This window comes from Diceros bicornis, unplaced genomic scaffold, assembly GCF_020826845.1.
Source record: "Diceros bicornis minor isolate mBicDic1 unplaced genomic scaffold, mDicBic1.mat.cur scaffold_55_ctg1, whole genome shotgun sequence".
Lineage (NCBI taxonomy): Eukaryota > Metazoa > Chordata > Mammalia > Perissodactyla > Rhinocerotidae > Diceros > Diceros bicornis.
This window is the reverse complement of record NW_026691429.1, coordinates 4,151,055-4,223,143: the sequence shown is the minus strand read 5'-3', so window position 1 is coordinate 4,223,143 and position 72,089 is coordinate 4,151,055. Positions and strand designations below refer to the sequence as shown.

Here is a 72,089-nt window from a genome sequence, read left to right as displayed (position 1 = left end):
CGGCATCGCCCCCTCCCCCAGGCGCCTGCAGCGTCGGTGATGCTCCTGGGTTTGGGTGAGCTTGGGTCACGGAGACACTCTAGAAGGAGCAGGTGCCCGCCGTTCCTGAATGGCGTGTGCCAATCCTTGAGCGTGGCGTGGGCGGTAGGGGACGATCCCGTCAGAAGAGACGTCTGCGCGCCTTGGCTGGTGGCCTCCGAAGGGCCACGGCAGGTTCTGGGCCCTCGCCCAGGACTCGGGGAGGGAGGCAGTGGTCTGAGCGCAAAGCTGACCCTGGACTCCAGACCTCGGAGGTCCAGGCTGAATTCTGCCCGCAGAGGGCGCATCCGCGGACTGGCTGGGGCCGGGGCCAGCAGCCCTGGGGAGCAGGGCCCCTGGAGAGGGGGCGGAGGAGGAGGGTACGCAGGGAGGAGGGGCTGGACCCCGGGACGTGGGTGGCTGAGGCTCCCTTTGGGGACGGGCGGCCTCTTCGGGGAGCCTCCGGCTCCTCTTCTGCAGGTCGGACGCCGTGGTGCTCTGCTCTCCGGGCGGAGAGAGATCCGTCCTCAATGTCGACTTCCCACGAGGTTTCGGTTCCCAGGGGCCGGAGCCACCGGGCGTGGGCGGGGAACCAGAGCGGCTCGCGGGCCCTCAGGACGTGCGCCGGAACGACGACGAGGACCAGGTTGCGCAGGGTGAGCTGCAGAGCTGCCTGCGGGGCCAGGACCAGGACTTCGCGTCCCAGGCGCAGCTGGAAGTCTGTCCCTGGGTCCAGGACCACCACGATCATGTCCGTGCCGGGCAAATGCCGCCCCTGCTGCGAGAGAAAAGCTCTGAGTTCCCGACCTCCAAGGGAGGCTCCAAGAGGGCCGGGGGGGAGGGAGCTGTCAGCCACTTCCCCCTCCCCAACCGAAAGTCTGCCCGGCCACCAGGAAGGTCCTGCTCGCGAGGACACCCATCGGGAAGGACACCCCTTGGACGTCCCTGGGCGCCTCGGACAGCATCGTCCCTCCTATCGGCCTCCAAAGTCAGGGCAACTTACCTGGGGTGGTTGCGGGGCCAGCGGCGGGTGTGGGCACGGAGCTCCTTGCACTGCGGCTGCTTCCGCATCTGCGGAGAGAGCAGAGGGTGGGAGGTGAATGCTCTCCTCCTGCAGGACTCTCCTGAGTGTGAAGGCTGTGACCTGCACAACCCCCGAAGCCGGCACAGACCAGCTGTGGGACCTGTGCCCAGAGGAATCCAGGAAGCCGTCCCACACATTCCGGAGGATGCCGCTGCTCCTTTCACGATCGCCTGGGACCTGGCTTCCCAGAAGCTGACTCCTTAGGAAAAGCGGGAAAGCGCCTTCCCTGTGCCGGGATCCTGCTCCACCTGCCAACGTTTTGTCGGATTCCAGGCGGCGGTGGCTGAGCTGCAGGACAGGGAGTGAGCCAGTCAGTGCAGCCACCCAAGACCCCAGTGTCCACTTCCCAAGTGCCTGAAATGCCAGGTTCTCCTCCCACCCCCCCACCCCCCCACCCCGCATCCTGAGCCCCACTGTCAAAGGCACATGTCCTTCCCTTCCAGTGAGAGCTTCTCCCCAAGTGTGCCAACAGCCACGTCTCCGTGCCCTCCCTCACCCCGCCTGAGGGAGGGGAATTCCTTGGGCTGGGAAGAAGGAGGGAAGCAGGGATGGTGCCCACAGGAAAGAGTTTGCTCTCCCAGGGGCTCATCCACCTGAGAAGGAGGGACTTCTCCTTGTCCCTGTGCTCTCTGGAGAAGGGTGTTGGGATGCTGGAAGTGGGACACTTGTGTCTATGCGAGGAACATATGGATGGAATTGAGGGGGAGGGGAAAACGGGAGAGGTGGAGGGAACTCCTCCCTTTCTCTATGAGTGGGTGACAGACACCTATGTCCCTATGCTACCATCTCCCTTTGTGCAGCTGAGGGCGACCACTCCAGGGAGAGTGTGTGTGGGGAGGAGGATTGTGATGGGAGTGGGAGTGAACCCGAGATAGGTCTGCTGAAGTCTCCTCAAAGCCACCCCACCCCTAGGGGATTCCCATGGACCCATTGTCTCTCCCTTTCCTCAATTTCAAAATGCCCAACCTCCTGGGAGACCCGGGTTCCCCTCCCCGCTAGTGCCATCTGCTAACACACACAAATAAACACAAACGCACACACTAATAAACACAAACGCACACACATGGAATGTACACCCACCTCATCCTACATCAAGCACACTCCCCCGTTTACCTGCTCTCCCTTGCACTATCGCCCTTCAGTTCTGTCCAGGATTCCCGGGGGCTCCCTGGGGGCCAGACACTGTCCATAGCGAAGGTCCTCCTGCCTCCCGGGTCCAGGCCAACACTCGTGGTGCTGCTGTGACCTGTAAATCTGAACAGTCAGCTCATGGATCCTTTCCTTCTCCCGCGGGAGACGTATCGGTCCCAAAGCTGGGCGCTCACACAGCTGGAGGTTTGGAGAAAACGCTCCCGTGGCCTGAGGCAGGTGGAAGAGGGCAGGGACAGAGGGAGATCTTGGGGGAAATCCCGCTGGTGTGGTCAGAGGGGCCAGAGCCAGGGCATTTGTCCCTGACGTCTGATGTGATTGGCCGGCCCTGGTCTAAACTATAGGAGGGGCCAGCAAGGGAGGAGGGGTGAGCATGACTCCACAGGAGGGGGAGGTATGAGAGTCAGCCAGATCCCTGCAAAATTCATCCCATGGAACCTGTCCGGGACTCAACCCCCGGTGTCTCCATGATGCATAGCAGCGACACTCATTGTGTGCTCTACACTCTTCATTCATTCGTTCATTCCAAGAAGGAGTTCATCTGACTTGTTTCTTGTGTACTTTCTGTGTCAATAGAAGTGGTGTTTTTCCATAGTAAAAATCAGTTGATTCATAAAAAGCATATCCCACGGAGAGTTCTCCCTAAGCGTGGACCTGCTAAGAGAAGAGAAGCAGAGCGAGGTGCACAAGACACCTTGACAGACTGTCTGGTTTTCCCTCCCCACCCCATTGTCCAGGTAGACTGAGTTCAGAGTTCCTTAACTCGGAGCAAGCAGGAAGGAGTGTTTTGATGTGTTCTGGTCACTTGAAAAATTCTGAGGGAAATTTGGGGTTGACCTCAGGCTGATTTTGATGGGACTTGTGAATGTGCCTCTGAAATTGTCTGTGTTAGTTAGGGGTGTGTGTGTGTGTGTGTGTGTGTGTGTGCTGCCAGAGTGTGGTGTACTGCTCCATTTTGGGGGCTGGCAGAGCTCCCTAACCTTTGGGAAATCCACCCCGTCCACTCTCACAGGCTTTGCAATCCTTTGGTGTGCCCAGCCAAATCTCAGAGAAACAGAACAACACGCCACATGTCATGTCAAATTTTCAAGCAAATACACTTCAGAAATGATCACACACAAAAAAATCAAGCACATTTTTATAACGATTTACTCAACTCGAGCCTCAATAGGATCATTTGAATTGTACTTCACAGTAGAATGATGAGTAAGATACATCTTTTTTCATTCTGGGCTTCAAGATCCAGTGTGTGTTTCAGAATTCCAGCACATTCCATTTGAAAGTTAAGTTGGATGGGTTCCACATAGTCTGTATCTAGATGTCATCAGCGTGAGTACTGTAAGCTTCACACAGACAAGTTGCAACAACCTGCCTTAAAATCATCCAACAACTGGATTAAAGATTAGTACTTAGAGTCCAGTTACCATAGATGAACTTGAAACCATATTTCAAGCTCCCATTCTCTTGATTGCTGAGGATCAAGCATCCCCTGTCAGGGATGTGTCACCTTTTGCCTATCCCTTCAACGTGGAAGGACAGTGGAATCACATCTGGCTTTTGGCCATTGTGAAGACAGCTGCCAGAACCCTTTGCATTCGGAGTTCTCCTAACACTTGTGTTCGTGTCTCTCAAGCACATATCTCAGAGGTGGGATGGATGGGTTGAATAGCGAGTATAGAATGATTGAGACACCGTTTAACCAAGTTGTACCATTTCTTCATTTCCTCCAGGACTGGGTGAGAGGTGCAGCTGCTCCACATCCTCCCCAGCCCTCAGCATGGTCATCGTGTTCCTTGTAGCCATTCTCATGGCTGTGGGTGGAGTCTCACCGTTGACTCCATTTTCATTTCTCTCTGGGGTAGCGAGGGTGAACATCACTTCAAGGGGCTTTCTTAGACCTTCTGTGGGGAAGTGTCTGTTCAAGTCCTTGGCATGATTTCTTCTAGGGTCTTTCGTTTTCTTCTTTCCGGAGGAGGATTAGCAGATCTTTCCTCTTCTTTATTTCTAAGTGCTTTGTGATTGGAGAGATTTGCAAAACTTTTCTCTCCACCCGATAGGTAGGTTGTCTCTTCCAACTCTCCACAGCATCTGTTCCCCAGCAAAGGTCTGGGGATGAGTTCCCTGGCGGCATCGCCTCCTCCTCCAGGCGCCTGCAGCGTCGGTGGTGCTCCTGGGTGTGGGTGAGCTCGGGTCACGGTGACACTCTAGAAGGAGCAGGTGTCCGCTGTTCCTGAATGGCGTGTGCCAATTCTTGAGTGCGGGGTGGGCGGTCAGAGACGATCCTGTCAGAAGAGACGTCTGCGGGTCTTGGCGGATGGCCTGCAGCAGACCACGCGGCAGGTTCTAGGTCCCGGAGCCAGATGCCGGCAGGGAGGCAGTGGTCTGAGCCCAGAGCTGACCCGGGACCCCAGACCACGGAGATCCAGCTTGAATTCGGCCGGCAGAGGACGCATTCGCGGACTGGGCTGGGGCCTGGGCCAGCAGCCCTGGGGGGCAGGGCCCCTGGAAAGAGCTTGTAGGAGGAGGAGGGTACGCAGGGAGAAGGGGCTGAACCCCGGCACGTGGGTGGCTGAGGCTCTTTGGGGGGCTGGCGGCCTCCTCAGGAATCCTCCCCCTCCTCTTCCGTAGGTGGGACTCCGTTGTGCTCTGCTCTCTGGGCGCAGGGGGTCCGTCTTCAAGATTGATTTCCCACGGGGTATAGGTTTCCATGGGTTGGAGCCAGCGGGCGTGCGCGGGGCACTAGAGCAGCTCGCGGGCCCTCAGGACGTGCGCAGGAACGACGAGGACCAGGTTGCGCAGTGTGAGCTGCAGGGCTGCCTGCGGGGCCAGGACGAGGACCTCGCGTCCCAGGCGCAGCTGGAGGTCTGTCCCTGGGTCCAGGACCACCACGACCATTGAGTGCTGGGCAAATGCCGCCCCTGCTGCGGGAGAAAAGCTCTGAGTTCCAGACCTCCAAGGGAGGCTCCAAGAGGGGCGGGGGGGGGGGGGGTGGGGGGGGAGGGAGCTGCCAGCCACTTCCCCATCCCCAACCGAAAGTCTGCCCAGCCACCGGGAACATGGTGCTCATGCTGACAGTCTTTGGGAAGGACATCTCATGGAGGTCCCTGGGGGACTGGGGCTCTTACAGCATCGTCCTTCCTACTAGCCTCCAAGGTCACAGAAACTTTTACACACAGTAATGAGGAATATTTCTTCTGATTCAGTGAAATTTGCAAGAAAATTGATAGAACTGCGCAGGTGTCTTAAGTCAATATCTTCTAGGAAAAAAACCTAGGAAAAAACCCCAGGAAGTGCAAAATCTTCAAGGCAGAAGAACACTTGTGTGTCCAAGTAACTGGGCAGAGTGAGGGAAGTGGGTAGTTGTAGGAACTGAGTCTGGATAGGTGACCTGAAGGCAGATCATGTAGGTCCTTTGCTAGGTTGAACCATCTGGAATTGCCGATGTTGTAGGTCAAAATAGTGGCAATTTTGAGTGGTGAAAATTTCATATGATTCAACTTAATAGGTCATGGCAATAGCTTTGATTATAAGTAGGGTTAAAATTTACATGTTGCTTTATCATGTTCCAGGCACATTCAAAGCATCCTACATGTATTCATTTTTTAATCCTCACAATAGCACTATGGAGCAAACACTGTTAACTCCCATTTTACTGATGAGGAAACTCAGGGGTTATATAGTTGTCCAAGGTCACACAGCTGCTACCCAGGAAGTCTACCTCCAGAATCTGTGTTTTAGGAATACACTGGAAAGTGTGGATCTGTCATACATTGCACTCTGGGTTCTGGGTGGTAAATGAACCAGAAGGAAATAAAAGAGGAAGCCCCGGGCTACAGAATTGACCCAGGTGAACAATTCTGAATTCAGAATACGTGTTTAGGAAAAGCTGTCATGGTTTGCTGATTGGTTAGATGTGAAGAAAATGAGAAAGAAAGGAGTCAAAGATATTAGTCCCAATATTTTTTGCCTGAGGAATTGGGTGAATAAAAACATTTACTACAGTTTGTATGCAAATATCTGATAGATGTATTTTATATTTAATAATACAAAGAGAAGGTACATGGTTGCAATGTATCTTTACACATAAATGTCTAGGTAAAACTTAACATGGCTGCCACGAGGAAGGAGCCAGCAACCTAGTACATATAGAACTAACACCTCTACACATACTGAGGAAAAAACACTCAGTATCTATTCAATCAGGATACCCAGAACTAGGCCAGACTAGTTCAAGGACATCAATTATGGATGGGCTCCCCTGATACCAAACTCTCACCTCTCCTCACCTCAAAAAGAGATACAGCTTTGGGTCATTCCAGCGACCCAGCAAGTCCCAGGACCTGCTGTTGCCCAACCTGGAGAGGCTCCACAAAGCCCCTTGACTTAACATCCTGAGTCTGGGGAAATGTTGGTGGGAAGGGGGGCACCATAGTTCAGAGGAATGGGGTGAGGAAATGGGAGGATGGAGCTCAGAATGTTTTCTCAGGCAGAGGCTGTCCCAGAAGCTTTAATAAGGATGAGATGCTGGACTTCCTGTGGCTTCAAAGTCAGCACCTCCATGGCGCACATGGGGCTGCAGCAGAAGTGAACGAGGTGCCTCAGAAGTGGACTGAGATGAGCGCCAGAAGCTGGACACAGGACTGTGCCTCTGGACGTGGAACGTGGCTCCCAGCAGAGAGAGTTGTGGGGTGAGCAGCATGGTCTGAATGGGAGAAGTTGCTGGTGCCAGTGGTTGGCAGGAAACTAGAGTGGTGGGCTGGATGTAAGGAGGAGGTCACCACCAGTGGCCATTAAAGAGTGGAAAAAATCTTGCTCTTGGCTATTCTTCCTCAGGACAATTGGAGTTGCACTTCCTGCTTCCAAGTCAGAACAATTTCAACCTCATAACAGCAACAGAAGAGGTAGTACTTGTGAAGGATAAAAGTAGAAATAGCTTAATACTGCATAACTTTATCAAAAGTATCTACACAGGAGAATGTGGATTTATAGAAAAGAACACTATGGCAAATGTTTAAAACAGAAAGTACTGATTCTGGCTTTACCACTGTATTTACTGTGTGACATCAGAAAAATCACATCATTTCTATCGCCTCCCATTTCTTACATGTTAATAAAATAGACTTTTGTGCCATAGGCTTGTGATGAGACTTCAGTGAGGAAATACACATAAAAGCTTTTCAAAAAACTCAACACTGCACTGGACACAGAAGGAATCACTATATAAATACTGAATTCCCAGTGTACGTGTACATCATGCACAGACAGCCTGAGATTACCATTATTGCATTTTAGTGACCCCAATTTTCTCCCTCTTTTTTAGCCATTATGTCATGGGAGACCCCACGAGACACAGGAATAAAGTCAGAATGGAGCAACATTGTCACAGCGAGGGGTAGGTGTGCCTGTGTGTGTGTGTGTGTTTAAGATTTAACCTGTTTCTCACTGAGTTTCATTTATGTCATGCAAAAGATTGCTGAATATTCATTGACCTACCCAGTATCCACAAGTATCCACGCTATTAGAAATGCATTGCTTATCTATATTTTTGAAATGTTGAAATAATTCAGTGTTGATCCTCTGCAAGATAGGTTTGCTACCTTTAAACTGAAGTGACAATAACACCCCAGCCGTCTTCGGTTTCTCTCAAGTTGTGCTGATATCCTGGATGTCGCTAACAAACCAAAGACTGCCTGTGAGAATCCCGTATGTCGCCATTAAATTGAAAAAGGCCCGAAATATCGAAATCTCACTTCTGGTAGGGAAGAGAAGAGAGAAAAGAGCAAACTGAGGGTTATTCAGGAATCACTCCGGCCTGCCACGATAAATGCCACTGGCCTTGTTCTCCTCTTCTCCAGGCTTGTAATTTTCTCCCTGAAGGTGTTTCACCTGCACAGAAAGAACTGGGCTGGAGGGATGTCTAGTAAAAATGATTTTTAAAGCCTCTTAAAACACAAAAGGCTGTGTATGGGTTACGAGCCCTTCTTTTTGCATACGCAACACAACGTCCAATTAATCTCAGCAGACTGAAGAGAAGGGACTAAACCATTTATCGTGTTTGGTCTGGGGTTTTTTGACAACCCAGTAATGTTAAGAGAAAATGAAATAAATGCATGACGAAAGAACTCTTTTAAAAGATTACAAGTGAATGGGTTCAGATTTGGGCTTCTATAGCAACATTAAACAGATTCACCATCCAAATATAGATTCTGCATGTAATGTAGGGAATATTCATGCCATTTCCACAGAAAAGGCCAGGATGGCATATTATTTGGAATGAAATACAGCAGTGCAAAAAGAACCAGGGAAAGCGTGGCTCCGGGGTGTTTTATTGTGGACTTCCGAATGTCCTTTCATTGTTTCAACAGGGAGTTGTCGTTGTCGCTGGCGCTGACGGGCAACGCTATGTGATGTGTTGGCAAACAATTTTACTGTTTCCCTCTCTCTCCTTATGAATGATATTTATAGACTAAGAATTGCATTTGGTTCTGCTTGCCGAAACAGTTATCTTCCTGGGCGTGGATTAAATGTAGATCTGGGTGTTGAAAGACATTTACATAAGTGCTGTTTGTGAACAGGGAGGCCAGTTCTTCTATTATCGCCAGATCATTTAAATCTTAATGACTGGCATTGTTGTCTAAAAGACGATGTTTTTCCTGCTGAGAAACTGCATTAGATTCAAGAAACGGAGCTCATTTCCATCCTCTCAGCAGTCTCTCTAGAAATGACATGCAGTGCTTGAAACTGTTTATTTCCAAATTCAGGCCTCCCTCGCATCAGTCATCAGCTTCAGTTACCAGTTTTCCGGAGCCGAGCCATCAGGCGGTCTGACACCGGGGTCCGGCCTAATTCCCACCTTCTCCAGAGTCAAGAGCATAATGTGCGGATGAAAAGGTGCAAAGTAGCCTGGACTTCATTAGCATGCAGGGCCTGGCTGTTCTTTTGCTGGCTGCGAATGGAAGTTCTGACACTCGGAGCTGGCTGCAAAATGAGAAAAGTCCTCTTCAGGGGAGATGGGGTCCTCCGTGGTAAGGAAAGGTCATCAAAAAGACAGCCACTGCCCTTGCTCCCTGCTCTCCAGGACTGCTTATTGATTCCAGGGACACCTCATTACACGCCGGATCAACATATTATTGCCATGTTCTGGGACTGAATTGTTTACAAGTGTCTTTATCATCGGCAAAGGCCTGCCTGGCAATGCATGACTACACTCATTTGGCTGTGACCCGCCAATTATGTGTTATCCGATATGTTGCTGGGTATCTTGATCTTTGCCCGGGTCTTCTCCCAGCATCAACACAGTCCCATTTACTACTTCTTTCTAACCACTCTTTGGGAAAGTAGCCATTAGCCTGTCAGTGTGTAAGTGTGTGTGTGTGTGTGTGTGTGTGTGTGTGTGTGTGTGTATATCCTCTGCTACAGGAAATCTGAGCATTGTTTCTCCATTGCTTGCTATGTATAAGGTTCATAACCAGTTGGGAGAAAGAAATTCTCTATTTCTCTCTCTCTCTCTCTCTCTCTCTCTCTCTCTCACACACACACACACACACAAACACACAAACACCTTGTTTTTATTATGGCATCGAGGAGAACCCACACAATTTGCAATCAGTATGCACAGCTGAAAGCATAATGCGGCTTGTTACTGAGCTCCCTCTGCTGACATACAGGCCCTAGGAGAGAGCTGTCATATTTTATTTGGGCATAGCCATTGCAAACCACTGCACAGAACAGTTCTAATCTTTCATTACAGACACTTCTATGGCTCCATAAAAGAAAGAGTGGAATAGCAACTTGGTTAAAAACTCAGTAAAGGGATTGTGCAACCTCTCCTCGCTCCCCAAAAAGTGGAGGTGATGCCATAGTTGTGAACAGAGAGCCTTCTGCAATGCAGACCTGATTCCCATTCCCCTCCAACGGTGACTACTGACATAAATTTAATGATGTTGCATATTGACAACTTCGGTTTATTTTTATGAATATTGCTTGGAGAAGGTTTAATGACAGCCAAACATTTGGGCCATCTCAACCAAATACTAAAAGGGGGTGCATTTCATCTACATCTCCAGTTGCCGTCAGGAATGGCTCTTTAATAAGTTTTCCAATGGGAGATATAGCAAAGCAAATGCCAAGAAATTTGCCTTTACTTTTCCTGGAAGAATACATCCTTGACAATGGGCACCGACTATAATGAGTGAAATAAAACTCAAGAATCTGACTGCCTTCAGAAAGGTGACATCAGTAAGTACATTCATTTCCAGCAATTTCTCAGATATATCTGGTATTTATCTTTAAATTAATTTGCTCCAGGCAATTTTTTTCTTCTTTCCAATTTTTGGAGAGGAGTTTTGTAAAGTTATCAAGTTCTTTTTGTTCTTTCTGAAATCCCTGGGTCCTGGCTTCCTGACAAATAGCTAAATAAAGACCCCTTGTCAGGGTGCTTCAGCTCAATTAAAGAGTTAATGCAAAGATGTTTGCTCCACCAAGCGTTTGAGGACACTGCAAATTCTTGGCGTCATCAACCAACAAATAGCCTTTGGAAGAGAAGATGATGATGGGAAGGATTGTTCTTAATTTTTTTGTTTTTTTTTTTTGAGACATGATTGCATGTGGAGAAGTTTGGTCAAGGGATAAAGATAGAACAAGTGGGACTGTTTACCAAGGCTCCCGTCTGAGGAGCAAGTCTCAATGTGTTTGGGATTCAGAGAATGCAGAAAAGGATGACTCTCAAGATCTAGGGTCATCCAAGAGGACAGGGGTTTCTTTACACATTTGTAAGAGATTTTAATAACGAAGCAGTGGGAAAGCCCAGTCAACAGGCAATTAGGGGTTGAATGTTCTAGGCAGAAGGAAGAGTTCCATCCAGGGGCTTCTGCCAATTTTTATAACCAGGTCATCTGTTATTTCAACCATAAAAAAGAATTTGTTTCTGTTATGGCTCTAAAATTTCATCTTCTTTGTGAATCCCCCAAATTTGTGCCAAAAGGTTCTCTTCAATTAACAGGATGGCCAGTGATCCTAGATCCTCTGGATTTCTTCCCTGTCTTTAGGAATCACATATGCCTATGTATCTTTTCTGATGGTAAATGGAAAATGCATACACACTCTGCAAGCACAGTAGTATGGTGAAATGATCAGATGGTAAGTAACGAAAAAGAACCTTGTTTTAAAAGTCATTTATTATATATAACTTTGTGCCATGGAACTTTCTAGAAACTTAGCATATATTTACTTATTTATGACTCACAACAACCCTGTGACTTAGGTATTACTATTCCCACTTTCCAGATGAGGAAATCTTTTCACACATCTAATAGAATTTTCAAATGTTCTCAAGGTCACAAGGCTAGTGACAGAGGCAGAATTTAAACACAGATGTGACCCATGGCAGAGTCTATGCTCTGTTCTGCCTCTCCTAGAGCCAGCGTCCATTACAAATTTCCAAGAATCCAGTAAAGCACATTTTCTGCATGCCAGTCAACATCAGTGCACAAAAAGTTGCCAGTCCTGATAATGTGTTGAAACCGTCATCTTTTACACATCGATATCCTTAGCCATGAGGTGGGCTGAAACAAGCCTTCTTTGATTGATATAATAAAGACAGTTTTGATCCAAAAGGGCAATTCAGGACATTTAATAAAAAAGCGGGATGGGAGTTGCATGCTCAGGGAGCTTTAGAAGTGCCCCCACCAGTCACTAGGAGTAACAGAGGAAGTCTTGTCAGTCTTTAGCACTTAGACTCATCCCAGTTGTCTGCTGATCTTCCTTTGCTGGTTCTACTAAAACACAACAACGATACTTATTCCACTTCCTGTGGACACCATGGGCCAGTTTTCCCACAGGCTTACTCTCCCTGTGGAAACCTAGTGACTAAAGACACAGTCACAACATAGATTAGATCCCAGAGTTTGGAGGGATGTCCATCCTCTGACTGCAAACCCACACAAACCTGCTCATAAGTTCTGGAATCCTCCTTTGGCTCATGTTTCCACTTTTCTCTGCTGTCCATGAGAATGCTATCCACTTTCTAATGCCCGGGACAATGCATTGTTCAGAATGTCCCCTCCTGGACAACTGGCCCTTCTGACATGAAGGGAGATGACTTGTCCACAGGCATCCTTCCTCTTCAGTTCTCCTTCCTTTAGCATCAGTAATCTCTAATCTTCCAGCACATTCATGCTGCCCCAGTTTCTTCTATGAGAGAAAAATAAATACTGCTCTTATCAGTTAATTTTGCACTAAGATATCAAAGATTCAAATTTCCACATCCCTCCTCCACTTCCCATTCCCTCTCCAATGGGTAGTACTTGCATTTTCAAAGAGGGCAATGCTTGACACAAGGGAACAGTACATCATGGAGAAGTGGTGTCTAAGAAGGGGAATTCTTCCAGGCATCTTCCGGGTGATCCATTCCAGTCACAAACACCGCTATTCCTGCATGTAGAGGTGTGTGTCACCTAAGCCTCCTGTAGGCTGGGAGGATTTCAGACTTACTTGATTTTCAGAATAAGCAGTTGATGACTCTAGCTAAATCTACTAGAAATGAGGTTGACTGATCTAGATCTCAGCCCAAAGGCATATGCATGCTGGTCACTCCCTCCACCCAGCCCTTACTTCTGTGTCCTCCCTTTGTCTTTGCACAGACACACATCGAGAGTCCGCTGTGTGCTCCCACTGTACAAATGTTCTGAACTCTAACCTGCATTTTCTGCCCTCAAACAGTCAGCAATAAGCAGCAGCAAAAAGTGTCACAAGACAGTAAATGACTAAGGACAAAACAACAAGTGTGTATAATAAGAGGTGCCCTAAGATTGCAGACAGGGCTAGACCCCAAAGGACTAGCATGATAGGAAAGGCCTCTTATATGAGGTAGGATAGGAGTATGTCTTAGAGATTTGAATAAGTGGAAAAGAACGGGTAGGCAAGATATAGTATCCAAATATGGCCATCTCAGTTCTTCCATTCCTTTACCACATGCAGCTCCTCTCTTCAGAGGAGGAGCCCATTTTCCATCCCCACCTTGTGACTGGCTTTAACCAACAGAATGAGATGGGAATGACATTTTGAGACTTCCAGTGGCACAGGCCTTAAAAGGACTAGTAGCTTCCACTTCTTCCCTCTTGGACCCCAGCTGCCATGTTGTGGGGAAGTCCAGGCTGGGCTACTGAATGATGAGAGTCCATGTGAAGAGAGGCCCTGGAAGATGAGAAGCCATCTTGGTCATTCCACATGAATAAGCCCAGCTGACACTCCATGGAGAAGAAGTACCCAGCAAGTCTTGCCCAAATTCCTGACTCATGGAATTGTGAAAAATAATGAACCGTTGTTGTTTTAAGCCACTAAGTTTTAGGGTGGTTAGTTAAACAGCAATAGATAACTGATTCAATGGGGATAAAGCGGAGTACACGAGCATTGAGATGCTTTCCACGTGAAAGGATGGCATAAATAAAATGAGAACGCATGCACATGGTATTTGGGGAGCCCTAAATTAAGTAAACCTATCTGGCTAGAGTGGACATTTCAGATTAGCAACTAGAAGAATACAGATTCATAAACTGGGCCCAGAGAACTTTAATGTGGGAAGGAGATCTTCAAGACTACTCATCAATGCCCTCTGTAGCAGATGCAGTCAGTGTCCTGTCCGGAGACCCTTGCCCTTATACTTCAGTGCGTACCAGCTCAATATCCAACCACCAGTACCTGCTTCTCATTGTCTGGGTGCTTTTTTTGGCCCCTGCAGCCCACTCTACCTATGCAACAGGCCAGAAGCGCTGGGGAAATAATGCCCATGAAGAGGAACCCTCAGGCAGTGACTAATGGGAACTGGGGTAGAAATACTCCAGCTCAGGTGGACTTACTCTAAGGCAGGTATTCTACACAGTTCCCCAGAGTTTTCTCAGTAGAATCAAATCCCAGTTGCCCACAATGGTAACTTGCTTTATAATGCACTTTAATGGCCACCTCCCTTTCCCTGTCTCTCAACCCCACTCTTTTGCTGGTGTTTCCTGAGATCACCTCCCAATAAACTGCTTGCTTTTGGGGAAACCCAAACTAAGATACTCTCATTTTACAATTAAGAAAAATAAAACCAAGATGCAGATTTGGGGTGAGTGCTGTAACAAAGTGAACAAAAATATGCAGTTTTTCAAACACAATAGAAATTTATTTCTCTCCATTAAGAGAGGGTGAGAGGGTAGACGCTGCTCTAGGAAGTCATCTTGCGAACCCAGGTCATAGGAGGAGCTTTGTCATCCTCAATTTGTGGCCCCCATTAGCATCATTCCCAGACAGCAAGAAAGAACAGGAAGGTGCAAGGATGAGATGACAATTACACCCACCACTTCTGCTTGCAATCCATTGGTGAGAACTTAGTCACATGGGCTATATGTAGCTGCAAGGGAGGCTGGGAAATGTAGTCCAACTGGGCAGCCATGTGCCCAGCAAAAAGAGAATAAATTGGTGAGAAGTAGCAGACAGGAGTCTCTGACACAGGAATATTAGGTGATTGCCCAAGTGCTTGCAGCTAGTTAGTGGGCAACTAGAACTATAAGCCTTCTGCCTACCATTTTTTTTCTTTCTACCCCCACTGTGGCAAGTCTCAAATGTCACGCTTAAGAGTCTGATATTCTGGGGCCAGCCCGGTGGCAGAGTTGTTAAGTTCATGTGCTCCGCTTCAGCAGCCACGGATTCACAGGCCCGGATCCCGGGTACAGACCTAATCACCACTTATTGAGCCATGCTTTGGCAGGCGTCCCACATATAAAATGGAGGAAGATGGGCACAGATGTTAGCTCAAGGCCAATCTTCCTCAGCAAAAAAAGGGGAGGATTGGCAACAGATGTTAGCACAAGGCTAATCTTCCTCACCAAAAAAAAAAAAAAAAAGCATCTGATAGTCTGCAGGATTCATCTCCCCTTATAAGAGAGCCAGCAAAGCAGAATAAGCCCTTGGAAACCCTCTCAAGTTCAGTCTACACGAGGGTGCTAGATTGGACTTTCTGGCCAAAGCAAATGGCATAGTCACTACTGCCCATGATCTTCCCCTTTAAGCAGAGCCAACCAGCCTCACTTGTAGCCCATGTTGCCCCTTGGTGAGTATTTTTTAAAACATAATAATGGCCCTCTTCCTCAAGGAACTTTACTGCCATACACCAGAACAGTGTCTTAAAAACCATACAAATCTACAATAACAGCAATGTGAAGGGTGCCCCTGGAGTCAGGTGAAGCTCGATCTGTCAGTAGTAATCACAACTCCTGGCCACGGGAGGGAGAGACAAGAACCATCAGACTGGCTGACATCCATGATGATCAGAGACATTTTACAGTCATCGTTGAAGAATCTGGACTTACTCTGTGGCTTGCAATTATCCACAGGCTAATAAGTGCTGAAGCTCTTTTTTTGTTTTTTTTTGAACCCCATATCAGGAATGGAGATGCTCACCCGGCATCATCACCCAGCAAAGCTTATTTAAATATTGAAGTAGAGGAAAATGAGAGCAGACAGGTTTATCTAAGTGAATCCTGCTTATCTCTTATATGCTGACCCATATTTTTCAAATTCAGTTTTTGACTAGATTTGGGTTTAAGCTGGTCATATATGTAGAACTTGTCTTTTTTTTTTAAAGAGCAATGGAAGCAAATGAATTGAAAGAATTTCTTCATTGGAAAAATTTGTTTAATAGCTCTGCCTTGTTTTCCTCTCTCAAATTAAAAAAATAAAATCCTTTAACCTCAATAGAGATAGCACTGAGTTTTTAAATCATTATTCTGCCCCTTGGCCATTCTTCAACTTTTCCCAAGATAGAAGGTATATTTCTTTCATAATTAGGTTGGAAATAAACAGGGTATGTGTTGCTTAAGTTATTGAACATCACCTTTGTAGAGATTTGAACTCTACAAAGTAAGGTGGTACTCTAGATTTTTTCCCCAACAATTTTCTGTTATGCACAGCAAACCTCCCTCCAAACGCAGACCTCAGGCTCATTTAAGAGACCATGTTGAAAATATGTGTCTAATCACCAAGAGGCCCACCATTTATCAGGATAATCTTTCCAAACTCATCAACTTTAATGGTATCCAGACGGCTTTTCTGGAGAGGGCTCATCAGTAAAAAAAAAATCTCAAAATTTCAGTGTTCTGTGGCTTTACTTACATAGTCAAAAACATAATCAGAGTTCCCTGCCTTCTTGCTTAATAGTCATTTTCTGCCCATATACTACCTTGAAAAATAGTCAAACAAATGTAAAGAAGATAAATATCAAGCATAAAAGAACCACAGCCTAAGGAGATGGGTTGTGTGCATAAAAATGAGTAACATCAGAGCTGCAGATTAAGAAATGGAATATGTTGGTGTTTAAAATTAGAATGGTTCCCAAAAGAATTGATAATGTTCCATTTAAGAAAAGAAATGTTTTCCAATCAGCCCACTGAATAGAGAAGTCTGAATCAAAGTCAGAAATTAATAAAAACGATGCAGACAGAGACCCCCCATCATAAAGAACAGAGACGATTTGTGTGCTTATAAAAGCCTGCAAGGCCCGGCGGTGTCCACAGTTCTAAGGGAAAAAAATATAATGAAATGCAAGAAGAAAATGTTAAAAACAGAAATGAATGTACCTGGTAGAAAAGCTATTGTCCTATTCTTGTGACACAATGACTTGTTTTCTGGAAAAATACTTCTTCAATTGAGCCCAGGCAAGCACTGCATTCAGTGTAAAGTCCTATATTTAGACCTGAAGTCTGAAGGGTGTGCCTGTATTTAAAGCTCACTGCTACCCCAGGCTCATTAGAGTACAAGGACAAGGCTCTATCATATTACTGCTTCGACACTATTCAGAACTTTGGGGTAGTTTACAGTGGCTTCAAGTACTTAGATTGTCAGCAGCGTAGGAAATAGAAAGTAGAATATTGAATAGGTGAGGTGTATACATCAGACATGAAGGAATGTATAGACAAAGATAAGAATCCTAGTGGAACAACCTATTATAGTGAAGTCCTGGCAGAACAATTCCAGGGTAAACACAGACTTCTAGTAAATAGAGCTGCATTGCACAGGTTGCAAAAATTAGAGCAATCTGAGTCTCATTCAAGATCAAATGGTTCCTTTCTAGACTTTATATGAGGAACAGGGCTCTGCTATGGGTGGCGGAAAGATAAAGGAAGATAATCAGAGCCATGAAATCTTTAGTGCAGAGACAGGGACAGCAAAGGAAAAGTGTCTAAATTCAAGTCCGTTTTGACAACAGGATAGCATCCTTCTGCAAGTGCTTCCTTGCAAATTCGGGCCAACCCAAGGTTTAGGCTGACATACCTGTGCTTTGTGGGAAGCTGCCAGGAGGCTGGGGGCCACTGGCTGGTGGGGGAAGGTAGGAAGGAGGAAGTGTGGTCAGGAGAAGGAATGGGGAGAAGTCGCTTAAGGACTATATCCAGCCAAAATAATCCACCCCTGTTTTCTGGTGAGAATTTGTTTTTTATGTATTCATTTTTGGAATAAATAATATCTGCGTGTAGGGAGAACAGCGAAAGGGACAGAAGCAATACAGCAAAGAGCTGGTCTCCCTCTCACCTACCTACCCGGTTCCCCTTCCAGTAGCAATCACCAAGACCCTTCCTTACCTTGTAAATATTTCCATTACACAAGTCCAGTCACTCAATTTCAATCCGTGATATCAAAGAAAAAAAGCTCCCCACCCCATCCAGTCGCTCCCCAACACCCACGTCTTTCCCTCCCCTTCAGGTTGTTCTTCGCTCAGTCCCCCTCTCCAGCAAGTCTGTTCATCTCAGGGTTTTTAATAGACGACCTGCCGACACTGTGATGACCCAGGCGTTTTTATTTTTTTTTTAAAGGGCAGGGTTATTACTTAATGATAACGACTTATTTTCACATTGTCGACTGCTGATGTTTAAAAGATAAGAAGACATTTGTCTGGGCGGACGCCTGAGGCCCTCGGACACCGGGAGACCCTGCCAAAACGTTTCCAAACTGAATAGTCACTGGGCTGCCAGATAATTCAGAAACTATTTGTATGAGCTGTTTATCAAATTATTAACCGCACAGATGATGTTTGGCTGAAGAGCAGCTGAATCCCCTCTCTGGCAGCCACGGAGACAAAGGTCTCCGGGAATAATCGGAGATGTGCATGGAATATTAAATTAATTTACTGCTCTTAATTCTTATGCAAATTCTGACCTCCGGTGGCGCCTACCAATTACTCCGCTCGCAGTGAAAGCGAAGGCGACAGTTTCTTTTCTTCTCTTTGCTTTTTTTTTTAACGACTCAAAAAAGGAAATATTTGCAATAAGCAGGCGGTAGGAGCATCGCGTAACTGGAATTATTTAATTGAATCGCCAAGTTTTCGGGGACGTCCGTAGAGGATAAAACCCCAGGACGCAGGGGAGAGGGCGGGAGGGGTGCGGAGGGCGGAGGAATTTGTTGGTTTGACTGCACACCTGTGGGCAGCGGGAAAACACAGCCAAGACCAGGGCCCCGTGCTGGCAAATGAAACGCTGGCCTGCAGGCGGCCGTGGGCCTTAGCGATGCTGCGAGGTCGGCGTTAGCGCCCGGCGGCCACCGACTCCCTGTAAGCGCTCCACGCTTCCGCAGCCCCGGGTCAGGCTTGGACGCACCACTGCGCTGCTTGCCTCCCCCGCTGCCTGCAAGGTCTCCATCTGAGCTCTGGCTGCCTTTCATTTATCTTTTAAGGGTGTTAACCCGTCTTTACAACGCCCGACCGGAAAAAACATAAAGATTTTATTCTTTGTTTGAAAAACCAAAGCACAACGCTGCGCACCCGTGTTCAAGTCCCAGCGACAGCCCGGGTGGGCCGAAACGCGATGTGTCTCCCGCGTGGAGAAGTGACACCCACTCTTTTCTCTGAATTGAGCAAACGCCCGGCTTTGTCTGCGCTTGTGGCTTAAACTCCGTGCGGTTTCTGCGCCCCGGTGGTGGGTTGTAAACTAGGGTCTCTGAGTCTTTCGTCATCTTTTTAATAAGGAAAACCAAATCGGGCGCTTAATGTCATCAGCCCCGGCTCGACCTCGCCGGGACCTCGGCAGCCCGATGCTGTCGCCAGCGGCCCCCGGCGCAGTCACAACGCGCCGCCTTTCAGCTCCTCGCGGCCCCCACAAAAGCCAGACAACAATATCAATTAATCATGCAGCCGGCAAACAAGATTTATCCCGCGACAAACAGCCCCACCGAGAGCCGCTCAATGGGCGTGATTAGCATGTGAAAAGGCGAGCAAAACTCCGCGCTTCAACAGCTAAAGAGCGATTTGATGGGGCTGGGATGGGGAAATTACTTGATTAGCGTCCGTGGGAGGAGAGCACGGTTACAGCCCCTCGGCCCGGAATCCGACGGGGGAAGAAAACTCGCTGGTAAACGTGGCGACATGGAGGGAGAGCGGGCGAGGGAGGGAAGCCCGGGGCCGCACTGCGGAGACGTGACCCCGGGTGGAGGCGGGAATAGAGAGCCAAGGGGATGACCTGCTGGCCACGGCCAAAGCCCGAGGCCGCAGCCCACAGGAGCCGCGACAGCTGGTTCTCACTGCTCTCACCTGGGGCTCCCAGGCCGGGACAGGGCGGACACAAGACTCCCCCACCCAGTGCTGGAGGTCGGACTTGAAGCGCTGCCCGGCTCTGGTCCGAAAGAGAGAGGGAGGCGTGTGTGGTGGAAGAGGCCCACCCGCGCCGGCCCTGGAGTCCCCTGCGGGCGCAGCCTCTGCCAGCTCTGGGGCTCCGACCCCGTGTCAGTCGCGATGCCCGCGGTGCAGCCGTTCCACGTCTGCGCGTCTGCAGTTCCACTGGCGCGGACAGAGAAGATTGAAGCCGGGCAAGACGTGTGTTCCGGCTCCTTTGAATTTAATCACCCTGTTCTGACTCCTCGAAAACTTGTCGTGTTTGGGCTTGGCGTTTGACAAAAAAATGGTTCCGTGGCTGCACCCATGGGGAGGGGTTGGGGAATTGGGAGGGAGCGCCCTGAGCTGGGGGGGGCGGGGGCGGGCTGGAGGCTCGCAGAGGCACTCGGGGCAGGAGCAGTGTGCCGCTCGGGGTGCGGGCGCGAGAGCCTTAGGGTAGGGACCTGGATGGAGCAGGCCCTGGGGCTCTCCCTGGGCTTGGGTGGGCAACCCCAGGCCTGCCTCGGATCAGGATACACAGGGCCAGAGCTGGCGGCTTGCGAGGCTGCTCTTCCCGGCCTCCTCCCAGACTCGAGGGCCGCTCTGAAGGCCCGCCGCCCAACCCGGCCCAGGGTTTGGTTGGGTATACTCGGGCCTCGTAGATGGCGCTACTACTTGGGGGAGAGAAGAATGGGCAAAACGCTAAGGGACAGCGTGGCTCAGGCTCCGCAGGGCAAGGCCAACTGGAGGGTGCAGGCACGCTCAGGCCTCCATCACCCCATCTTGGGCAGAGGCCCACGCCTTCCCCGCAAACCGCCGACACTGCTCCTGAGCTAAAGTCTGCGCCGACCCCAGAGAGAGAAATTTAGTTGCCCGCTCTCGGGCCGCCTGTAACCTCCCCTCTGGGCGCCTCCCCACACCCCCTGCTCCCTGGCTCCTCCCAGTGCGGGGGAAGGGGAAAGGCTCCCACCCTGTCCCCAAAGGCTCAGATGAACTCCCTCCGGGTCTCAGGACCCACTAAAAGGGTCCTTCCAGTTCACGCTTCGAGTCGAGTGCACAGGTGAGTCTCCGGTAGGCGGACCTCAATTTACCTGGGGGAGAGAATCTAATTCGGCCTTCGTGAAGTACGTTAACACAAATGTAATAAAGACTTCAACAGACAGGTTCGCCAAGGCCCCGCTCGTCTTCAGTTACCCTGCTCCTTGGCACAAATCAACCAAGCACCAAGGAGTCAAATCTTCTTTTATATCAAAGGGGGGGGGAGTGGATCGTCCCCATCGAGCTGAACAGTTGCCACCCAGTTGAACAGGGTGTCAATTAACAAACCGCTGCTCGTGGCCGACTTCAAAAAGGTTAATACTTTCTGAAACCTCTCTGTGGCGAGTGTGCGGCGAACAGGAGTTCGCCCCTCTCCTCCCTTTCTCCTTCGCCCTCTCCCTCTGGACTCCGCGCTGAAGCCACAATGAGGCTCCCTCCTCTTTCTGTCCCCAGTCAGACTCCGCGAGCCACGGCCCGGGCTAGGCGCCCGTGCAGAGGTCAGAGGGGCGCCGCGGCCGCAGGCCTGCAGGGCGCACCAGTAAGCAGGGCGCGGCAGCAGCGCAGCGCTCTAGCTAGGAACCCAAGACCCGCCAATGTGGAGAGCGCACACGCCGGCCGCAGAGCCCCAGACCCGCGGCCGTCTCCAAACGCGTGAGCCCTGCAGGCAGCGCGGCGGGACACACGGAAATCTGCGCCTTGCACACCCGCCCATCTTTCTCCGTGGGACACTAACGCGCCGTGTGGCCGGAAGCGCTTTCTCCCGGTGGCTGGGGCTGTGCATTTTCATTCCCAAGCCCAGTGGTTGAGTCATCTGTAAATTGGCGAGCGAAGGGGGCAGTGGCAGGAAACCGGGTAGCTGAATGCCTTTGCCTGCGGGGTGGCAGAGCCCTTCCCACCAATAGCGACGGCTCAGGGCTGGCTTTGTAGTTATTTTTACAGGTTCTGCCCGGTGCCCAACATATTGCCCTGAAAAGCAAGAGGCTGCTGCAATTTATTCCAATGGGCGGTTTTTAAGAAGCTGGCAATTTGAACCGGCTGGGTGTTATTTAGTGCAATATGAAATCAAATGATCCTATTTCTCAAATAACAGTGTCTGTGAGGAGACGTGAATCCTCTGAAAGGGTAATTGTCTGCTGATGGTGTTTTCTATTATACCCGATCTTGGCCTAAATGATGCGCGGCAGCAGGGCTGAGAGCGAGGGGTGAGATCAGTGCGCGAACTCGCGCTCTGGAGGCAGGAAAAGGCAGCCCCGCTCGCGTCTTGGCAAGTCGAATGAACAATGCCACCCAAAGCGCCACCAATTTGACATCATTTTGCAAGTGTCTGACATCATTAGACATGAGTGATCTTGTGCATAAGAGAATAAAACTAACTCTCCTTTCGAAACTATGCGTTTCGTTAGAGATTGGAGACTGCCATCACCCTCACTGTATCCTGGCGTCGTTCAGTCAGACAACAGATCGACGATAATCTGGAAAATAAAACCTACCTGGGCTCCCCTCTTGCCCCCATGTTAATATAGAGAATGCCAAGTCCTTCCGTCCAAGGACACACTTCTGTCTAGGATCTTTCCAGTCCTGTTTCTGGAACCCAAATTCAATTTCTGGGAAAGATATTGTATCCACGAGGCGCCCATTAGTTACGCGGCATGTGGCACCTTTTGGAGGAAAAAGTTGGCCCTGAGCTTTTAAATTGTCCTCTGTGGGCCCAGCCACTGTTTTGGGTGGAAACCAGATATAGGAGTTCAGCTTGTGTCTGAGAGAAGCACCGACGAGGAGCAAATTTAAGAAATGAGCTTAAGAACAGGGACAAAGGTGGCAGTCCGCGACCTGCGCGTCTGGCCTCGGGGCGTGTCGCTACCCGCGGTTCCAGCGCCAGCGCGCACACTACTGATATCTGGGGCTACCTGTCTGCAGAATTATTCCCGGTTGCAGAGATGGTCGCAGGCAACAGCCTTGCCCATAAACCCTTTTTACTTATTACTCAGGCACCTTGAGGGGAGTGACCTCCTCTTCACACTAGCCTTCCGGCCTGGACAGAAGCGGGTTCGGCATTCCGGAGAAAGGCACCTCCAGGACCACACCCGGACCAAGGACAAGACAAGGCTCTGAGCATTTCCTCCACCCCCACCACCCCTGCCCTTCAAACTTTTTTCCTAAGGGAGATTTTGTGTGTTCCGAATATCCTGGAATTGTAGGCACAGCCTACACCTTCCGCTAACTTGCAGCATTTCAGGCTGATCCTCCAAGAACGAATTAGTTGCTTGTTTCTGCTCTGGCTTGGCAAGTTTATTTTTATATTCTCTTTGGATATTTTGAGATTATATATGTATTTTTTCCCATACTGTGATCTCTGTTTACAAGTCCATTTGGTTGTTCATGATCTTTCCCCCTTCCTTGGCGTTACTTCCAAATATCTAGAGAAGCCGAGGAAGAAATGGTAATTCCTGCATATCCGAGGAACCCGGCCTAGGATCTTCTATCCCTTTCTCAGAGGGAGGTTCAGCCACCGCACCTGGAGCCCAGGCACCAGACACCAGGCACGCCATTCCTGGAGCTCTCTCGGACCTCTCTAGCTTAAGGAAAGCGGGTAGCCTGGGTTCAGTTCACGGCGTCCCCCCCAGGATGTCATTGCTCGGCTGAGCAGCTGTCCTCCTGCCAGGCCCGGGGCACCGCTGGACACCGGGCCTCCGGAGCCCGGGTGTGGCGCTCTCATTGTCACCCTCCCGCTCTGCATCTGAACAGCCCGGGCTGCAGTTTCCTAGGGTCTTCCGGGGACATCCTCGCCTCTCCTTGCTGAAAGTTAAGCCCTTTGATGCGATCATGAAGTAAGAGGTGACCCTCCCTCTGGCCCGCGAGTGGCCTCTCAGGGACCCCTCCGAGGCTGCCGCCCCCCGCGCAGACCGGGAGCTCTGCGTTGCAGCAAAAGCATCCACCTGCCTCTTTGGGACAGAACTGCGCCAAGGCGGCGGGGTACAGTGTGAGGGCAGCCGGCCCCTTTACCCACGAGGACCAGTGCGGGGCGCCACCTCCACACCTCTCCCAGAGGAAGGGGTGGACACGCCGGAGCCTGTCCTCGGCCCCTTAAGGAAAAGAGAGTGACAGCAAGGAGTCCCCCTAGTAACCCCAAAGGGGCTTAGATCGGCTCCCCGCGCCTCCTCCCCAATCAATCAAGCTGGGCACCCCGGAGACTCTGCGCCTCGAGTGTCGTTAGCGTCTCTCCGCCGTCCCGAGGCTCCAGGCTCTTGCGAGGCCTTATACTCCCGCTCCCCCCGCCGGGCGTGCCTGCCCCTGGGTTGGCATGGACCCCCCCGGACACGGGACAGGGCTGGGGTCCGTGGGCTGGGGAAGAGAAGGGGCTTGGGGTGGCTCGACCCGGCCGCCACATCCCCGCCTGCAGGGAAACCCTCTCCAAGTGCAGGCGCGAGGGGTTGGGGGCTGGGAGGAGACCCAGCGGGGCCAGGGCTCCCCTCTTCCCAGGGGTCTCGGGTCCCTGGAACTCTCTAAGCCCCTGTGGCGGAGAGACAGAGGATTCAAGGGAGAGCTCTTCCTTCGCCCGGGGCTGTTTCCCGGGCCCTACACCCCTTTGCAGGGGGAGGAGCCGGCCTCGCCCAGCTCTTCGGCTCAGACCCAAGCTGCCCGGTGCCCATACCTCCCCGCTCTGCTCTCCAAGCCACGCTTTCCTGCAACCCCCACGCCCGCCGCCCTGCCCTTCCGGGACCCACTGACCCTGGGGGCGCGGAGCGGCCGCCCGCGGAGCCTGGCCGGGCGCCGCGCGGAGGAGGAGCCCGCAGCCCAGACCCGCAGCGCGGCGCGGTCGGCCCTCGGCGAGGGAGCGCAGAGCTCCCTCCCCCACGCCCTATAAGTTAATCACACGAGACGTTAAATCATCAGGCCGCTCATTAATCATCACGCGAGTTATTGGGACTGAACGAGCCGCGCGTGTTTTGACAGCCCAGACCCGTTGGCGGGGTCGGGGTGTGTCTGGTTTGGGGGTTGAAGAGGGTGTCGAACCACTCTTGAGAAACACTGCGAGCCCCGAGCGGGCTGAGGGGGTCTCTTGCCTGGAAAAAAGATTCGCCAAAGTGCAGGCTGGGCGTCTGAGTTTGGTCCAGGGTTTGTCAAAATCCCAAACGCATCCCTCCCGGGACCCTTTCCTTACTATTTGGATTTTGATCACGACGCTTAAGACAGCCTGCGGCGTATCCGTCAACAGCATCTTAATTTGCAGTTTTTCCGGAGGGCGAATTTGACCCGAACTTGTGCATCTTCATTACCTACTGTGGACGGTGTGAAATTAATGCGTTTGAAATACAGATGAAATCATATCACTGAAGTCATTTCAAAGGACAACTTTTCCCCCGACTCAAATGGGCTGTGTGGTCTTTTCCATACTATAGATATGAAGAAAGGAAAATAAAGGATTTTTTTTTCAATTAAATCCTTAATTTGAGGTTTTCTTTTTTAAAATAATACATGTGTTTCACTTTAAAGTCGTTAGAAACTGGTTTTATTTTCTAGTTTTTTTCTTTTTCCTATTTCTATTAGATGGATTTTTCAAATGAATAAACAAATTAAATGAAAATTCATATGATTTGATTCCATACAATGGAAGAAGCAAGTGAAGTGCTGTAAAAAGTTGTCTTAGTGGCACAAGGAGAGTAATTAGTTCTCAGCATTTAGGATCTAACTCACCAGCAGAACAATGAACAAAAGAAAGAATATCTCCCCTCTGGTGGGGGTGGTGTAGATAGGAATCTGTTAACCAACTGTATTTTTTGTAAATATCCAGTATGAAATTAGTATCTGGAAGAAATGTAACTCCCAGATTAAGTCCTTTCCCTCTTTAGCATAAGCCAAGGCTAGTGTGTAGCAAGAGAAGGCCAGTTCCTGTTCTGGTAGGAAATGGCTGTGAATTTAGTGAAGCTGGCAAGCAAGTAGATTAAATCAAATTATTTCCCTTTTAAAAATATAACATAAAAACAAATGTCAACTCAAGACATGTTCAAATGCAGCTAAATTACATTTTACCTTTTTGACTAGAAAGTGTGATCAATCTAGTAAGCAAATAAGTACATAAATCTTGACCCTGTGGTTATATTTTATCACAGAATATGATCGATATTATTAAATGTGTCCAAGACCATTCTTGAGATATTTTCTCCCCTATTTATCTGTTGTCTGCATTTTTCTACCTTACTCACTAACACACAAAGAGATAGGTATCAAAAACTCAACATACACAAACACTGCTAGGTGAAATTCATAAATCCTAAAGAAGCTAGTGAAGGAGGAAAAAAGCCATAATATGAGGTGAATTTTTTTTTTTTTAAATAAACCAATGGAAAAAAATATCTTGGCTAGCTTTATCTGTGCCTAAGTATGTTCTGCAGTGGCAGGGACATTTGTTGACCTGACTGAGAGATGACTTTCTATCCCAGGAGCTCTTTCTAGTTAAAGTGGCCATTGGCAACTGCCTGCTAAAAATCCTATGTGAAGACTCTGTTTTAAAACTGGATACTTTCAGGCAGGCCCCGTGGCTTAGTGGTTAAGTGCACACGCTCCGCTACTGGCGGCCCGGGGTTCGGATCCTGGGCGCGCACCAAGGCACCGCTTGTCCAGCCATGCTGAGGCGGCGCCCCACATACAGCAACTAGAAGGATGTGCAACTATGGCATACAACTATCTGCTGGGGCTTTGGGGGGAAAAAGGAGGAGGAGGATTGGCAATAGATGTTAGCTCAGAGCCAGTCTTCCTCAGCAAAATGAGGAGGATTAGCACGGATGTTAGCTCAGGGCTGATCTTCCTCACACACACACACACACACACAAAACACTGGATGCTTTCGACATAACCTGCTCTATCCAGACAGCATGGATTGGTGAACTGGGCAGTTGTCTACTTCTGAAATGTAGAATGAGGATCAAGACCACATGAGATGCTTGTGAAAAAAATTAAAAACACAATGTTTTGTTGAATGGAGCCACCAAAAATGAGAAAAATTAATTCCTTCCATTCATTTGCCTATTTTTCATCATGATACTGCTTTTGCAGACATCATGCATTTGACTCTCATGGGAACACCAGAGGTCTGATTCCAGGAGATTTTAACCTCTCTCGCTCTGCTTGGGGAAGTTACACAACTTGTTCACGACAGAGCAAAAGTGAGAACCCCTGTTTTCTGACTCCCAGTCCAGTGCTCTTTCCAAACATCTGTTTAAGATAGCTAACACACACACTTCGAATTTTTCTCTTTTGAAAGCCCTCCCTCCATCACTCAGTAAAGCTAAGCGCTAGAATATTCTGCTAGAATATTCTGAACCTCTTTCAGAGTGTAACAAATATGGAAAGTACTCTTGACTGGGGCTCAGCTCAGACCCTAGTTTTAGCTCTGACCATGGACCAGTTACTCTGTAACTTGAGTTGGGTTCCCCCAGAAGCTGACATTGAGACAAAGATTCAAGGGCAAGTAAATTTTTCAGCGGTTGCTCTCAAGAAGCAACATAGAGGGAGCAGGGAAGAGAAACAAGGAAGGGAAGAGCAATAAACTGGGTTATCAGGCAAGTTACCATTGTTTGCAGCTGCAGCTTAATCCTGCTAGAGGAGCTCTGAGAGGCAAGGGAATTGTAGTACCCAACTCTTGTCAGTCATTGCTTGGCTATTAATTTCCCGTGGCTGGAGACCTGTCCCACAAGAGGCAGCAGAGGGCCGGCCCGTGGCTTAGCGGTTGAGTGCGCACACGCTGCTGCTGGCGGCCCGGGTTCGGATCCCGGGCGCGCACCCACTCACTGCTTGTCTGGCCACGCTGAGGCCACGTCCCACATACAGCAACTAGAAGGATGTGCAGCTATGACATACAACTATCTACTGGGGCTTTGGGGGGAAAACATAAAATAAATAAATAAATAAAAATTAAAAAAAAAAAAAAAAAGGAGGCAGCAGACTCTGGCCATCAGTGAAAGCCCTGAGGCAGAGTTGCAGGTGCTGGCAGTTGGATGGTGAGCCAGTGAGCATGGAAGTAGCGAGAGCCATTATATTTTCAAAAAATGTCCACAACTAAATTTCCCAGCCCATACGTTCTACAGTGTGGCTTGCCACTCTCCAATCAAGAGGTGGACTCTATTTCTCCACTCTCTTGAATCGGAGTGAGCCAATGACTGCTTTGACTAATAGAACACAGTGGAAGTGACACTGTACTGGCTCCAGGCATAGGCTCTAACTGGCCTAGCAGCCTCCATTTCCTGTTTCTTGGAATGCCGGCTCCCTCTCAGAACCCAACCACCTGCTGAGAGAACTGCCAACCAGCAGAGAGGGATCAGGTGGGCATGCTGGCCAACAGCCCCAGCTGAACTCCAAAGCCGATGGCCAGCATCAACCACCAGCCACGGAAGTAAGCCATCTTGGACATCCAGCCTAATTGAGCCTTCCGAAGACATCTGACTGTAACAATATAAGAGACCCTGTCGTGGTTAGTTTTATGTGTCAGCTTGGCTAGGCTATAGTACTCAGTTATTTAATCGAACACTAATCTAGATGTTGCTGGGAAAGTATTTTGTAGATGTAGGTAACATCTAAAGTCAGTTGACTTGAAGTAAGGAGATTATCCTCCATGAAGTGGGTGGGCCTCATCCAATCAATGAAGGCCTTTAAGAGCAAAAACTGAGGTTTCCTGGAGAAGAAGAAATTCTGCCTCAAGATTGCTGCATCAACGCCTGCTGAAGTTTCCAGCCAATTTTTTTAAAAAAAGAAAGATGGAAAGAAAAAAACCCATATATATATAATATATTTGTGTCTATATGTAGTTCTATTTCTCGGGAGAACCCTGACTGATACAGACCCGAAGCAAGAACCACCCAGCCGTGCCCAGTCAACCCATAGAACGATGAAAGGTAATAAAAATCATTTATTGTGCAACAACAGATAATCAGAACAGAATACAACATTGTCTGATATATCCTGCTTTTCAGGGCCTCAGGTTCATCATCTCTACAGTGAATATCTTTTCTAGATTTATCTTTTAGGTCTTTTTCAACTTTCTTCTTCTCAGAATCCCAAGACTCATTAATGAAATGGAATATTTTGCTGTCATTAAATTGATAATACATGTTTTACTAATACTGAAACAAGCAAAATATGAAATAATTAATAAAAAATGAAATAAGATAATATGGACCAATTACTAAACTATAAAAATTGGAGGACTTGAAGAGGTTATAGAGTTAATTAAATAGTTGGTAGGTTAAGGTGAAAGAGGCTTTATATCTGCTTTCTCTATAAGGTTGCTTAAATAAACCTTAAAATATTTCTGTGGTTTTATTATGAGGGAGATTTTATCTGACGCTTTTATAAAACACAATGACGCTGACCTTGTCTACAGGCTTTCCACAGAACAAGAGGTAATCATTTTCTTCAATGACGTAGCCAAAATATTCTGGAGATGTAGTTGACTATCTTATTGGAAATGACATGATGTCCAATTATTCTCCTACTCTTGGAATGCCCAGGTGCATTCTCTGAGATTTGAGAGGTCATGGGTAATCTTGTATTTCTGTTTCACGCCCATAGCAGATAATTTTTTCTCTTTTTGTCCTTTTTTTTTTTTGAGGAAGATTGGCCCTGCACTAACATCTGTTGCCAATCTTCCTCTTTTTCTTTCTTTCTTTTTTTTTCTCCCTAAAGCCCCAGTACATAGTTGTATATCATAGTTGTAGAGTTGTAGCTCTTCTATGTGGGACCTGTCTCAGCACGGCTTGATGAGTGGTGAGTAGGCCCGTGCCCAGGATCTGAACCGGCAAACCCCAGGCTGCTGAAGCTGAATGCGTGAACTTAACTGCTACCACCCAGCGGGCCCCTCTTTTTGTCCTTTTATTACCCAAAGATAATGATGTCATAATTTCCAACATGTCCATTGGAAATATACTCATAAAGAGAAATTCAGCTTTGAAATAGTCAAGGAAGCTTAAGAAAGGTAAGCGATTTAGAGAATGTTGGAGAAGGAATCTCACAGGGTGTTGAAAATGGAGACATGATAGAGAACTTTGCCTTCACGCTCTAGGATATCTTAGTTTCTCTATACACCTTTCAATATCCAGTTGGGCTGAGGCTCTTTCTTCATTTCATATCGTCAGTTCTAGACCACTGAATTATTTCATCTCCTCTACTTTTTACTTAAAATTCATTCCATTGATTTACAGTTCCTGCTCAGTGATGTAGGGAGCTGGAAAGACTGTTGCTCCCAATCTTGCAACAATAAAAGCCAGAAAATCAGCAAGTACTCTACAGTAGTTCCTCCTTATCCATGGTTTCAGTTACCCTCAGTCAACCTCAGTCTGAAAATATTAAATGGAAGATTCCAGAAATAAACAATTCATAAATTTTAAATTTCCCACCATACTGAGTAGCGTGATGAAGCCTCATGTTGTCCTGCTCTGTCCTGCTCTGGACGTGACTCATCCTCTTGTCCAGAGTATCCATACCATATATGCTACCCACCAGTTAGTCATTTGTTAGCTCTCAGGGTTATCAGATCGACTGTTGCAGTACTGCAGTGCTTGTGTTCACGCAACCCTTATTTTACTTACTAATGGCCCCAAAGCGCAAGACTAGTGATGCTGGCAATTTGAATATGCCAAAAAGAAGCTGTCAAGTGCTTCCTTTAAGTGAAAAGGTGAGAGTTCTCAACTTAGTAAGGAAAGAAAAAAAGTCATATGCTGAGGTTGCTAAGATCTACGGTAACTTTTATTACAATATATTGTTATAATTTTTCTATTTTATTATTAGTTATCATTAATCTCTTTCTGTGCCTAATTTATAAATTAAGCTTTATTATAGGTATGTATGTATAGGAAAAAACATAATATATATATAGGGTTTGGTACTATCCATGGTTTCAGGCATCCAATGGGGATCTTAGAACATGTCCCCCACAGATAAGGGGAGACAACTGTGTAATCAGCAAGTAAAAAAGTCATTTTCATGAACATATTGGAGTTGCTAATGTCACAAGGCAACAAACTGGCCCAAGACTTAAGCTCAGGGTTGCTCATGCCAATCTCATCCATCTTCCAGTTTCTGAGTGCGTCCACCTAGTTGTTCAACCCAAATCATGCAGGGGCAGTTGAACAGTTTCCTTTTGAGCAAGGTAGTAGATTACCATAGCACTGTAATAAATCTTGAAGTCAGTCTTCTCCAACTGTCTTGTTTTTTTAGAGTTGTTTTATCTATTCTAGGTCCTTTGCATTTCCATATGAATTTTAGAATTAGCTTGCCAATTTCTACAAAAAAGCCTGCTTGGATTCTGATTGGGATTCCATTGAATCTATAGATCCATCTGGGAGAACCGACATCTTAACAATGTTGAGTTCCTGAGCCATATTTCTCTCCACTTATTTAGATCTTTAGTTTCCTTCAGCAATATTCACAGTTTTCAGTGTACAGAACTTTCACATCTTCTGTCAGATTTATCCCTAAGTATTTTATATTTTTAATGCTATTATAAACAGAATTTTTAAAACTTTGATTTCCTATTGTTTGTTGCTGGTATAGAGAAATACAATCAATTTTTTATATTGATCTTTTATCCTACAACCTTAATAAGCTCACTTATTAGTTCTTAGCAAGGCGATAGAAACCAGAGGTCAGACACAGCCTGGTCTCCCTGCTCCCCTTTAGCCAGCTGAGAGGACATTTGTTATCTAGAGGACCATGAATTGGTTTCTATTTCTCCATCTGCTGTGGGACCTTGAACAAGAGAATCAAGCTCTCAGAGCCTCACGATAATAATGCTTACCTTGCCACACTATATCAGGACTGACGGGATCAGGTATTTTAAAGGCCTACCCAGGGCAAACACTCAGTACATGTCACTGCCCTTTGCCTTATATTCTAAGCTCCTTATGGAAACTTCTTTTGTGCCCCCAAATGCTAAACACCCTTTAGGCCCAGAGTAAGTGCTCAAAAAGGCCTTATTTGTTGAACTATCATGGAGTACTCAATTAAGGAGCCAAAGACTATGTTCTTAGCTAACGTATATGCTGTTTCTAAAGATAGCAGATTCTGTCAGAGTCCATTTCTCCTTGGTCCAACCCTGGAAGTTACCTTCACGGTTTCTGTTCAGCCAAGGGCAGCCTGCTTCTCTCTGCCTGAGGGTGTTCTGTGGTCCTAGGGTGCACTGGGAAGAGAGCATGGAAGATGAAAACCACTAGGGAGTTAAGACTCCAGGAGCAACTCTCCACTAATGAGTGATGGGACTACGTAGATAATAAAAACCCTACCTTCTCATCCCTCAATTCTGTTCTAGTCTACACAGGCCCTTCAAGGTCCCCGTTGAATTGAGCCACAGTTGCACACAGTGGTAACCTGCTGCTCAAGATGCCTTATATGTGCTTCCTCCCTTCCCTGTCTCTCATCCCCTCTTTCTCAACCACTTCCTGGGATCACCTCCTAAATAAACTAATTGTGCCCAGAAATCTTATCTTGAGGTCTGCTTTTGGGAATCAAACCAAGGCAGGTCAAAATGATCAAGCTAGTTAGTAGCAGATCTATAGGTAGAACCCAGGTCTTCTGACTCTAGACTATGTCCTTTAGTCTCACTGGATACGGGAGTAATACACGTGAAGCCATGATGACACGATGTTGAGTAGTATAAACCTGGACACTAATAGTGCAGTACTGAGTTGTCTCCTAAGAATGGTGTTATGAAGGACAGAGCTGACTGTCTGGTTCTAAGCAGCAACATAAACAGCTAATGATTGAAGGAGGGGCTCAGGTGCAGGTCACTGAAGCCAAGAAGGGATAATTTCTCTAAAATAATGGAATAGTAGTAGTATGGGGTATTAAAAAAATCTAATGGAAATTGGGGAGAGGGGATTTAAAGCAGAGGAGCACATCTGTGCATAAGAGTTAATGATGCAAGTTTTAAAAAGCCCAGAGGTATGTGTCAGCAGCATTTCCTGTACCACATGTTTCCATAAGCATGACACATGCACACATTTCATGAATGACCCACTAGTAGTACTGCAGTGGGGTGGTGCTGTGATATACCAGAAAGATGCCTACCCCCATGACATTATTAAGTCAATTAAAGAAAAACAAATAGAAGTCACTGCATTAAATGCCACCACTGTCAGTATCATAGTATATGAAATAAAAACAAGTCTATCCTTGGGCCGGCCCCGTGGCTTAGCAGTTAAGTGCACACGCTCCACTGCTGGCGGCCCGGGTTCGGATCCCGGGCTCGGATCCCAGGCACGCACCGACGCACCGCTTCTCCAGCCATGCTGAGGCCACGTCCCACATACAGCAACTAGAAGGACATGCAACTATGACATACAACTATCTACTGGGGCTTTGGGGGAAAAAAAAAAGGAGGAGGATTGGCAATGGATGTTAGCTCAGAGCCGGTCTTCCACAGCAGAAAAAGAGGAGGATGAGCGTGAATGTTAGCTCAAGGCTGATCTTCCTCACAAAAACAAAAAACAAAAAAAAAACAAGTCTATCCAGAGAGGACTGATTAAATTGTTTCACATAACATCCATAAAAGGAAACATTATATAGCTGTTAAAAAAGAATGAGGTAGAGCTATAGCTCTCCATATACTGATATACAAAAATCTCCAGGATATGGTAAGCAAAAACACAAGAATCAGAAACGTGTAAAGAATACTACCATTTTTATTTAAAATGATATAATAGCTATAGATATAGAAATGTAGAGATATACATATGCATATAGACATAGACATAGATGTGTGCTCAGAATAATCGGGAAGGCTAGTTAAGAAAGTGGTCACTGGCTGCCTCTGGGAAAAGAAAATTGAGGGCTGGTGGCAGGGATAAGAGGGATATTTCTCACTGAATATCTTAGTCACAGTTGAATTTTGCATGACGTATTGCTTTAAAAATAAGGAAATAGGGGCCGGCCCAGTAGCGTAGCAGTTAAGTTCGCGCATTCCACTTTGGCCACCCGGGGTTCGCCGGTTCAGATCCTGGTTTCGGATCCTGGGCGCAGACCTATTCACCACTCATCAAGCCATGCTGAGGTGGTGTCCCACATAGAAGAGCTACAACTCTACAACTATGATACACAACCATATACTGGGGCTTTGGGGAGAAAAAAGAGGAAGATTGGCAACAGATGTTAGCACAGGGCCAATCTTCCTAAAAAAAAAAAAAAACTTGAGCTTTAAAAGAAAAAATAATGAAATATATGAGATCTCTCTTAGAAGCCAGCCATCAGAGAAAGAAGCTAGACTATTGAATGATGCAGGACTGTGTGAACAGAGAGGTTCAGCCAATAGCTATACCAAGGCCCAGCTCGAAGAGTGAAGACATCTTGGACATTCCAGCCTCGGCTGAACTCCTAGTTGAATGTAGCCTAATATATAACCCAGGTCACCCAGCCAAGCCCAGCCACCTACAGATTTGTGAGACATAATAAATCATTTTTGTTGAAGACCCTGACATACACATACACACACACACAAGAAAAAAGAAAGGAAAGAAATGTATAAGAGAAAAAAAACAGAAGGAAATGTTGAATGCAAAAGGGTAACTTTTCCAAAGTAGATTCCAAGGTAAGTATGAGGTGCATTTGGGGTCACTCTTGTTGCTGCTAAGTGATAGCAAGTAATTGTGTTCACAACAGCAGTCCTGGTTGAGGGCATCCTACAGCAATGGTTCAGTGATACAGTAGAAAGCACGTAGATTTAAACCTTGGGCAAGTTCCTGAACCTCCCGAGCCTCAGTGAAACAGTGATAATAACACACATTTTACAGAGCTCTTGTGAGGCTTGAAGATAATTCCCACAGATGATTTTATGGCTAAAAGATAGTTGGTATATAATAATCATTGACTTCTTCAACCACTACCATCCCACTCAGCTGTATCAGTTATCTAATGCTGCATAACAAATCACCCCAAAACTCAATGACTTAAAATAGCAAGGATCATTTATTATCTCATGGTTTCTGTCGATCAGAATTCAAGAGCAGCTCGGCAGGCCAGTTCTCTCTTGAGATCTCTCACGAGGTTGCAGTCAGATGTTGGCTAGAGCTGCAGTCATCAGGAGGTTAGACAGGGCTGGAGTATCCACTCACACTCCCTCACGTGGCTGGTAAGTTGGTACTGGCTGTTAGCAGGAAGACTCAATTACTCTCCAAATGTCCCTTACCTCAAGACTGCTCAGGTGTCCTCACAACATGGTGGCTAGTTTACCTCCAAGTGAGCCATCCTTGAATGTCACTCACTGTCACATGAGTTAGCCCTGACTCAATGTGGGAGGGGACTACACAAGGGCATGAGTTCCTGGTGGAAAGGAATATTGGGGGAATGTTATGGGCTGAGTTTGTCCCCCAAAATTTATATGTTGAAGCCCTGACCCCCAGTACCACAGAATGTGGCTATATTTGAAGGTAGGACATTTAAAAAGGCAATTAAGTTAAAATGAGGTCACTAGGGTGGGGCTAATCCAATAATTGCTGTCCTTATAGGAAGAGGAGATTAGGACACGACTAGAGGGAAGATCATGTGAGGACACAGGGAGAAGGTGGCCATTTGCAGGCCAAGGAGAGAGGCCTCAGAAAAAAACCAATCCTGCTAACACCTTGATATTGGACTTCTGGCCTCCAGAACTATGAGAAAATAAATTTCTATTGTTTAAGCCGTCCAGTCTGTGGTTCTTTGTTATGGTAGCCCTAGCAAACTAATGCAGGGGCCATTGTGGAAGCTAGCTTCCACAGTGACTATCCTATTGCATTTAAAAAATAATGGCTTCCTCAGACACAAGGCTACCTATTGTATAACTATATTTATATGAAATTTCCAGGATAGGCAAATCCATAGAGACAGAAGGTAGATTAGTGGTATCCAGGGACTGGGGGCCCAGGAAAATGGATAGTGACTGCTAATGAGTATAGGGTTTCTTTTCAGGGTGATAAAAATGTTCTGGAATTAGGTACTGGTGATAGTTACACAACTTTGTGAATATACTAAAACAACTGAATTGTACACTTTAAGAGAGTGCATTTTATGATATGTCAACTATACCTCAATTTTTTAAAATGGCTTCTTATTGCTACATCTGCCCGTCAGCTAGTATTTTTGGGTGGTCTTCTGGGCTGGGTTCTGTTCCTAGAGCTGGGCTGAAGAACACCAAAGAAACATATGCCATTCTTCCTCCCTGCAGAAGACTTATGATTGAGTTATGGTAACGAAACATGGCTTCAAAATACTCTCAATGCATTATTTAAGTAGCTGAAAAGATTCTAGCTTGAGTCCAACCCAAAAAAGGTCTACCATTGCGAAGAAGCACTGCCTCTGTCTCACCTTCACAGGCCACACTCCAATGTCTGCTCCAACTGCAGTGGCCTGCCCTGGACAGGACACAGACTCTCATGCCTCAGTTTCCCTGCTGTAACAAACACTTGCCATTGTGAAAAGCAGTAGAAGACAGTAGTTGAGAGTTCGGGCTCTGTGCTACATCATGTGGGTTATAATACCACTCCTCCTCTTATGAGATGTGCCGCCTTGGTTTGATGGCTTAACCTTGATGTGCCCTCAAATTCCTCTTCTAAAAAATGGGGATAATACATGTAAAGAGCTAGGAAGAAAGTAAGGCTCTGCTAATATTAGCTATTTATTGGTGCACGTGAGCGTGCACACACATAACAACCATTAACACAATGAATCAGTTGCCATTCCTCTTCGGTTACACGTAAAAGTCCTAGGAAATTAGGAATGCTCCTAATTCTCAGGGAGAAGTTGGAACCATTTGTTTATTGAATGTTTTCTATGGGCCAGGCCTGTGCTAAGAGCTTCTCAAATGTTACCTCATTCACAACTCACAATAATTTCATAAATAAAAATATCATTACCCTCATTTAGAAATGAGCAAAATGAAGCATTCAAGATGTTAAGAAATGTGCTCAGAGCCACACACCTGATATGAGGCAGAGTCAGGATTTGAACTCGGGTCTTCTGATTCCAAAGCATGTGATCTTTTGACAACATGGTGCTGTGTGCTCCCCTCCGTGTCCTGGTTTTCTGTTCCTGAGGGGTGGTGGGCTGGGATCCATACAACTGCCAGGGTTGACACAAAAGGACTGAAACTGAATCTGGGATTGAGGTTCCCAACTGATGTCAGCTACTGAGTCAGCAGCAATGAGTTCAGGTGACCTGACCCTTTTGAGTGGGCATGTGAGTGCAGGGCCAGCAGCGTTGATAAAGAAGGACAGAGAGGATGCTTAGGAAATGACTCTGAGAGACAGACAAATAGTAAGAAGCAGAACAGGGGCCCTTACCTCTGATGACTCTCTTCATCTCCCAAAGGGATATTCTTCTTGCTCTCTGAAGAAGTGATGCCAGCTTGTGTTTACCGAGGGCTAACTCTACCAGGCATGATTCTAAGTGCATCACACAGACGACCACATTTAATCTTCTCAACAAGCCTGAAAGGAAGGCACTATTACTATCACCATTTTACAGGTGAGGAATTTGAGACACAGCAAGGTTAAGTAATCTGCCCAAAGTCATACAGCTTGTAAGAGGAAGTAGTAGTATACCATGCAGAGGGGCACTTGAGCCAGAATTCTCAACCTCTGTGTTCTACACTTCTCTAGGACACAATGGCAAATGTTTGTTGGAGCAGGGAGGGTGTTCTCTGTGGTGGACACCACCCAGGTGCCCCAGGAATGAATGAAGCCAACATTTCTACAAAGACACATGCCAGGGATAATTGCAGACAATAAGAAGTGGAATGTTCTACACCTGGTGCCCTGTCACCTTGTAAGCATAAACACATAGCCATCAAATTAAATGGTATTTATTATGCAAGACCCTTTGGTTTCAGTCTGCTTGTGAGTTGTAAGAGCATGCCTAGAGCATCCCTTTGTTTCCAATCCTTGTAGTTAGGAGTACTTGTTGAACCCTGATGAGAAGTGCATCTAAGTGGCAAACAATTACGAAATCCACCAAATGATTTCTGAGGAGAATCTCAGCATTCAAAGATTGCTCATGCATGACATCAGCACCTACAGGGATGCAAGGATGCTGCCCACGCACCAGGAGTCCAAGGCTGTGGAGTAGTCCCTCCCAGGCAGAACCAAGACACCATCCAGGGAGACACCACGCACGGAGAAAAGAGTACGAGGACTTGAGTGTGTGGAATTTATCACTTCTGAGGATTCCGCTTTGTCAACAAATGAATAATCCTGGAGACCTCGTGGAAGCCCAAATTCAAGGACTTCAGTGGAAATAGGCATGCAAGAGCTGTGAGACAGAGGGAGCCCATCTCACTGAATTAGCGAGGCTCTCGCTGGAGCCATTCAACTACTCTATTGTTCTATCGTTTGGCTGTTATTTAGCTTTCATAGAACTGGTGTAGTTTAGAGACCCACACATTAGTTGTGGGTTTACACGAGATGAAATAAAATGAGGGAATCTATGATTTCATTTTATTTATTGGAATTTGCACCTGATTCTTATTGTTTTAAATTAGCTATTACAAATACATTTGAGCAAAAGTTCTTAGTAACCTCATGCCCTCCTGTATTAGTCAGGGTTCTCAAGAGAATCAGAACCAGTTAAGATAGATAGATAACTATATCTAGATCTAGATCTAGATCTAGATCCATATCTATATCTGTGTCTATATCTGGAGAGAGAAAGAGAGAGATTGATTAATTTTAAGGAATTGGCTTATGCAATTGTGGGGGTTTGGAAGTCCAAAGTCCACAGGGCAGTCCTGCAGGCTGGACATTTCAGCAGGAGTTGATTTTGCAGTCTTGAGTCTGAAAGTGGTCTGGAGGCAGAATTCCTTCCTCTTTTGGGAACCTCAGTCTTTTCTCTTAAGGCCTTCAACTGATTGGATGAGGCCCACCCACATTATGGAGGGAACTCTGCTTTACTCAAAGTCCACTGATTTAAATGTTAATCACATTTTAAAAATACCTTCACAGCAACACCTAAACTGGTGTTTGACCAAACAATTGGGCACCATGGCCTAGCCAAGTTGACACATAAAATTAACCATTGTACCTCTCCTCTTGACCATCATCACCTCCCACCAAGGATGACATCTTACCTTCCGGGTTCCTGCCTTTCCACTTCCAAGTAATTTATGATCTCCCCTCTTCCCCCACCATGCTAATCCATCTTTCCACTTTATCTCTATATCTGCACTGTCCCATACATAGCCACTAGTTACACATGTCCTCTAAAATTTAAATTTTAATTAAAATTAAATGAAATAAAAAATTCAATTCCTCAGTAGCACTAGCCACATTCAGTTGCTCAATAGCCACATGTGGCTTGCAGCTACCGTATTGGACAGCGCAGAATAGAACATTTTCATCATTGCTGAAAGTCTGTTGGCCAGAGCTGCTCTAGATGGTTCTTCATTGTAACTTTGCCTTCACTATCTAGGCTTCTCTTCTCAGACATTGACTCCTTTTTTAAAAATTTATTTTTTTATTGAGGTAACAATGGTTTATAACATTATATAAATTTCAGGTGTAGATCATTCTATTTCGACTTCTTTATAGACTACATTGTGTTCACCACCAAAAGTCCAGTTTCCATTCATCACCATACAACTGTGCCCTTTTACTCCTTTCACTCTCCCCCCACCACCCTTCCCATCTGGTAACTACCAATCTATTCTCTATGTGTCTATGTGTTTGTTTGTTTTTGTTGTTTTTTTAATCATCCACATGTGAGTGAAATCATATGGTATTTGTCTTTCTCCATCTGACTTATTTCATTTAGCATAATATTCTCAAGGTCCATCCATGTTGCAAATGGCAAGATTTAATCTTTTTTTTGACTGAGTAGTATTCCATTGTCAGACATCAACTCTTAATCTCAGAGTTCCAGGTTTTCAGTCTCCTTCGCCATCTGGATAGTCACGTAAATCCATTGAGAACGTTGTAGAAAGTTGTTTTGGTGCATTTGTGTAATTGTTGCATGGAATGTTTGTGTATTAGTCAGGATAAGTGTGCCAGCTGCTGAAACAAACAACCTCAAAATATCAGTGGCTCAATATAGTGAAGGTTTAGTTCTGGCCCAAGACACAGTTCTGTGCTCTATGCTTTGCAATCATCCAGTCTTCTTCCAGGGCCTCAGAGTTCTCCATTGGATCCTCTGCATCTAGCTGGCCAACTAAGGAAAAATAAGGAAGAGAGTGCAGGATGTTTGGAGGCCAGGCCTGAAGTGGCTATATCACTTCTGCTCATACTTCATTGCCAGACTGGGTCATATAGACCCATCTAACCACTAGAAAGGATGAGAAACGTAGTCTTACTGAGTGCTAAGGAGGAAAATTAACAGAATGGTGAACACATAGTGTTATATCACGGCATGTAAAAAATGCATTCTATGTCAATGAATACTATTCCTCAAATAATGAACCATGTATATGTGTAAACCCTTCTGGGTCACAAAATATATATTTTACACATCTCATACAAGGAAAATAAAAAATATCAGTAGCTGTCAAATGATGAGTTTCAAGGCCATATAGAATGGAGGATAAGAAAGGATAGACTTTGGATTTGGAAAAGATCTGTTTGAATTCTAGCTCTACCACTAGCTGGTCAAGAACATACTGGCAGCATGATCTTAGGCCAGGTGCCCTCAAAGGACTGTTATTGGGTTGAAATAAGGCAATAAATGCTTATACTGGTGTAAATGCTCAATGGGTGGAGGGGTTCCATATACATATTCATGTGGCATCACAGCCTTTCTCCCTACTTTCTGCTTTTGAGTCATCTCTACTTAAAAGTGAATTTTCTAATAGCATAGGATGCAATGTCAAATATTTCTGAATAGTGATTGCAAAATGAAATACTTTCCATGTTCATGTCTGTTACAGGTTGAATTGTGTACCCCCTAAATTCGTATGTTGAAGTCCTAATTCCCAGCACTCCAGAATGTGACCTTATTTGGAAATAGGGTCATTGTGATATAATTAATTAAGATAAGGTCATACTGGAGGAAGGTGGGCCCCTAATCCAATATAACTGGTTTCCTTATAAAAGGGGAAATTTGGAGACACACATGCACACAGGGAGAATGCCATGTGAAAATGACATCAGAGATCGGGGTGATGCACCTCAAGCCAAGGAATGCCAAAGATCGCTGGCAAACTACCAGAAGCTAGGCGAGAGGTACGGAGCAGAGTCTTCCTCAGAAGAAACCAACCCTGCCCACACCTTGATCTCAGACTTCTGGCCTCCAGAACTGTGACACAATAAATTTTTGTTGTTTAAGCCACCCAGTTTGTGGTACTTTGTTATGGCAGCCCTAGCAAACTACATAATATAATATCCAAGCAGTTATTGACTCAAATATACAGGATTTAATTTTAAAATTGTGTGGTGTTTACATTTTAAAATGTAAAATTCTAATTTCAACATATTTCCAAAACCAATCTTCCATTCATTGATCCAACTGTTTCTGAGCTACAAAAATGGCAATTTCATATGGTTCACCCAAAGAGCCATATGTCTACTGAGATGAAACACTGGCTTTCTTTACTCTTTGCCTAATGGGGCCATTAGGGACCCATCTTTGGAACTAGACTCATTAACATTACACAGATTATCAGCTGTGACCCGGGCCAAGTCCCTTACCTGCCCTGAACCTTTTTCTCCTCTAAAAAACAAGAGGGTGAAGCTGGATTCCCTCTAACTCGCAGCTAAGACATTCTGTAGCTTATACGAAGACTTGTCCATCTAGGCAGACTTCATGGCCTGTGGTCCAGGAAGTACAATCAGAGCTGTTTACAGAAATCAGCTCGGCTAATATAAACGGATTTAAGAACAATATTAAAAGGGAGTGCTCCAGCAAATTAAACATTCAAAGTGAAAAACTCTGCATTTAATAAAAGTCTGTCACCATTTAGAATGCATAATTTTAGCATAAATACTCTAGAAATATTCATTTAGTTTGCTATGTGTTATTGTTAATAAAGAGGGTCCTGCATTTAGATTTGTCATATGTCATTAATAAATCAACCATAGAATGCAAATTTTAATTATTTTGAATTATCTATTTACTGTTTAATTATATTTAATTTTAGACTCTCCTAAAATGGCCTAATAAAAATTTGGGATGCTAAACGATGCCTCACCTGGTTACTCTATGTATTTACTGAAAATAATTAGTTACATTAATTGTTTGGGGGATTTTTTTCCCTTAGAAAACTAATCCGGGTGAAGGGAGACCTAAATAAAATATGCTAAAAAGATGCATTTTTTTTTTTTTGCCAGGGTTGTAGTACAATGTTGTTTGCACTAAAATCAGTAAAGTAAACCTTTGTACACTATGTGGAAATTAATAAACATAAACCTGACTAAAATGGAGTCAGGAGGCCAAAAAGGGGAGCTCTGACACCCTATGAAGATAGCAGAGCCCAAGAGGAAGAAGAAAGACTTCCTCTTCTTGCCAGCAACAGCTCAGCCAACGATAGACTACCACAGCTCAGCCAATGAAAAGCCACTACACTTTAAACTCCCAGTCTCCTCCTCTTTGGAGGACTCTTTGTTTACATTAGCCCTCCCAACTTCCTCTTCCCCTCTATAAGAGTTTCTCCTCCCTTTTCTGCAGGAGGACTTGCAGGTGGCTTGACATGGTTGTAGACCTTAGATTGCAATTCTTTGCTGATCCCAAATAAACCTATTTGTGCTGGAGAAATAACTGGCTGTTTAAGGTCCACAACTACCATGGAATCAATTTGGTATAATGATTTGATATAACAACTAAATAAAAGTAACATCAGGATTACCCTTAGACCTAGGCAAGAGGGCCCCTACCCTGGCTTCTATATATTACAAAGCCTGTTCTGGCCCTTTTCTGGCCATGCCATTCTATGCAAGGCAAGGAGGCCCAGGACCAGGTGACATGCCTGCCTAGAGCGCACTCTCTCTCTCTCTCTTTCACACACACACACACACACACACACACACACACACACACACACACCATTCTGCAACACATTCCAGGTACCCATCACCCTGACAATCCCTGCTCAAAGGGCCCTAACCTCCTTTCTGAGGCCCTTAAAGACCTCTTTTCTGGACCCTTCCTGCAAGGGTGACTATCACTTCCTGCAAGGTGCTTGCCCTTAGGCCTGAAGAGTGGCCAAGAGGAGGCTGAGGTGGGGATGAGGACAGAGCTAGGACTTGTAGACTGGGGTGGCGGCGTTGGGGAGACACACACATCCCTGCCAGTGTGTGAGGCCCCTCACAGTGCAAGACTGGGCCCGGGGTGGGAAATAAAGTGGGCTGGGGAAGGAGTCAGAGAACTAAATTTCCCTCTGGCTTTCCAGGTTCTTATGAAGGCACATTGGCCAAGGTAGGAGGAGAAAACATATTTTATCTACAATTTGTCATCTTGATTTATAATTGTTTAATATTTTGACAGATAGTATGAGGGCGTCCATTCACACTCTTGCCCTGGCCCTGGCAAATGTGAAGGGAAGGCTAAGTAACATTATAATTTTATATTATCGACCTTTGAGTAGTCCATCTCTCTTGCTAATGATTGATTTACTAGTTTAAGTCACACCTTGCAAGTAAGTGAAATTAATGACTGAGAAAAGAAACCAAAAGAAATGAAGAATAAGAGACTAAAGAAACTATAATTTCTTTTTTTCTGCCCTGCAGGTTTTGGAGTACGGTTGTCTTTCTTCAGGAAGCTTTTCCCCCAAGTTGGTGATGATGTTGATAAAAACTGATGCTTCCTATGTGCTGGGCCCTCTTCTAAACACTTACACACGTTAACAGATCTAATCTTTATAGCAATGGCATAGCTAGGCCCTGCAGTAACAATCTTCCCGGTTTTACAAATAAGGAACCCTGGGCTTCAGGAGGGTGACCTGCACTTGGTCACACAGTTGGGCAGTGTAAGAGGGGATTTGAGTCTAGGCAGCCTGGCTCAAGTCCCTGCTGCAGGATTCTATATCTGCACAAACAAATGTCTGCTTTGCAAGCAACTTGTTAGCAACTTTCCTCTCCTCACCAACTAGTAATGTGACCTACAGCATTAACCACATCCTTATGGTCAGCACGGATTTACAGGTAACGGATTGTTCTACTGTCAGGGCTGAACACAGTTGCTTAGAATTTTGTCTTTTTTGTGGTGTTTTCTTTTGCTTTTAAGTGCTGGTAGGAAACCAAGCTTAGCACAGTGCCTGGCACTCAGCATATCCTGGGGAGAAGAGAGGGAGAGGTGGCGGGAGGGAAAGAGAATGCATCTTGCAAAATTAATGTAGTTTCATGCCAGGACAAAAAAAGATCACGTGACTTGCTCCCAGCCACGCTCCATCCTTTACCCATGGTGGGGATCAGGAGTGGGCTTCTGACTGACCCTCAGAGAACGGCTCCGCCTGGAGGAGGACCAGGGTCTGTCCCGTGAGAGTTCTGAACGGTTAGGGAGAAGGAAGACGCCAGTCTCGGGCAGAGAGGCCTGGGCACCCAACCCCCAAGGACCCCTGCCCATCCCGCAGCGCGCAGCCTGCGCCGGCTCCCCCCAAAGCGGCTGTCAACCTCTCCCACGACACCCCGCCTCCGCCCCGCCCCTCCACGCGCCCCGCCCCTCCACGGGCCCCGCCCCTCCACGGGCCCCGCCCCTCCACGGGCCCCGCCCCTCCACGGCCGTCTGCCCCGCCCATTCACGGCGCCCCGTCCCGCCCCCTGCACGGCGTCGGGGCGCGGTGTTCACCCGCGGTGCATGGTGGGGCCGTCGCCCCCGACAACCCGCCCCTCCCCTCCGCGCGCTGGCCCGAGGCGGCGCGGGGCGAGCGTGGCGGCGGCGGCATGCGCCAGGCCTCCGCACGGTCCGCGCCCCTGGCGGGCCCCGACTCCTAGGAGAGGCTGGGCCGCCTCCAGCGCGGGCTGCGGGACAGGTACGGCCTCCCCGAGGCGGGGGCGGGAATCGGCCGGCGCCGAGGGTCGGCTGGTGCCCTGCCCTCTGTCCTTCCCACTCGCCCCGCCCGTGGTTCCCCTGGGCCTGGGTCCGCCCGCGACGGCCCCCAAGCTCCCACTGGGGCCTGGAGGACAGAGTTTACCAGAGAGACCCCCTTGTTGGAGATCTCCCGCTGGAGGACGCGGCCGCGTCGCTGAATTTGCCCGGAAGGGGGAGTAGGAGTTCTCCTGCCTGTCACTCTCAGTCAAGCCTCGTGAATTTCTCTAGTTCACTTCTACACGCGCCCTCCGCAGTCTCTTCAAATTGTCATCCCACCCTGACAGCTGCACTGCATCAGTGGTGACAGGTCCAGGAACGCAGGCAGGTGAGTGTGTGTGTGTTTGTCAAACATATGCCCTATTTAAATGCGGGAGACTTTCTGAGGGCCATAGTTCCAGCGAAGGGATGAAATTTCCAGACAGAGAAGTCCAGCTTCTGGAGTATGCGTGATACCTTGATTAAGACATGAAAGATGAGAACCGCTGAAGACAGCTAGATCTAAGAGCACATACAGAAAGAAAATTAAAAAGCACTTTGCTATAAATAACCACATAAAAGATAAGTTGTTGGAACTATTATTTAGCTGCTAAATTAATTGGTGTTGGAAATCTCATTAGTTGACAAGAAAGGAAATAGATGTTTGGATCTCTTGATAAACAAAAGGTTTAATGAGTGTTAAAGTTACAAAATCATTTTAGTGAAGAGAGCTGTGTGTGTGTAACAATGTTAAAATGACAACAATAGTTACGTGTAAGGTAAAGGCAGAAGTAAGTGGTTTTGAAAAGGAATTATATTGGTTTTATGCTAGATTTAATTTTTGTCAAATATTTATAGAGCATCTACAACAGGCCTCCTTAATTGTCCTCACCATATTTTACTCTTTAATCTTTTTCTACATTCTATTTTCTTTCTGATGTACTGCCACTCACCCACCCCAGGAACCTCCTCAACTCCAGCTTTTAAAAAATCGCTTCCTTCACTGCCTTCCCTGTGCCAAGTATTGATCAGCCTGTTCCCTAACTCATGCAACCTCGGCATTCTTGAAGGACTCTAGATAGTGGCTTGAGTGACTTGCTCCCTGCCTAGATGGAGAATTCCAGGAGCTCAGAAACCATATCTAGCTGAAGCTTTAGCTGATAATAGAGTACCTTAGGTGGAGGAGGAGCTTGATATATGTTTGTTCAAGGAATGGAAGAAATCCCAAGTCAACCAGCTAATGTCCAGGAGGTATAAATGTCTTGTATAGAACACTAGCCACACATTGCCACTAAATAATGACCATGTTCCAGTCAACCAGGAAGAGTGGACAGTGTGATATTTCAAAGATGATGTTGTGTCTGCATATACTTGATAATTAAAAGACAAGACATTGCTCTGTGCATCAGTACGCTTAAAGTGCTTTTTTTTAAAAGAAAAAAAAAACCAGTTTCTTTAATGTTGTTTGTTATGTTGTGTTTAAAATGAAACCATTGGGGCCAGCCCCATGGCTTAGCGGTTAAGTGCGTGCCCTCCCCTACTGGCGGCCGGGGTTCGGATTCCGGGCGTGCACCGACACACCACTTCTCTGGCCATGCTGAGGCCACGTCCCACGTACAGCAACTAGAAGGTGTGCAGCTATGACATACAACTATCTACTGGGGCTTTGGGGAGAAAAAAAAAGGAGGAGGATTGGCAATAGATGTTAGCTCAGAGCCGGTCTTCCTCAGCAAAAAGAGGAGGATTAGCATGGATGTTAGCTCAGGGCTGATCTTCCTCACACACACACACAAAAAAAACCCCATTATATAAGAGTAAATACATTAAAAGAAATCACCAGGGGGAAGAACAATAAGAATAATAAAATAATTGTGTGTGTGTGTGTGTGTGAAGATCAGCCCTGAGCTAACATCTGCCAATCCTCCTCTTTTTGCTGAGGAAGACTGGCCCTGGGCTAACATCCGTGCCCATCTTCCTCCACTTTATATGGGACGCCGCCACAGCATGGCTTGACAAGCAATGCGTCGGTGCGCGTCCGGGATCCGAACCCACGAACCCCGGGCCGGCGCAGTGGAGCGTGCGCATTTAACCACTTGCGCCACCAGGCCGGCCCCTAAAATAGATTTTAAAATTTCAATTCTGCTCCAAGGTTCCTTAACCATTTTGAAAAACTAAAGTTTGGTTTATAGATTCAAACCAATTTAAGCTATTGTCCCATCCCCAGAGTGAAATCTTATACTGAAGTCCAGCTCCAAGTTAAAAAGCAAACAAACAAATAATAAAACAAATTCACCTCTGGGTGTGGGTGTAATTTTTTTCTTTACATTTTACTAATTTATTTTTATTGAGGTCACGTTGGTTTGTAACATTATATAAATTTCAGGTGTACATCATTATATTTCGACTTCTGTATAGAGTCCATCATGTTCACCCCCCAAAGTCTAGTTTCCATCTGTCACTGTACACATGTCCTGCTTTACCCCTTTCACCCTCCCCACACTCCTCTTCCGCTCTGGTAACCACCAATCTGTTCTCTGTACTGTGTATGTGTTCGTTTTTTGAGTTTTTTTTTTTTAACTGCTTTTTGACTCTGTTCTCTTAGAATAGTAGCTTAGTTACCCCAGGCCTTTAGTTATTTGTATCTCTTAGCCCAAGTTCTAAATTTTAAAATGTCACTGGTTCAAATGGCATTCTTTTTGAACTAAGTTAATTGTGAGTTATCATTTTTGCTTCCTGTGCTAGGAACACCTGGCTGTTTATAGTCCTTATGGTATAATAACTGTGTAATGATTATTACTTAATGTTTAACACTTAATGCTTTAACTATTAAGCAAGGTGAGGCTGTTGAAATTGTATAAGGAATTTGAGTCAAATTTTATAGCCTATTCATGGTTCTGCCTTTGGAGGTTGGTTTTACTTTTAAGTCAGTACAGATCTGTTGCTGTGTGTACTCGTTTTTCATTTTAAAAGTCCATAACTAACTCTAATGCATAGTTAATAAGTACAGAGGCGAATAATTTTGGATACACAGAAAAGTGTGGTGGAAACATGGAAACCTGGGTTCCAGTCTGTGAACTGTTGTGTGACCTTGAGCAGGTGGTTCAGCCTCTCTGAACCTTGGTTCCTCACAGAAATGAGAGGCCTTGACTAATACGTGAAGTACGGCCACAGATTTTTTTTTCTCTAGTAAATAAAGAGCCTCAAAGTAAAAGAGTTGAAAGCTGTAGTTTGTGAAGCAACAGATAATGACTATCATTGTCTGTACCCTGTTTGAGTGTTTGAATGTGCCTGTTTTTCTCAACCAATCCCGCTGACCACAAGGACCATTGTCTCCTGAAGCTCCAGAAATTTACAGGCTGCGACCTTGGGCAGTCACAGCTGCTTTGTCAGTCCACAGATTTCCTGGGAGTGAGAGAGAAAAACAACCTGCCCTTTCTCAGCCCCCTTAGAGGTGGGTCATTGCAATGTTAGCTGGTCTAATAACTGGGCTTTTCCCTTGTACTTGGTGTGTTTCTAGCCCAGATTGTCTTAGCTGTAGTCACACATAGATGTAATTTTATATTCTGAATTTTTTCCTTTTTGTATCAGTGTTTTCTTTGCATTGTGGGAAGGTCGTTGAATCTACAAGAGCCTGATGGAATGACTCTGTACAGTGCATATAGTGCCACAAGTGTGGTAGAAACATGTAAGTGGAGTTGACACAATTATATAAAAACATCTGTTTAAAAGGCCCCTTAACCAGCCCCAGTGTTTTCAATACCAGTATTGATTCAGGGTGAGATATCGTAAAGGTCCAGAAATTGATGCTGAGGTATTAGTTGAGTAAAGCTGAAGATGATATTGATACAAAAACTGAATAACAGGTGGCTTAAGAGGAGGAAACTAAACCACATACTACACTTTAAGGACCACCCAGCTGTGTAAAACTTCGAAAGGTCTGAGTGAGGGGTGCAGGTGCCTGAAACCATTGGCAGTGGGTACATATCCCGGGGCTGGATGTTCCAAAGATTCTGAAACAGAGATTTAATCCGTAGGAATTGCAAGATGATCCTCCCAATAATCCTTTCTCTGGCTTTTTATTGGGGTAGACATATTGTTTTAAGTCTTAAATTTAAAACATATGAAAGACAGCACTCAGAGGCACTGCTGCATGGATGATGAGGTTAAAAAATGGGCCTGTGATGAAGAGTGAATGAGATTAGCATCATTTTGCCTGGAATAGAAGGCCAAGAGGTGTTTGTGGTTTTTCAGTGTAGGAAGTGTCATGCTAGAGAAGAAGTTTGACCAGTCTGTCCCTACTGGAGATAGAGCAAGAACAAAGAGGTTTTATGTTCTTTATTAAAAAGAACTTGCTGCTCGTGAGGTGGTGGATTCCCAAAGAGACTGTGGTCCTTCTTCACTAGAAGTCAGAGGTAAATTGTTACAATTATTTTGAAATGAGTTCAAGCTTACAGAAAAGTTGCAAGTAGAGGACAAAGACCTCTAATATTTCCCTCACCCAGATTCCTCAACTCTTAACATTTTGTTATATTTTCTCTTTCTCTTTCTATCTAAAATTATTAATCTTTTCTGAACCATTTGAGAACTGCAGATATGATGCCCCATCACTCCTAAGCACTCCAGTGCATAGTTCCAAAAAGCAAGGATGCTCTCTCTGTGATCACCATATAACCCTCCCAGTCAGGAAATCAATGCTGATATACCAATCCACAGACCCCAGTCAAATTTCACCAACTGTCCTAGCACTGTCTTTTTTATCGTCTGGTCCAGGAGTCCATCTGTGAACCCATTTGCCGTGTCTCTTCAGTCTCTCCCCATCTGTACCTATTCCTCAGTCTTTCCCTGCCTTTCATGTTCCTGACAGTTTCATAGAGAACAGCTTTCATTCTGGAGAGTGATCCTCAAGCTGGGTCCATCTGATGTTTCTTCATGACCAGATTCCAGTCATGCTTTCTTGGCAGAAATTCCACAGAAGTAAAGCATGACATCAGAGGCACAAGGTCATAGATGCCTTTAAGGGTCTGTCTCATAATTTAGTGACGAATTGCTCACTCTGTCTGGATATTCATTTTTCATGAACTAAGTATCCTATTGATCACTGAACCTTAGAAGGGAGGAAAGTGACAAATAAAAATTTCTAACATGGAAGCAATTATACCATGTTTCTTTCACTTCTCTTCTGAGTTCAGTCTTCTTAATGAGAAAATAAAGATCTGTGTGAAGCTATTAGATTAAAAATTTTTTCTTTTAATTATTTTTCCTTTTTTTTTAACGTAGGCATACCCCAACTGAGGAAGAGATTATTCCCCAAGCAAAGATTCAGTGTTTGGATTTTGGACCCCATTTTCCCATTAAAAGAATTTTGGTTAAATGATGGTTTCCATTCTAGATTATGCTAAGCAAAGAAATTTACTTAACCTATAATTTAGCTAACAGAGTAACTTTTGGGCTTTTTTTTTTCTCTGAAGGAAAACGGAAACTAATAATTAAGAGCTCACAAATGGAATGTGGGCTCAGCCCCTGTCCCTCAGGGGGCCAAGCTAGGCTCACCTTCTGTTGGACTCCTTGTCGTTGATTCAGTCTTTTCTTTAGCATTTTTCTCTCAGACATTATGTGATTTCTCTTTCGGCCTTTAGTTCTTGTTAACTTAGATTCGCAGTTTGGCTTCAGTTAGATGGGATTGAAGCTGGTACTTTGGTGGTGGTTGAGCGGGGCCCTCTCTGGTTAAACTTCCCAAGGACTCTTTTTGGGACTGAGATGGCTTCTCATTTAGCAATTTTACCCCTAGCCCCTTGGTTTTGGCTGCTACCACCCCTGCTGCCCAGTTTCCCCTACCTCTTGCCCAGGCTGGGTGTGCAGGGTAAGCTCTGTCCTCTAGCTGACTGCCAGCACTCACCTGATCATCACAGGATAGCAGTCAGTGACAAATCACGGCGATGTTACAAAGTTGTAAAAAGAAATCCCCCCAAATTTGAAGTAATAGTGTTAGGGGGCCTAGTCTTCATTAAATGTGAGTGAGGGCAGGTCTACTTTTCAGAGACCTCTTCCTAACTCAGCTACTTGGCTCTGCCCAGGCTTGTCTAGTTGGGAACAGAGCAAGCCACCAGTCTTCAATCTAGGGTGGATTTGTGGAGGCATTGTGTCCAGACCTGGTGGGATCCCCATCGCTCAACTGTCACCGTCTCAGAGAAGTCTGGCCATATCATATTTTACATATTTATCTTGTGTATTGTCTCTCCTTCCCCCTAGAATGTCAGCTGCCTGAGGGCAGGGCCCTTGGTTGGTGTACACCGGATTAGTCTCCAGACCTAGAACCGTGCCTGGCTCATCATGGCACTCAAGAAATACTTGCTGAGTGATTGAACCTGCTTCCCAGCCTTTTCTTACTGCATTTCCCCATTTACTTTGAGAATCTTGTTTTTGCTTCATTTCAGTGTCCTTTTTGCTTTTTAGACTTCCGTGATGACTGCTAAGTATTTTTGTCTTGAGTTTCAAACGCAGCTGGCATTTTCTGCTTCTGAGAGAGGCCAGAGAAGCATTCTTACAAAGGTGTGATTTCAAAGGAGATCATGTTCTAAATCCAACTGCCTATTACTTATCAGTGTAATTATTCATAAAACATTTTCTTTCTGTATTATAGTGAAAAGAAGAGATTGGACCTGGAAAAGAAACTTTATGAACATAATCAATCTGACATATGCAGGTAAGAAAGGACAGCGGTAACAGTTTTTAAACCAATTTGCATATGTTAGTCAATAAACATTTAACCCTAATATATGTTAGAAATACCATAGTTACAGTACTTTTACCATTCTCTTATTTCTAATGTGTAGCAGTTTCACCTAAACATTGCAATTTAGTATAATCACTGTCAAATGTAAGAATAAATTTGGTTAAAATTAGTATAAGATAAAAATTATCTTCTTTTCATCATTCAGTATTTGTGTTATCTCAGGAATCTATTTTGCTTAAATGTCTTAAGAATAAGATGGATTGTAGGCCGGCCCAGTGGCGTAGTGGTTGAGTTTCCGTGCTGCGCTGCGGCAGCCCGGGGTTTGCTGGTTCAGATCCTGGGGGCAGCCCTACCTACGCATGGCTCGTTAAGCCGTGCTGAGGCAGCGTCCCACACAGAAGAACTAGAAGGACCTACAGCTAGGATATACAGCTATGTACTGGGGCTTTGGGGATGAAAATAAATTAATTAAATAAATAAATTTAAAGAAGAAAATTTGAAAAAAAAAGAAAGACGCCTTGTGGTCTTTCTTTCTTTTTGGCCACAATTTAAACACCTTGAGCCTGTGTATTGATTAAGGCGTAATTGCTGTAGCTGGCCCTTCAACAAACTGCTGTAGGCAGGGTTACATGGTGTCGCACTTATTCCTGGATATATGGTAATGACAGTTAAAATTACTATGAGCAGTGGATAATATACGTTATCCTTTTTATGTTACTTAATCTAATATTAAGAGCAAAATGTTAATATTTTTAATTCTATTTTATAGAAACTGAACTTCATCCTTAAGCCAGATGTATGGTGTTACCTCCAATATTGTTCATATGAAAAATGTCTGGCTATTATAGCATTTAATCTGTGATTTATTTACATCATAATATGAGTGAGAAATGAAAACATCTCATCCAGAAGAGAGAGAAGCCAAGAATATTTTAAAACCAAATCATCTATCTATTCCATTTATTTCCTCATCTTCAAGCTTATTCTTTGGTTTTAAGATTTAGTGTACTTCCAAAGGTACCAGTCAGGTAGCCATATGTCTCTAGTAGGTCTAGAGGAGACAAGAAGAGCCAGTGAGATGGTGGAAGAAGTAGCAGTGTTGTAGATGCCATGGCCTCAGAAGTGGGCCCCAGGCTGAAGGAGTCCAGGACAGCTGCCATTTTTCTAGCCTCTGGCTAAAGGAGCAGAAGACAGGGTCTAGACTTTTCCTGCAGCCTGTTCTTGGGTGGCTTCCTGGTGTAATGGTGGTGGGAGGGGTGAGGTGAGAGAAGAATGGGAACCTTTACCAAGCCATCATTTTGCTGAGTTTGTTCCCCTCGCTCAGCCTCTTGTTGCTTCCTGGAAGAGAGAAGGTATGATTTGCCAAAAATATGCTGTCTTTGACTGCCCGAAGGATAAAATCTAAACTGTCTAACATGGCTGTTTCAATCTGGTTCCCCACAGAAGGCAGAGTGTGAGAGGAGGGTTTGCGTGTAGGTGGTAATTTGTAGGAAGTAGTCACATAAAACTGAAGAGGAGGGCTGGGCAGAATGAAGTAGGAGCTGATCACTGCTGTGGGAACCTAGGGTTCCATCCCTCCAGGTTTTCAGAGGAACCATGTAGTCTGCCCCTCTTCTCCCCACAAGTGTCCACTGAAGGCAAGGAAGAGGGGGCTGTTTACCTACTGGTTCCTGACCCCTGTTGGTCAGGGCTGTCCCAGGAGGTGTTGACTCCTCACATCCAGGCTTTCCGTGCTGCAGCCCTGGTAGCACCTGATGCACCTGAGGCAGGTGCTGCCAAGGTCACTGCATACAGCAGGTTGCTGCAGCTGTGGCTGGTAGAAGAAAAGGTGGGCCAGGAGGATGTGAGGAGGACATGAGAGGTGTCTGGTACAGGGGCTTCCCAGACCCTCCATTATCTGCCCCTGTTTAATTCTCATCATCACCACCCTTGCCAGCCTCCCCCTAAAATTCTTCATGGACCAAAATTCCAGTTTCTGAAGCATGACCAGATCTTTTGTAGCACAGTGTAAGCAGGTAGGCTCTGTCTTCAGGCGCCTCAGTTCAGTCCAAGTCCCACCACCTCTTCGCCCTATGACCTTGGGATGATTACTTCAACTTTCTCTGCGTCCATTTCTTCATCTGTCAAATGGGGATAAGGATATTTATGAGAACTTAATGAGTTAATACATATAGAACCTTAAAGCAGTGTCTGACCCAGAGAGTCAATAATTTATTATTCATCACTATTTTTGTCAATATCATCATTATTCTTATTTATTACTTTCGAGCCTTCTAACATGCTAGTTCCCCTGCCTGAATGTTCTCCTCTCGTCTTTTTACTCTTGCTTTCCCCAATTTTGGGTTAACTCTTACCCATCCTTCAGGTCTTAGCTGAAAAGTAATTTCCACTGTGAAATCCTCCTTGAGTCCTTCTGCTAGGTTAGGGTGTCCAGTCTGTCAGGGTCCCTGACAGGTATTGTACTTACCTGATTGTTTTCCCTGTTGACCCTAGCTGAGTGGCTTTCATATTCATCTTCAGAGCCCTGAATATATGAATGATTGCACGGATGCGTGGATGAGTTGCTTATGTAGTCAGCTTTGAAGGTTATTGTGGAGGCAAGAATGAAACTAGAATTTGGATGGAGAAGGCATGGTTACTATTGTACCTGTTCCAGGTGGACACTGGCCACCCCTGGCAGCTTTACCAAGTGCCTGCATGTGAAAGATAGTACATTTGGGTCTTCCTCCATTACTGTTGCTTGTGTCGAAAATGGCAGATATGGGCAGCAGTAAAACCAGTCTCAGGTTTTTTGTTCAGAAGGAAAAATGGGAACAGCCAACCAAGATTAAAGCACAGTATTAGCATGGTAAGGAAGTTTTTAAAAATTATTGGCCCAGGGGTAGCCTGTTGGTTAATTTTGGACGTCTCCAGTATCTTTGCAAATCTGTGTTTTGAGGGTGAACGTTTTTGTGGTATTTAACTTATTTTTGCTTGCTAAAAGAATGTTGAATAATTTATTGAGCCAAGAATAGAAATGCTACATACCGGGTACTCTTTTATGATTTAAATACTTGTAAAGGAGAAAGAGCTAGAATTAGCAGTGTTGGTTCTTTGAGAAGAATGGGCTGCACAACTTGAGCTATGCAGCATTACACTTTTGATGACAGTCTCTAAAGGTTTTTTCACAATTTGAGTAAAGTTACAGTCCATATATTATTATAAAATATTTGGGAGATAACGTCAGCATCATGATGGAGCGAGCTCTCCCCTTGGACTCTCCCCACTAAGATACAACAAAAAGGACATTCATATACCAAAAGAGGACACTCACACAACACAAAAGACATCTGAGAGACCCACCCAGCTATACATCTGAACGTGGAGGTGCTGGACACCCCCCCAGAGGAAGTGGAAGGAGGTAGGGAGAGCTCCTCTTGCTCCCCAATGGCAGTGACCTCGGGACCGCGTGGCTTGCAGAGAGAGGGGGAGAGGCGACCCTCTGTGGGAAAACTGTGACTCTCCAAGTTCGCTCACAGCCCATGGGAAACCCCCACACAGAGGTGACTGAACTGTTGAGGGGTATCTTCATCAAGCTAGCACCCCAGGAGAGCAGATAGCAAAGGAAGAGCGAGAAGCCCCTGGGATTGGGCAGGCAAAAGAAAGCATCCCTCCCCCTGTCCCATGCTCCAGCACAGCCAGTCGGCCAAAGTATCCATGGATCACTGTGGGCTCAGAATATACAGCTCTTGACCCCCACCCAGTGGTGGCAGGTGGAAGCTGCAACCAGATACTATCATGCGGAGACACAAATCCACACCTGTCAAACAGTGTGAAAAAATATATTAAATATCCAGACCAGAAGGAAAGTGACAAGCACCCAGAAGTCAATCCTGAAGGCACAGAAACCTATAATCTAAATGACAGAGCATTCAAAATAGCTATCATAGGGGCTGGCCCAGTGGAGTAGCGGTTAAGTTCACATGTTCTGTTTTGGCGGCCCAGGGTTCGCCAGTAGGTATCCTGGGCGCGGACCTACTCACCGCTCCTCAGGACGTGATGAGGCTGCATGCCACATAGAAGAACTAGAAGGACCGACAACTAGGATATATGACTGTGTACTGGGGCTTTGGCGATAAAAAAGAAAAAGAGAAAGATGGCAACGGATGTTAGCTCAGGGCCAATCTTCCTCAAAAGAAAAACAAAACACAAGATAGCTATCATAAAAAGGCTCTATGAGTTACAAGAAAATACAGATAGACAGTTGAATGAAATGAGGAACTTCTTCACAAAAGGGATTGAAACTATAAAGAAAGCCAGTCAGAAATGTTGGAGATGAAAAACACAATGGAGGAGATAAAGAAAAGTCTGGAATCTTTAAAGAACAGAGCTGAGAGTATGGAGGATAGAATTAGAAATCTAGAGGATAGGAATGCAGAAATGCTCCAGATGGAGGAGAAGACAGAACTAAGCCTAAAAAAAAAGAGAGGAAATTCTGCAAGAAATATCTGACTCATTTAGGAAATGCAACATAAGGATTATAGCTATTCGAGAAGGAAAAGAGAGGGGAAAAAGGAGCAGAGAGCTTGTTCAAAGAAATAATAACTGAGAACAGTCCAAACCTGGGGAAGTTTGAAGTTTTTCCAAACCTCTCCAAGGCATGTAATAGTAAAGCTGGCAAAAGTCAATGACAAAGAAAAAATATTAAGGGCAGCAAGGCAGAAGAGAGTAAGGTACAAAGGAACTCCTATCAGACTCTCAGCGGATTTCACAGCAGAAACTCTACAGGCTAGGAGAGAGTGGAATGATAGATTCAAAATTCTGAAAAACAAAAACTTTCAGCCAAGAATATCCAGCAAAAATATCCTTCAGATATGATGGAGAAATAAAAACTTTCCCAGATAAACAAAAGCTAAGAGAGTTCATTGCCACAAGACCCCCACTACAAGAAATGCTCAAGAAGGCCCTCATACCTGGAAAAAAAAAGGGGGGAGATACAAATCCGTGAGCAAGGAGAAAAATAGGTAAACAAAATCAGAAAAATTGAAGCTCTCTATCAGAACAGGTTAGCAAATACTTAATTATAACAGCAAAGATAAAGGGAAGGAAAACACCAAAAATAAATATAATCTTGTCATTTTAACCACAAACCATAACACAAGATGGAATAAGTTGGGACAATAATAACTTAGAAGGGGAAGAGGAAACGGATGGAATTGACTTAGTCTAAGGAAATAAGAGACTATCAGAAAACGGACTATCTCATCTATGTGATTTTTTATACAAACCTCATGGTAACTACTAAGCAAATAATCAGAACACAGACATGTATGATAAATAAAGAGAAAACTAAGAAAACCATCATAGAGAACTACCAAACTGAATTGGTAGTCCAAAACACACAGGACAAGAAACAAAGGAAGTGCAGAAGAACCAGAAAATAGGTGATAAACTAGTAGCATTAAGCCCTGATATATCAATAATAACTCTAAATGTAAATAGATTGAATTCTCCAATCAAAAGACACAGAGTGGCGGGATGGATTAAAAAACAAGACCCCACAATAGGCTGCCTCCAGGAAACACATCTCAGCTCTAAAGACAAACACAGGCTCCGAGTGAAGGGATGGAAGATGATACTCAAAGCTAATGGCAAATAAAAGAAAGCAGCTGTTGCCATACTTCAGACAAAGTAGACTTCAAGATAAAACAGGTAATGAGAGACAAAGAGGGGCAATATATAATGATAAAAGAGTCGCTCCACCAAGAAGGCATGTCACTTATAAATATATATTCACCCAACAGAGGAACACCAAAGTACATACAGCAACTATTAACAAACCTCAAAGGGATATTAACAACAACACAATAATAGTAGGGGACCTTAACACCCCACTTACATCGATGGATAGGTCATCCAGACAGAAAGTCAATAGGAAATAGTGGACTTAAATGAAAAACTAGACCAGATGGACTTAATAGATATATAGAGAGCACTCCATCCAAACACAGCAGAATACACAGTCTTCTCAAGTGCTCATGGAACATTCTCGAGAATAGACCATATGTTGGGAAACAAGGCAAGCCTCCATAAATTTCAGAAGATTGAAATCATAATAAGCCAAATTTTATTCTTTTTGTTGCGATTGTAAATGAGATTGTATTCCTGAGTTCTCTTTCTGTCAGTTCGTTATTAGAGTATAGAAATGCAACTGATTTTTGTAAGCTGATTTTGTACCTTGCAACTTTGCTGTCGTTGTTGATTATTTCTAATAGTTTTCTGATGGATTCTTTAGTAGGGTTTTCTATATATAAAATCATGTCATCTGCAAACAGCGAGAGTTTCACTTCTTCATTGCCTATTTGGATTCCTTTTATTCCTTTTTCTTGCCTAATTGCTCTGGCCAGAACCTCCAGTACTGTGTTGAATAAGAGTGGTGAGAGTGGGCACCCTTGTCTTGTCCCTGTTCTCAGAAGGGTGGCTTTCTCCCCATTGAGTATGATGTTGGCTGTGGGTTTGTCATATATGGCCTTTATTATGTTGAGATACTTTCCTTCTATACCCATTTTGCTGAGACTTTTTATCATAAAGGGATGTTGGATATTGTCAAAAGCCTTCTCTGCATCTATTGAGATGATCATATGGTTTTTATTCCTCGTTTTGTTAATGTGGTGTATCACGTTGATTGATTTGCGGATGTTGAATCATCCCTGTGTCCCTGGTATAAATCTCACTCGATCATGGTGTGTGATCTTTTTTTTTTTTTTTTAAAAGATTTTATTTATTTTTCCCCCAACGCCCCAGTAGATAGTTGTCTGTCATAGCTGCACATCCTTCTAGTTGCTGTATGTGGGACGCGGCCTCAGCATGGCCGGAGAAGCGGCGCGTCGGTGCGATCCCGGGATCGGAACCCGGGCCGCCAGCAGCGGAGCGCATGCACTTAACCGCTAAGCCACGGGGCCGGCCCTGTGTGATCTTTTTAATGTATTGCTGGATTCGGTTTGCCAATGTTTTGTTGAGGATTTTTGCATCTATGTTCCTCAATGATATTGGCCTGTAATTTTCCTTCTTTGTATTGTCCTTGCCTGGCTTTGGTATCAGAGTGATGTTGGCCTCATAGAATGAGTTAGGAAGTGTTCCATCTTCCTCTATTTTGGAATAGTTTGAGAAGGATAGGTTTTAAATCTTATTTGAATGTTTGGTAAAATTCTCCAGAGAAGCCATCTGGTCCTGGACTTTTATTTTTTGGGAGGTTTTTGATTACTGTTTCAATCTCTTTACATGTGATTTGTCTGTTCAGATTCTCTATTTCTTCTTGATTCAGTTTTGGAAGGTTGTATGAGTCTAAGAATTTATCCATTTCTTCTAGATGTCCAATTTGTTGGCATATGGTTTTTCATAGTATTCTCTTATAATCCTTTGTATTTCTGTGGTGTCCATTGTAATTTCTCCTCTTTCATTTCTAATTTTATTTATTTGAGCCTTGTCTCCTTTTTCCTTAGTAAGTCTGGCTAAAGGTTTGTCAATTTTGTTTATCTTCTCAAAGAACAAGCTCTTTGTTTCATTGATCTTTTCTACTGTTTTTTAATGGTGACAAAGGGGCCATACTAATGTAAGGTGCTAATCACAGGGAAAATTTGATGTGAAGTATATGGGAACTCTGTATTATCATCACAATTTTCTGTAAATCTAAAACTATTCTAACATTAAAATTTTATTTAACAATTTTTTAAATATAAAGGCAGGGCTCCCTGATATCAATAAGCCTCGTGAAAATGCATTCATTAATAATCAGAGGAAGCACCCCCCACATGCTTGTACATACACACACACACACACACACACACACTCGGGCACAGGGAGGGAGCCCCGGATCTGACTCTGACATCTCAATGAACAGATTCCAAAAAGCAATTACACTGCCAAGTATTATGCTAAAACAGTTATTGAAATTGCTAGTCAAAAACAGTTAATGGAATAATTAATACAGATTGACCTAAAAGCTGATTTAAAATTAACCTGACGCGTGCATGCTATCTAAATAATGACTCTCTCCTATGAGCTAGCCTCTCATTAAAATCAAATTCCACTGGGAGAAATTACACACTTGCACCGTGATTGGGAAGAACAGGCCGCGTTCACTCAACCACTGATGGAACTGGAGGGTCATCAGACGAGGTAAATGGAAATGAGTGTCCTGTCCTTCCAGGTGCGCTGCGATCTGTCTCAGTAACAAGTCACCTCCCTCCCATTTTTCCCTTTGAAAATGATGGAAACTCATTAAAATTGCGTCAGCTCAGTACCCCAAACCACTAGGTGCCTGAGTGGGCACATCTGAAGCTTCCAAAGGGAAAGATCGGAAGGGAGGGGCCGTGGGCTGGGGTCCCGTGGACGCACTACGGGCAGGGAAGGGAGCTGAGCAGTTCTGAAAATGAGGCCCCTCAAGCACTTGAGGAAACTCGATGGCTTCCACCCCTCGTTTCTCTAAAGGTGAGAAAACCCATGCTTGTTGGAGACCAAACTCCAGGCGAGTGGCAGAGGCAGGAGCTCTTTTCAGCGTAATGCTTTTCCCCACCCAGCACCTTCTCCTTTCCACTGCCGTATCCAGATGGAAAGAACTCATGGTGAGGTTTGTGGGTCTACGGGCCTGGATCACACCTTGCTCCTGAGTTTAGCCCGGGGGTGTCCCAGTCTGAGTGAGCAGTTTTTGCTTGTCCCCATATCCCTAGCTGGCTGCCTGCCACTGGTTAATCTAGGATCCTGTGGTGTGTGCGCCCATGTTGGGGGACGCACCTGAGAAGGCCCGCCCTGCTGGAGGAGGGTCATGGGCACCCCTCCCTCCAAGGGCCCGGGCTCCTGGCAAGAAGGTCTCAGCTGATGTCTGGAACACAAGGGTGTAGGCTCCTTGTTCCTTGTAAACCCCTGGAGTTACCTTGATAACATTTTTTTTAATGGATCCCCTGCTTAGCATTTTTATGAGATAAAGAATTTCCCCCATTAAAATTATTCAAGTTTAGTAATAATATATTCTTGGGACAAGCAGGAAAACACAGGATGCTCCAAAATGATCCATTACTTGGAGGATTTTAAAATTCTAATGAGAGAAACCACTCTCTCTCATTGTTCATCCTCTTGGCCATCAGCAGGCTTAGTCTGGGAGAAGGACAAGGCAGGAATTGGGTACATTCCTTATTTATCCCTCTGATTTCTCCAGAGTTTTTCTTTTCTTCAAAGAGAAATCTCTGGGCTCTGCAGGGCTTGTCAGTGGTGATGTCAGGCAACTCTGAGACTGTGCAGAGCAGGAGGATGAGAACAGGGGAGGGAGAAGAGGAAGAGCTGGGACCATCACTTCCCATCACAGGCTGAGGCTGAGTTAATCTCCACCTAGGTCAGGATCCCAGGAATCGAATGTCATCGGCCTTGTCACACCGTGGGGGTTGGGAACAGAGAACAGCCAAGTCGCCACGGCCACTTTCAGAGAAATAAACAAAGTGGGAGGGCACCACTGGGAGCCAGTTTGAAAATGGTCACTAATGTGAAATAATAAGACACACTTTTCAGAAAAGTGAAGACAATTCTTTTGGTTCTCAGACTCGCAAACACCGTGTGTTCTTTAGGAGCAGACTGAAGCCGTTGACCTCTAGGGTGATTGTGAAAGGAATTTGGGCTCCGTCACTGTTTCTGAATAAGTCAGAACAGTCCAGCACTTACTCCTTGGCAATGCGGAAGATGACCAGTGTCCAGGTGCTGTGGGGTTGAGACCTCTATCACTCAGGGCATCCTGCCAGGCAGAGGGGGCTGGCCTGGTGGCCACTAGACCTTTATCAGATGTGGGATTTGCAAATATTTTCTGCCATTTTGGATTGTGGATTATCTTTTTTCCTTCTTAATATTCTCCTTTTATGCACAAAAGTTTTTCATTTTGAAGTCCAATTTGTCTAATTTTTCTTTTGTTACTTGTGCTTTTGGTGTTATATCTAAGAAATCATTGCCAAATTCAAGTCACAAAGATTTACTCCTATGTTTTCTTCTATGAGTTTTATAATTTTGGCTCTTATATGTAGGCCTTGGATCCATTTTGAACTCATTTTGTGGATGGTGTGAGGTGAGGGTCCAGCTTCACGCTTTCGCATGTGGGTGTCCAGTTGTTCCAGCACCTGTACTAACTGTTTGTGGGTTTCTTCGGATTTTTCCTCATGTATGATTCTATCTGCATAAAGAGGCATAAAGAGGCAACTCTACTGCATTTCCAATTGTTGTGATTTTTATTTTTATTTTATTTCAAACTGTCTGTGCCTTTATATTTAAAGTGCAATTTCTGTAGATAGTATACATTTGGGTCTTATTTTTATATCCCTCCCGAGAATCTCGGCCTTTAACTGAACTCTTCGGTCCACTAATGTGTAAAATGATGAGCAAACAAGATGGTGGGATAGGAGTTTCAAGCACAGGTTGTTCAGCAACAGCCTTGAACAAAAAGAACAAAGTTGGAGGCATCACACTTCCTGACTTCAAAATATACTACAAAGCTATGGGGGCCAGCCTGGTAGCATAGTGGTTAAGTTCGCCTGCTCCACTTCAGAGGCCCAGGGTTCACAGGTTCAGATTCTGAGCGCGGACCTACACACTGCTCATCAAGCCATGCTGTGGTGGTGCCCCACATACCAAAAATAGAGGAATATGGGAACAGATGTTAGCTCAGGGCTAATCTTCCTCACCAAAATATATATATGTATACTACAAAGCCATAGTAATCAAAACAGCATGGCACCGGCATTAAAACAGACACACAGACCGATGGAACAGAAGAGAGAGCCCAGAAATAACTCCATGCATTTATGGTAAATTGATCTTTGACAAAGTTGTCAAGAATACACAATGGGGAAAGGATAGTCTCTTCAACAAATAGTGTTGGGAAAACTGGTTTTCCACACATGGAAGAACTGAACCCTTACCTCACTCCGTATGTAAAAATTAACTCAAAATGGATTAAAGACTTAAATTTAAGACCTGACACCATAAAACTATTAGAAGAAAATATAGGAGAAAAACTTGAGATTGGTCTGGGCAATGCTTTTTTTGGACATGACCCCAAAAGCAGAGGCAACAAAAGTAAAGGTAGACTAATGGGATTCATTCAAACTAAAAAGCTTCTGCACAGCAAAGGAAATCATCAACAGAGTGAAAAGGCAACTTACAGAATGGGAGAAAATATTTGCAAACTGTAATCTGATGAGGGGTTAATATCTAAAATATATAAAGAACTCATACAACTCAATAGCAAGAAACAAGTAACTCATCTGAAAAATGAGCAAAGGATATGAATAAACATTTCTCAAAAGAAGACATATGAATGGCCAACAGATACATGAAAAGGTGCTCAACATCACTAGTCATCAGGGAAATGCAAATCCAAACCACAATCAGATATCACCTCACACCTGTTAGAATGGCCATCATCAAAAAAACAAAAAATAACATGTCTTGTTGAAGATGTGGAGAAAAGGGAACCCTTGTGCACCATTGGTGGAAATGTAAATTGGTGTGGCCACTGCGGAAACCAGTATGCAGCTTCCTCAAAAAATTAGCAATAGTATCAATAGAACACCTTGGTATGATTGATAGAACCAATCATTGTACATAAAACAGATCTGCACATATATGATAAAAGAACGTAAGGGAAAAAATTAACAGTAGAACTACCACGTGATCCAACAGTCCCACTCCTGGGATATATCCAAAGGAAATGCAATCAGTATTTCAAAGAGATATCTGTACCCCCATGTTCACTGCAGCATTAATCACAGTAGTCGAGATATGGAAACAACCCAAGTGTCCGTTGACAGATGAATCGATAAAGAAGATGTGGTACATATACACAACAGAATATTATTCAATCATGAGAAAGAAGGAAATCCTGCCATTTGTGACAAGACGGACGAGCCTGGAGGACATTAAGCTAAACGAAACAAGCCAGACAGAGAAAGACAAATATGGTATAATCTCACTTATACGTGGAATCTAAAAAAACAAAAAAACACATGGAACTCATAGAAGCAGAGATTAGAACGGTTACCAGGGCTGGGGTTGAGGGGGGGGGATGGTGGTCAGGGGTACAAAGCTGCAGTGATGCGGGTTGAATAAGTCCAGAGATCTAACGTACAGCATGATGACCACAGTTAATACTACTGTGCTGAATACTTGAGATCCGCTAAAAGAGTAGCTGGGTGCTCTCATCACAAAAAAATGGTAACTGTGTGAGGAGATGAGGTGTCCATTAACTTGACTGAAGTAGTTATTTCACTACGTATATGTACATCAAATCAGCATTGGATACTTTAAAATATATAATTTTTATTAAAAATATATAAAATTAAAAATAAATAGCTATTGACATAGTTTGGGTCTGTAACTTTATTTCTTTTTTCTATTCGTTTCCTCCAGTTTTTTCCCCTTTATTTGTCTTTTTAAAACTTTCCTACTGGTTTTTTGAAAGGAAGTAATGGAGGCATGATTCACATGCCATAAGAGTCAAGTTTTTTTATTTTACAGTACTATTTGTTATGAACACATACATTCATAAACCACCACAGAAATCAAGACAGAAAACAGCTCTGCTTCTCCCAAAATTCCCTGTCTGCCCCTTGTGGCAGCCCCTCCTCCCCACTAGCCAACACTGATATGCTCCCTATCAGTAGTTCTGCTTCTTCCTGAATCTCACAGGGATGGGATCACACACTATGTAACAACTTTTTGAGCTTTACCTTCTTTACTTAGCAGATTGTATTTGATATTCATCCATTTCGTCTCACATATAAAATGCTTATTCCTTTTCATTACTGAATAATATTCCATTGGATGGATGTGCCACTTATTTACTAGCTGAAGAACATTTATATCTACAGTTTGTCTGTTTGGGTTGTTTCCAGTTTTTGGAAATTGTGAATAAGTCTGCTATAAACATCAACATACAGATTTTTGTGTGAACGTAACATTTTGATTCTCTTTGACATATATCCAAGAATAAGATTACTGGATCAGAAAGATTACATGGTCAACATTTCTTTAACTTTACAAGCAACTCTCAAAATGTTTTCCAATATGGCTGAAACATTCTACTTTCCCAGCAGGAGTGTATGAGCATTCTGGTTGCTCTGCATCCTTGCCAGTACTTGATATTGTTGCTAATTTTTTAAGCCATTCTGAAAGGTGCACACATGTATCTCATTGTGGTTTTAATTTGAATTTCTCTGATGACTGATGATGTTGAGCATTTTTTCCTGTACTTTCATTCCATTCGTGTATCATTTTTGCGGAAGTGCCTCTTCAAATCTTTTGCCAATTTGTTACAAGGTTGTTTGTTTTGTTATTCAGATTGAAGAGTTCTTCATATACAGCGAATAAAAAGCCTTCACAGATGTGTGTTGCAGAAATGGTTTCTCCCAGTTTTTGACTTGTTTTCCTTCTCTCAACAGTGTCTTTTGAAGAGAAGAAGTTCTTAGTTTTGATAAAGTTTAACTAAACAAAATTTGTTATGGGTGTGCTTTTGGTTTCATACCTGAGAAGTCTTTGCCTAATCCAAGGTCATGAATATTTTCTCCTAGAAGATTTATAGTTTTAGATTTTACACTTACTGCTATGATTCACTTTGAGTTAATTTTTGTATGTGGTGTGAGACATGGGTCCAAGGATTTTGGGGTTTTGTTTTGTTTTGAGTTATATATTATGGTGGATATTTTTGCATATGAATATTCCATTTTTCCAGTGCCTCTTTTTGAAAATACCATTCTTTCTCCATTAAGTTATTTTAGCAACTTTGTCAAATATCAATTGCTCATACATGTGTGGTTCTGTTTCTGGATTCTCTCTTCTGTTCCACTGATCTGTGTGTTTATTCGTTCACCAGCACACTATTGATTATCGTAATGTTATAATATGCCTGGAAAGCAGGTAGTTTAAGGCCTCCAACTTTGTTCTTCTTTTCAAAATTGTTTTTGCTATTCTAATTACTTTGCCTACTCAAATAAATTGTAGAATCAACTTCATAGTTTCTACCAAAAATATGCTGGAATTGTAATTGGTATAGATCAACTTAAGGAAAATTAATATTTAAAATACTGAGTCTTCCAATCCACAAACACTGTATATTTCTGCTGGGGTCTGAATGCTTATGTCCTCCCATAATTCACATGTTGAAATCCTAACCCCCAAGGTTGAGAGTGTTAGAAGGTGGGGCCTCTGGGAGGTGCTTGTGTCATGTGGGTCGAGCCCTCATGAACAAGATTAGTGCCTTTATAACAAAAGAGGCTCCAGAGAGAGCCCTTGTCCCCTCCACCGTGTGAGGACACAGCAAGAAGGCACCAGCTATGAACCAGGAAGCGGGCTGTCACCAGAATGTGACCGTGCTGGCGCCTTGATCTTGGACTCTCAGCCTCCAGAACTGTGGGAAATAAATGTTTGTTGTTTATAAGCTATCCAGTCTGTGGGTTTTTTTATAGCAGCCCGAATAGACTAAGACCATTTCCCTGCTTATTGAAGTTTTCTTTTACTTCTTCCATCAGTGTTTTGTAGTTTTCAGCATAGAGATTCTACAGGCATATTATAGGGTTTATTCCTAAATATGTTATGATTTTTGTTGCTATTGTAAGTTGCACTTTAAAAATGTCAGTTTCTGGGGGCCGGCCTGGTGGCGCAGTTGTTAAGTTCGCATACTTCGCTTCCACGGCCCTGGGTTCTCGGGTTCAGATCCTGGGCATGGATCTACACACTGCTCATCAAGCCATGCTGTGGCAGCATCCCATACAAAGTAGAAGAAGATTGGCACAGTTGTGAGCTCAGGGACCATCTTCCTCAAGCAAAAGAAAAAACATGTCAATTTCCAATCATTTATTGCCACTGTATAGAAATACAAATGATTTTCGTATGTTGACTTTGTATCCTATGACCTTGTTACACTCATTTATGAATTCCAGTAGCCTTTTTTTTTTGTTATATTCTTAAGGATTTTTTATGTAGACAGTCATGTCATCTGTGAAAAAAGACAGTTTTACTCCTTCCTTTCCAATCTGTATGCCTTTTATTTGATTTTCTTGCTATTTCACACCAACTAAGAATCCAGTGTGGTGTTGACTGGGGACAATGAGAGCGGATGTCTCTGCCTTGATCCTGACTTACAGGGGAAGCCTTTAGTCTCACTGTCTGTGATGACTGCAGGTTCTCAGGGACGCCTTGTATCAAGTTAGAGAAGTTCCCTCTACTTCTACTGTCCTGGACTTTTATAAATGGATGTAGAATTTCTTCAAATGCATTTTCTGCATGTCACATGATTTTCTTCTTTACTCTGGTGATGTGGTGGATTACATTGTTTTATTTTTTGTCCTATTGGCTATTTTTTTTTTCTGTCATGTCTCCAGGGTTCACAATCTCCATCTCTAACTTTTCCTGTTCCACTTACAATGAACATTTTAGTACTTCAGGTAAAATATGGAAATAGTGCAGCCATATTGGGCCACCCCGCCCATCCTTTATGCTGTAGTAACTGTATGTACTGCATCTACATATCTTATGAACCTCAGAAGAAAATATTATCATTTTTAAAGACTTTATTTTTTTAGAGCAGTTTTTGTTTCCCAACAAAATTGAGTGTTTGGTACATATATGCCCTGCTCCCATATGAACAGCCCCCCCACTATCAACTTTGCCCATCGGATGGTGTATTTGTTACAGATGACGAACCTGCACTGACTTGTCATCATCACCCAAAGTCCACAGTTTACACTAGGTTCATTCTCGCTGTTGTGCATTCTGTGGGTTTGGACAGATGTCTGATGACATGTATCCACCATTACTGTGTCATACAGAATAGTTTCACTGCCCTAAAATCCCTCTATGCTCACCTATTCATCCTTCTACCCTCCCCATAATATTACAGTTTTTACTGTAAGTTGTGTGTATTATACAAAAGTTAGAAGGAGAAAGCAGAAAAAATGAGTAGCCTTTGACATTTACTTAGATATTTACCATTTCTGAAGCTACTTATTCCATTCTGAGGATCTGAGATTCCTTTTCTGGTATAATTTCCCTTCTAAAGAATTTCCTTTAGCATCTTCTATTGTAGAGATTTGCTGGTAATAATTTCTCTTAGTTTCTCTAAATCTGAAAATGCTGTCTTTCAACAGTGATTTTCGAAGGATATTTTTGCTGGATATACGATTCTGCATTGACAGGTCTTTTTTTCTCTCTCTCTCAACACTTTAAATCTCTTTTCTCATTCTCTTCTGGTCCCCATAGTTTCTGATGAGAAGTCAGCTATTAATCAAATCATTATTCCCCTCTGTGTGAAGTGTCATTTTTCTCTGTTGCTTCCAACATTTGCTTTTCAGCCTTGGTATCCAGCTGCTTGATCTGATGTGTCTCTATGTGGGACTGTCTTCATTCTGCTTGGTGTTAGTTGAGCATCATATTTGCAAATGTCTATCTTCCATCACTTGGATAATTCCAGCCACTATTTCTTCAAGTATTTTTGTCTGCACATTCTCTCTCTCCATTCCTTCTTTGAAGCCGACCACATGTATATTAAAGTTTGATCTTACCTAAGAGTGACTGAGGCTCTGTTATTTTTCCACCCTTTTTTCTTTCTATTTTCCATGTTAATTTCTATTGCTCTACTTAAATTCCATGTAAAGAATTTGTTATTTCTAATATTGTATTTTTCAATTCTAAAATTTTCTTTTTTAAATTTTTCTGCTGAGATTTCCTATTCCTTCATTTGCTACAAGCATGTTTGTTTACCTTCACGGAGGATAGTTATGACAATCACTTTAAAATCTTTGTTTAATACTTATGCTTTCAGCCAAGATGAAATAACAGGGAACTAATTTACCCTTCTTCCCACAACAACTGAAAATTTTGGGGAACATGTATGAAACAGTAGTTTTCACACAGTGGGTCTCAGGCAGCAGAGTTCAGTGACCCCTGAGAGACTTGGAACTGACAAGGTGGGCCCTGTGATGGCCCTGCTGCCTGGAGAGAGAATTCCAGGCTCCAGCACAGGGAAGGAGAACCCAGGTGGACCCCTGAGCTCTCCCTGAGTTGAAGAGATGGCACTGGGTGTCCTGGGAGGCTGAGGTGACTAGAGCACATACGGAAGACCACCCAAGAAGTGAGAACTGCAGCAAGAGAGAACTTCACAGATTCTCCGTGGGCCCACTGCATCTTCCACTGAGTAATGACCAGTGCACCCATGTGAGGAAACTACCCAACACTACAGAATCAAACACCAAAAAATTAGAGGAAATAATTCTTGGAGCTCACACAGACAGGAATGGTTTGGGTTCAACCAGTCCACACATGGCTTAGGAAAGCCCCATAACTCGCAGGAGATTGTGTCCAGTATTCAGAGTGGCCTCAGTGGTGGAACACAGTCAGCCCTGGACTAAAGGTGACTCAGATCCCACCTGACAAAGCTTAGAATCAGCCTGAATGTTTCCAGTTGTTTCAAAGTAACACAACTCTGTCCCAGGAAACAGCTCAAAAATATTTTTAGGAGTACAATCTATCCAGGTTCCAACAAGGAAAAATACACAATGTCTACCAGCCAACCAAAAATTACCTGGTATGCAAAAAAGCAGAAAAACACATCATGTAATGAGGAGACAAATCACTCAATTGATACTGACCACAAATAGCACAGATGACGTAATTCATAGACAAAGATGGGATGTTATTACTGTCATCATATTCCACATGTTCAAGAAGTTAGAGACAAGACTGACAATGTAGGGGGTCGGGGGTGGGTGAAATAGGTGAGAGGATAAGAGGTACAAACTTCCAGTCATAAAATGAATAAGTCATGGGGATGGGATTACATCATGGGGAACAAAGTCAACAATATTGTCATAACTTTGTATGGTGACAGATGGAACTAGATTTATCATGGTGATCACTTTATAATGTATATAAATGTCAAATCACTATGCGGTGCACCTGAAACTATCATAATATTGTATGTCAATACTTCAGTAAAAAAAAGAAAAGGCTGATGATGTTAAGTAGAAATATGGAAGATAGGAAAAAGACCCAAAAACTTTTAGAGATGAAATGTCTGTAATTAAACATCTGTGATGAAAACTTACTAGATGAGATTAAGAGCAAATCCGTCAAAAGATTAATGAACTTGAAGACATACCATAGAAACTATTCAAAATAAAATACAGAGAGAAAATAGACCAAAGAAAATGAACAGAAAGTTAACTGCAGGACAACTTCAAATGGCCTAAAATATATGTAATCAGAGCCCCAGAAAGAGAAAGAGAAGAAAACAGAAAAAACAATTTGAGGAAAGTATGACTGAAAAATTTCCATATTTTATTAAAAAAAAAAAAACTATAAACCCACATATCCAAGATACTTAATGAACCCCAAGTCTAAGAAGTATGAAGAAGGCACATCATAATTAAATTGCTTAAATAGGGTGATAACAAGATAATCATGAAATCAGACAGGAGATAAAAAGACCTGCTGAGTGCAGAGGAACAAAGGTTAGAATGAAGGCAGATCTCTTACTGGAACTGAGGCCAGAGCAGAGTGAAGCAAGGTCTTCAGAGTATTGAGAAAAAAAGCTGCTAATTTATGATTCTATGCCTGGCAGCAAAGGGTACAAATAAGATAAAATATCAACTTTCTGAGACACACAAGAGCTGAGATAATTCACGGTCACCAGCGGATCAGCGCTGAGAGATGCTGAAGGAAAATGACACAATATGGAAACCTTATGTGAAGAAAGGGATAGAGAACACTTTCTGTGGGGTATGTAACATGTCGAATAAAACGTGTGACAACATGGACACGGAGGCTGCAGTGGGGGTGGGAGAGTACTGTTGTGAGGTTGTTCAGGCGTCATGAAGTGGTCTGATATTATTTGAAGATAAACTGTGAAAAGTTAAAGATGTTTACTGTAAACCCTAAGGCATGCACACACACGCAGGCACACAGCAAAGACTTATCCAGAATAAGCCAAAAAAGATGATTAAATGGAATCATAAAAAATACTTAAATTATCCAAAAAAAAGCAGTCTAAGAGGAAAAAGCAAACAAAAAGCAGATTGGTTAAATAAGAAACAAATCGCAGGATAGATTCAAATCTAACTATTATCAGCAGTAACATTAGATGACAGTGGTCTAAAAACCCCATTTAAAAGGCATAATTTGTCAGATTGAATAGGAAAGCAAACTCAACTACATGCTGCCTACCCCAAACCCACTTTAAATATAAAAACACAAATAAATTAAAAATAAAGAGATTGGAAAAACATGCCATGCTAACACTAGTTGAAAGAAAGCTGGAGAAGCTATACTAATACTAGATAAAGCAGATTTCAGGCACAGTGAATATGACCGGGAATAAAGGAGGTCGTTGTGAAATACAAAAGGGTCCATTATCAAGAAGACATAATACAGACTGTTCATGCACCTAATAACCGAGCTTTATGGCACATGAAAAATCCTTATCTGCCAGTTCCAACACCTGGGTCATCTTGGGATCTATCTCAGTTGATCCTCTTTTCTCTTAATAATGTGTCCCATTTACTTGATTTTTGGATGTTGGGTGATTTTGCACTGTGTCCTGGACATTATGAATGTGGTGTGGTGAAATTCTGGATTCTGTTATTTTCCACCAATGACTGTGTCTCTTGGTTCAGCAGGTAGTGATCTCAGCTGGTCTTGAACCGCAAACTGGCTCCTGGCTGCAGCTCCAGCCTCAGTTCAGATCTTCTGTTGTTAGCGAGTGGCTTGCGCATGCGTGGTTCAGTCCGTCAGAAAGGTGAGGGCAGAGTCTGAAGTTTCCCCTGCACATTTCTTCCCCTCCTGCAATCCCCCTCCCTCTTCAGTGACCATGTCGGGGACTAGGTGCCTGGAGAAACTCAAAGGTGGGTTTGGAAGCAATTAACTGTTATTCTAAGCTGTTTCTTTTCCTTTTGTAGCTTAAGGAGATGTAACCACCAGCCATCCTGAAACTGACCAAATGAGGCACTCAAGGGAGATGTAAGCACCAGCCATCCTGAAACTGACCAAATGAGGCACTCAAGGGAGATGTAACCACCAGCCATCCTGAAACTGACCAAGCCTCACCACAAAAGCTGTGCCCATGACCTTTGCTTTATTTTTAATACAAAGATCTCTCCAGGAGGAGCTTAGGCCTCATTATGTGGAAGCATGTTCTCCAGCTGAGCCTGTGTAAGTGAATACCCCCACCTCTCCCTTTTGAATATTATTCCCCAACTGAAATAAAAGTTCCTGCTTCCCTTAGTTCTGGGACGCCATGACTTTGGAAATGATTCCTCACGGCCTCCTATTTGCTGCAAATACAGTTTACTTTGTGAGACAACTTCCACTGGTATAGTCTTATTTAACTCACCAGGAGGCGAGCCCACTTGGTTCGGTAACAAGCCCACTTGGTTTGGTAACAACCACAGCCCCCCAGTTTCATTTTTCTTGTTCTTGGGCTGTGAAGACTGTGGTTTTCCCAGAGCCACTGCCTC

At 44.5% G+C, this 72,089-nt stretch overlaps 2 long non-coding RNA genes across 3 annotated transcripts; one reads left to right on the top strand and one right to left on the bottom strand.

The window, feature by feature from the left end:
- Positions 1–12,652: 12,652 nt before the first annotated feature.
- Positions 12,653–32,198, bottom strand: LOC131403152 (uncharacterized). Its single transcript, XR_009219238.1, has 4 exons — positions 31,998–32,198; positions 25,063–25,180; positions 13,268–13,444; positions 12,653–12,721 (listed from the first exon to the last, which is right to left on the bottom strand). It is a non-coding gene; the product is annotated as an uncharacterized LOC131403152 (long non-coding RNA).
- Positions 32,199–45,102: 12,904 nt separating this feature from the next.
- On the top strand, positions 45,103–71,412 carry LOC131403149 (uncharacterized). 2 transcript variants are annotated; one of them, XR_009219235.1, is made up of 3 exons: positions 45,103–45,186; positions 51,478–51,540; positions 71,250–71,412. It is a non-coding gene; the product is annotated as an uncharacterized LOC131403149 (long non-coding RNA). The 2 variants fall into 2 exon arrangements; XR_009219234.1 differs by having other exon boundaries at positions 71,253–71,411.
- The last annotated feature ends 677 nt before the right edge of the window (positions 71,413–72,089 follow it).